The sequence below is a fragment of the Galendromus occidentalis genome, unplaced genomic scaffold, assembly GCF_000255335.2.
Source record: "Galendromus occidentalis unplaced genomic scaffold, Mocc_1.1 scf7180000076295, whole genome shotgun sequence".
NCBI classification, from domain to species: domain Eukaryota; kingdom Metazoa; phylum Arthropoda; class Arachnida; order Mesostigmata; family Phytoseiidae; genus Galendromus; species Galendromus occidentalis.
In genome coordinates, this window is record NW_003804284.1 from 104,240 (window position 1) to 175,956 (window position 71,717).

Here is a 71,717-nt window from a genome sequence, read left to right on the forward strand (position 1 = left end):
AGTCCAGTTTCCTCCGCGAGTCGTGGTTCGTTATCATGACGTCAAAGTCTGCATCGATGCATGCTCGACTTCGGGAGGCTCTCCTTCGAATTCAACGAAACTCAGCGTCAGAGTGCGACATTTGATGGAGACCATCCCAGGGACGTCAGGCTCGAGGCAGACACGGCAAGCAGGGCGGACCGATAGGGAGCACAAGAGAAACACATATACATGCATACGTCGAATTCGCCATCGTCCTCGCGGACTTTCCCGTTCGGTACTCCCATAATATTGGTGATGGGGTCCATTCGACCGCAACTCAGGTCAATCGAGAGCGTTTTCTCCCGCGGTTTGTCGGGCATCATGGTCCGTCTATATACACTCGTTGCATCTCAGTCATGTGTCATGTTGCACCGGTCTCCTCAACGTTCCTGGATATACATATTTTGGAGAAGGCGCTCCTTCTGCCTGATTCTCCCGAGAAGCGAGAACACAAGACCGTTCCAACTCCGGAGAAGTCTTCACGGCAGAGAGATGGCTGAATAGGCAAAGTCCCGGTTTCGGCTGAGGATGGGAGCATTCCCTCCAGCAGTTGTTGCTTCAAGCATGCGTTCGCTTTCTTGCTCTCCGATCCTCCTCGCTCTCAACATTCCCTCGCCCTGATTTCAATTTTTTATGGCTTTCTCAATTCGCTTTCTTCAAGGCTTCTGTCTGGACGAGCGATAAGAGATGCGAGTGATCAGCCGCAGCTGCTTTCTCTCATTAAACACTTTCTTGCTCAAACGGTTAAATTACAGCTGCATCCATACGGCGTCTCACCGATTCGCTGAGAGAGGCGCCGGCGAAGGTTCTCGCCATTCCTCAAACTTCGTCCGTTGCGAATCATTCGCACCGCGACGGTAGAGACAGCGGACGCGATCACTTGCAGTTTCTGAGGCAGGCGGCGCTCAGCATTTTTCAAGATCAGAAAGACGCTTGAGCGCCCAAGTTCACTTCACCCCGATTCACTCGCGAAGAGTGACACAACATCAGCTCCTGCGAAGGTGACAGGAGCAGCCCTTCGATGATCAACACGGAAGGCACTGACGACGGCAGTGCCTTCGCTTTTTCTCCGAGACCTCGCTCACCCGGAGCGTCTCTTCTGTCATATCTCGATAGGGTCGAGAAATATTATTCAATCGGCTCCCTGCTCCGGCAAGGAGAATCTGTTCGGAAGCCGCGACCCGTTCTCGGGAAGATGGAGAGGAGGTAATTCTCTGAGTTCGAATCGCGGGAAACGATTTCTTGACCACATCAGCCAGTAATACTCGTGAGTTCGATCATCGACGTGGTCGACTGAGACACCAACTGCATTCGAACGTGGAGCGCGCGGTGCCGAACTGGATACTCTGACTAAGTCTGTCTGGATACAAATTTCGGGTTTCATTTCGGGAGAGTCTTCATCTTCCGCGCTCCTTCCGATCGAGAATGTTCGAAGCAGGATTTACCTCCGCTGTTCCTTACTTTACAAAGTTTGAGCAATCCCTCAGTTCCGGGAAGAGATCGAATTACACCTCCGGAACGAAATGAAAATTCGATTAGTCCTCCTAAATCGAGCAATTGATCGTCTGTCAGCTGAGGGCTGGGAGATTGGCGGCACTAGGCTGTTCGGAAGCGGACCTCGTATGAAGCCGAAAGGTATCGGGACGACGGATCAGGGAGCGGGCATCAATCAGCTGCTCACACCCGTATCAGGTGACTGCTCGGAAGATTTTTTCAAGTTTTCGGGAGAATGATATTTAGCACCTTCGTTGTGGCTGGACGGACTGAAACAGTGACCCCGAGCCCACCAGCCCGACGATTTCACGGTTCTAAAAACTCGACTCTGCATGATTATCAGTGATGATAATTCATCACGGTGTGAATAACATGCGCATATTTTTCGGAAGGAGGTGTCGATCGTGGTGGATTAATTACTGAATCCAGGTCAGGTATCACGAAAGTGATTTCCCAGCTGTGACTCGAGTTATTACCCCCCTGCCGCGATCTCATCCTAGTACTGGCTCATCCTTGCAGCATCCCTTCGGGCCGATCGCGAGCTCTGACGTGGACATTCGACTAGAGTAAAAGGCTCATGACTCTAAGGACCTCGTTCGAGAAGAGGTAGAGTATACCAGGGACCCTGGCACAAAGAAATTCCGTATCGAAAGAAAGTCAACCATCCAAGCTCCGAAGCTCAAGGGCTCGCTTCGCGTCGGAATAATTTGGCGTCTCGCTTGACACGTGACGTTTCATTTATGGTCCAGACTGTGAATGCCTGTGTCTCGTGGCTAGTCATTTCGATGCAAATGAGACCAGGCGTGGTGAGTTCGGACTTAATCGCCAGCCACTTCATGATACAAATGAGTTTCCCTTCGCTTGTTTGTAGGCTCAATTAAAGGGCGGGTCGGCCAAGGTGCAGACCCCGAGCTCAAACTCCACATCCTCCGGCTAATGTACAGCAGCGGAGCCGGTCAATTCACAACCTGAGAGGAATATATATGGAGGAAGTCGAGAACTTTGCCTTTTCCGAAAATTCTCCGGCTGTGATTCTGCGCGTTCTTCTTGGGGGAAGGGAGCTCGGGATGTCAGATTGATGGACTCGATATTTGTTTTATTGGACCGCGCGGAGTGCAGGTGATGGTTTCGTGACCATGTACGGAAGTATTTGCGCTCGTAATAAATAGTGGCTGGATCGCGACATCGACCTGAAAAGGACTGAATATATGTACATATGTATGTAGGTGGCTATTCTTAGCTCGCTTAGCCTTCTGGCTTGGAGTGGAGCTCTCAGTCCAATTACCTCGACGGGATGACGGCCGGAATAGATGTTGCAGCTTCATGCCATGAAAACACCCGCGAACTTCGCGAATGTCTTCAATTCGACCAATGAGTCCGCCTCTCAAACAGATACCCAGCCGCGACGGAGTCTTTCCTGAATTCCGCAGCTCATCGATTTTGAATGCGGTGTGCGCGACGTCTCGGAAAAATCCTCCGAGGAAAAATCACAACTGAATTTCTCCTGTCGGCGAGAATTCAGGGCTCTCGGGAAAGACGCTCAGCGGCAGGAAACAGGCCGGTCGCCTGAGAGGAACAAAGCGAATGCTGAGAGGAGTGCATCTCGGTAGATGTGGGTTTTTCTGTGCTTTGTTTCTAACGTGCCCAAGAGACATATTTAGGCCGACCGAGCCCTCACACATCTCATTGCAAATAGACTGCGCTGCGGCTGCGAATGCTGTGATAAAGGGCTCTGCCGAAAGCTTCCTCTTGTCCTTCCGCTTCCTCGCCTACCCAGTCGGACGAGTTTCGCTGGTCCATTAAATCTGATTTCAAAATCCCAAGCGTGGGGAGTCTCAGCGTATAGCTTCCATTTTCTTCTCGGCTTTCGGCGACAGTGTTCCATCTCCGAGTCCCGTCTGTTCGCACTCCACAAGTGGCCCTGTCGAGCCGTGAACTCGTTCGCTTCAGTTGGGAAACGAAACCACTGAAACATGTTGCCGCTTCGGCTTTTCCGCTGCGATTTGTCTCCACCGGAAATGCCGGATTGTTGTGGCAGATTTTGAGACCGATGCGATCTACATTCAGTGGTCGTTCGGTGGGGCTTGTTGAACGGTTCCCGAAAGCTCATCGAGACCTCTCTCCCCTGTCTCGTTGCCCGTCCCTCCGAGCTGTCGCGTCGCACGAGTTCCGAATCGGAACGAAAATTAGTCCCGGTTGATTTTTCCTCGCGCTCGAGCCCGATCTGGAACAGAATCAAAGCTACACTGAGCTCGAGAGGTTTTTTTGTGCCGAAGCAGAACGAGAGAAAAGTTGGCGACACCTTCGTCTCGAAATTAGACGCTTGGTTTCGCGGTCGTTATCGACCTTCAAGTTGTCCCCAGGGACCGGAAGCAACTTCGACCCATTGCGATCGGAAACGCCCACAGCTCTTCCCGGTCAGTTTATTGTCATCTCAATGTCGACTTCGCTGGAATCGCTACTTGGCATTCGTTCCATCCTCCGAGGGAGAAAACTCCTGTTCCTATTACATCCCTCCGAGTCGACAGCTCCGAGAGCAGCGATGCCCCTCGCCGCTTTTCTCTCTGTCAACTGCGCCGAGGCTAGGCTCAACAAAGCTTGCCTTTTTTTCGCCTTTACGCTTTTCTTCGAGGATAAGAGCTAGGAGGCAAGAAAGAGTGAAAAGGAACATCTCCCTGCGACATAAGAGGAAACTAGATACGCCGGATTTATGTTGTTGCAGTGTCATCGCGTCCCATTCGTCGAGCGTCTCGGCGCAGCCACTGCGTCGAAGTCAGTCACGCATTTTCTTTCCCTGTGGACCAGTTTACGCCTCTCGAATCTCGACCCGATCGACGTCGTGAAGATGTAGTCAGGGAAACACAGATAGGCCGAATATCGTTGGACGTTTTCCTCTCGCACGATATGGACCCCTGAAAGCGGTATCTAGAGGCAGCAGATCACCGACAACACAATGGCGCGGAGGAGGTCGAGACAACGGATGGAAGAAGAGGAATTAGGCTCGGGAAGGACGTACATCCGACGCGGAACTCTGTCGCGACTCCATTCCGATCCCGTTTTGACGGTGTCCATTCCGGCACCGCGAACGTCGCTGTTCTCCCCAGTTCAAATGACTCGATGTTCTCACTGCAGCGACGCGACGCAGAGATCGGCCAGAGGAATAACGAAGAAAAATCTGCCCATCCGTGAGGAACACGATAGCCTCGAGGAGATTGATGCGCACTTCGCCGCCGTCCCGAAAGTCGCCTGTCCTTCTGGACCCCGCTCTCCTCCCGAGGTTCCTCGGTGGGTTTCTGACCCTTGACTTCTTCGTCTTGCCCTTAGTGCCGCTCTCTCCCGGTGACAGGAAGAGAAGAGGCGAATTGCCAATTAGAGATTCGCCGCGGCGACTGCAAGCCAGCTCGGCAGGTCAACGGGCGGACACGAGTCAGTCAGTAGCGCTTCGTGTCTGCAGCTGGCAGAGAGCGATGGCCACCATTGGAGCGGGGAGCAAAATCAGTTGTTCGGTCATTTACCTCCGGTCAGGGAGCCAGTTGTTTCCAGCCGTCGAGTCCAGCTCGGAGGTCACCTGTGGTCCAAGGGGTCCGTTCGAACGCAGGAGGCAAAGCACCCTGTCGAAGAAGGAACAATCAGGGACGGAGTGAAATGAAGTTTGTCTGAAGCAGAAGATAGCCAATGTTCCTGACGTTCTTGACTGAGTGAGAATGGGATATTTCAAGAGCACTACAACTCGTCGTTCCCCCGTGAAGTGTTCCGTTTGATGTTTTCGCGCAGCGGGCTGAAGGATTTCCTTGAGAGCTTCCATAAATAACCGACGGGAGGAAGGTTCCGGGGAGGATCATGGAATCTCGACCGTGGAATTCGAGACCTCCCCAGCGCTTGGGAGCATGGCGCGAAACGAGGAATCGGAGAGGAGCTTCGAGCTTCGAGATGTCTCCGAGGTTTAGGAGGCGTTTCCGGGAGATTTCCATCCGATAGTGCTCTTCTTAAGTTTCGTGGAGGGAGGCCAGAGCCCAAGATGTGGTAGGTAGACACAACAATCAACGATACGCTACCTACTCGGTCGGTTGCTCCCATCGCGGTAGAGGGCTTGGAGGTTCCGCGATTTCAAGGTCGTTTGCCCCCGCGAGTCTCAACAGAAGAATAAACCCGACGCGACGGGTCACATGGACTACTTGGAAGCTTGTGTACGCCAAGAGAAAACAGCGACCTCCGAATGGGATCAAAAGCGTGAATCGGTATATCCTCACGGCTCGTGGCGGAATCTATGGATATAATTCTGGGGCGGGACTTTCCAAGATGGCGATCCGATCGGGTACATAGACGGTGGTGTACCTCCACGAATAGCTAGGAGACTCGAGTGACTAACGTGAATGACGAAACATTTCCCGTAGATTTCGCTTGAATTTTCCCGTTCCTCAAAGTTTCCTGGTTCTCTCGGAGCGTCCGCAACGCATATGAATAGAACTTGTCTAAACGGAAGCGTAAATTCCATTTCAAGTCAGACGGAGATGACCTCGAGGATTCGCCATCACGGGGAGAAGTTGGGAAAAGGAAATGCATCGGACTTCTGAAGACGTCCAACAATCGAACGCGACGAACGAGTCAAGAGGCATGAACAAGAGAGGTAGAATTGGCTTTCGAAGAGCCAAAAAGGGCTGAACATCAGCGCTGACTAAAGAGAAACGAAACGCCTCGGATAGCGGAATGATAGGCGCGCTAAATCTCAAATTCAGAGGCGAGATCAAATCTGAGGAGACACAATGGATGAGAACGAATACGGGCGAACGAGGAAGATCGGAGCCGAGAACGACGGGAAAGCCTTGGGGTAATAAGATTTTTAGGGCGCGACGTCGAAAAGGGGAACATCTTCCACGGTCGTTGCGTTCCACGTTCCGGAGGCCTGAGGAAACAGAGCAAAAATCAAAAGCTTCCGCCGTCATCCCGGCCAGGAGCGTAGGAAGAGTCGAAGAACCGAGAGAGAGATGGGAGACAGCCTGAGAGAGAGGGAGAGAAGTTTTGGAGACGACTATGACGACGACATTCGCAGGAACAAACGTATCAAATTCGAAAACGTCCCGAATCCCTTCGGTTTCTTTCGTCCTTATCCGTTCCCTAGGAGCCAGCGGGAAACGATGATATCGCTCCGACGTGGCCTGATTGGCGTCCCGGTGTCGAATTTGCATACGGTTGTATCCCGTCAATTGACGTATTTATCGGCGTGCTCCCTCCCCGGAGCCCTGCGGATTCCGGCTATTGAATCGGTCGGAGCTGCAGCAAAAACCCGCCGGCATGGAACCTCCTCGGAAAGAGACGTGAAAACCATCGAACTCCTCCGGGAAGAAAAAGATTTTTGTTCCGTATGGTATCAACAGGACGAGGCGAGGTATGTCATTGTGGACGTGGTTGAAGGGTTTCATCTCACGACATCTCACCATAGATGGGAGGATTCATAAACAGAGATACTCACCCGCTCAGGAATCAAGACGGTGGAGCGAGGGGAGTCAACCAATCTATGGACCTGTCGGCCCATTCCTCGACCAGTCGACCGACAGTCCCACGCACCGAGGGACCAGTCAGCGAGAAGAACGCGGTGCCAACGAAACGGAGAGTCGCGCAGGAAGCGACACGAGGGTGGAGCGCGTTCGATCATTAGGAGGATGTCTTCTTCGTGAGGCAGCTCGAATCGGCTCTCGTTTCACAGCTATGGAACTTGTCACGAACAAGTTTCACTTTTTTAAGTGACTGTGATTCTGTTCAGCTCCCGACCGAGTTTCGCGGGAAATTCCCTCGAAAATGGTGTAACCGATAACGCATGCATTCCGTGCGAGCGCAGGTGATCAGGTTCATCCGAGTTCGGATAAATCGCTAATCCGGACCAGGGAAAGCGTTTTTCCCCTCTCGGGCGGGACCTCACGAGCGTCGACTGCAGCGAAAGGTCCCCGGAATCGAATTTGAGAAAATCCTCGATGTCTTTGCGTGGGGCGACGTCGCTCGTGTGAGATTCCGTCTAAGAGCTTCGAAAGTACCAGATATAGATGCGAACTCGACGCTGAACGGAGGAAAGCAATTGAACTGTTATCGAATGCGGCAAAAAAATTGTCTGCTTGACGAAGCTCCGGTCTCCAGTTCCCTCGACGTGGATCTCTCGATTCCATTGACATCGATTGGGGATTTCCCGGATCTGAGCCCCAGAGCTCATTGTCAGACTCCAAGCACTTGGAAATACCGACTCGCGCGATACAAGTTTCCATTAATCTCCTAGGAGCCGAAGAGACTCTGAACGAGACGAGGACGTAGAAAGCGGAAAGACGACGGAGACGCATGGGGAATGTGTTTGCGAATTACCTCTTTTGCATGTTTATACGAGAGTGTCCGCGACTGGATGCGGATGCGATATGACGTCATTGTTCTTCTGACTGATTCGGAAGCTCGCAAGCGCGCTTTTCTCCATTCGAGCGTGGAGGTGGGCGGGTCGCTCCATGGGCAGGCAGAAAGTCTGCTAGCGAAATCTAAACAAGCTCGCAGCAAGCCACCTACCTGTCGACCTTCTTCAGCGAATGTGCTTGGTGGAGGTGCCAGCTTTTGGTTCCCGTTCGTTTCCAGCTTTATTAGAGCCGAGAGGAACTTACGCGACGCAATTCGGCGGAGCTTGACAGCGCTGTCAACGCTGATAGTAGACCGCCGCGTTTCCATTTCTTGCCTGCACTTAGCGTCTACGGAGCTGCCGACGGCGCCCGAGCTTGTTTTACTCATCGTAGTCGGATTGCCACCCTCCTCTGGCATGAAACAGCGATGGGTAAAGTGTCTGATTCTTCTCCGCCTCTTCCCTTTGCAACTCCGGGCGGCTGCTGGTGACTGTTGGTGTCAGGCCGCGGAAGCCTGTTGTCGGAAGGGAGAAGAGCTCCGCTCACGATTCAGAGGGTTTCGAACGGCCCTGGGGGAAGCATGGCTCGGCCTCGATTCGAGATCCCTTTAAACGTTACCCGAAGCACCCGAGCTCCTGTAAGACAGGGATATCGGCGCGGACGCGATCTCTCCCGGGTGACGCCAGCTCCATTGGGCGTCTCGACTTTCTGGAAGTGAGTTTTCGGAGCTACCCTTGCCGAATGGTAGGAAAACGGAGGCTCTTATGCTAGAAGATTGGGGAGAATGCGAAATTCTCATGGAACCTGATCCTGTATACAAGCTGGGAGTTGCTCGAAGGAGCTGGGAATCATCGGCGTCGGTGAGCCGTCTGCCTCTGCTCTGAAGGACATCAAGCGCTGCTTCAGGCGAAGAGAGGACGGCGAATTTCCGTGAAATTACGTCTTCGTTGTGTCTTATCGAGAATCAGATGATGCTTCATGAAAGATCGAAGATCTATTCATTCTTTAGGCGGCGACAAGCTCATCGAGGCGAGCCTACCGCGGTTTCCCTGCAATCCCCTCGTCTGATTCGGGCATCGAGAATTCGGGGAATCCTGTTGTATCATTTCCATTTCAATGTGCTTTCAAGATTCCCGCGAAATTATTGAGAATTCAAAGCCTCCGTAGGCTCCTCCCCCTGGCTGTGAAGCTCCAATCGTTCTCGGTCGTGTAATTCGTCTCGACTTCGAGTTTTAATATTCAATCTCAGATGTTCGACTCTTGGTTCACAGAATCGCTCCTTCTGGGATCACGTTCCTCGACGCGTGGGATTCAGGCTCATCGTCTCAATGATGCGTCCACAGCTCATGGAAGCTGCGAGCTTTCCAGTTCCCGGAACATTCGCGGCTCCCTCTAATTGAAGAGGACAGAGCTCCCTCTGAACTTGATACTTTACCATCTCTGTCCGGATGACGAATTCATTAGGATAGCCCACGCGGCGGTTCGTCCTCCGCGTTCTGTGAAGGTGAGAGAATCCCGAGTCAGGAGTGAGCTCGGAAGGAGTTTCAGCGCTCCCCGTGGAACAAGGACGCGGAGTAGATAGGTACCGCCTCCCGGGATGGAACGATAGCTATACAGTCGTGAACTCGAATCTTCGGACATCTCCGTTGCTGATAATTACCTAGTGATTGTGCCTGGTGATTGTCGGGAGCCGCTCCGTCGCTCATTCGAGAGCTGATTAAGAACGACGCCCTCGTCATGACTTCCATTCGAAATGACTTCTGCGGTGAGCAGGAATAATAGAGCGTTCCTGGACCGATACCGCGCAGTTCTGAGGCGTAGAATTTTTCCTCAGAGTCTAATTTCGGTTGATTCGATCCTGGCAGGACAGCCTCGAGCAGGGACGGCATTTGGCGATATTTTCCCTCGTCATCGGAAAGCGGCTATCACTGAGCTTGCTCTCCCCTCAGTCAAGCGAGCTCGCTAGGGAATCGATGAATGGGGGCACTGGATTCTAGGTACCGCTCAGGGAACGGAGCTCTAATAATTGACCGAAGTCCTTATCTCCGTGGGCGCGAAGAGGAATGTTCTCATGAGCCACGAGCTGATTGGTTCGGAATCCTCGGATTATCGGAAAAATTTCACCGGTTTCATGATCCGACAAATGGCTTGGAATGGGAGGGCATTCCCCTGAACAGGATCATGGGCGGAAAGTAGATCTAACTGTCTCCTCCGTCCAGCAGCGTCGCGCGAACATATATTCCGGTTACCATACGAAAATGATTCGCGATGTCTGTCTCGAGTGTGCTCAGGAGGCTACCGAAAACTGTTCACTCAGTGGGCAAAAACGGCCATGGGAGTCTCAGCAGAGCCTCTCAAGAGAGTTTGCTCCGGCAAATTACTGAACCGGTCTCGGGCTACTTTCATAAGCCACTTCCGCGCTCGAATTCCGAGAAACTTAAAGTGAGAAGACGGATTGTCGGCGGGACCATCCGAGAGCAGGGAGAACAAATATTTTGATAACGAGCTTGCGAAAGATTCGCGGTCGACGGAATACGACCTCGCTGGGAATCGAATTTCTGAACACTTGAAGAATTTATTTAGACCACCGTACAGGCTCAGCCCGCTTCCGAATGCAAACACGATCTTGATTGAATGAAAACATGCTATTGATAGCTTCGTCGGGGTGGCTGAGACCTTGGGAGGACGGGGATACCGACGAGAGCGGAATCGGCTTCTTCCGATTCCGAATAGGTATTTTCGGTTTTACTCCGGGAATAAGTTCCCCACGATGGGGTTTGGACCGAGGGAAAATTGACTCGGGAGGTGACCGGGATGAGAGCTCGCTCTCTCGAGTGACCACCCTCACTTTTGTATTGGAAGAGCATCCTGCGTTCACGAAGTAATGCGAATCTTCGGACAGAGCCGAAACCACAAAGGGTCGAACGTCTTCCCCGCAGAATCGTCTAAGTATATCACAGAGTCGCCCGTTGACCGCGGGGGTTGATCATTTCGATCCAACAAGTCCGTAGTGTTCCAACTCCCCTGTCCGCGGACTTCCCAGCGGCTCTCGGTCCCGGCATGTCGTGAAATCATCCGTCAAACATCCTCGGAATCATCCCAGGGCCTGAACTGAAGAATCGGAGACCGCCGTGCGATATCTTCCACGGCTCTGCCGCTTCTAACACTGCTGAAATTGCCCGTATTCGCACTCATCTAAGAGAGCGTCCCTTCTAATGATGTCAAGGACGGGAAGCGCCGGACGTCGTCATCAAGCTCAAAATGAAACCTTGGATGAACTCGGAGATAATTCTCGACAATGCCGACCGACGTACGCCCAAGAGGGTTCGATGGAAGAAGATACGACGACCGAGGCGGCGCTCATTAAGAAAGAGGAAATGTCGACATTGCGGAATACGATCATCGCTTATTCATAATGGAAGTAAGAAACAGCACCGGATTCCGCATTCAGACGAATATTATGGGCTGTGGCTTCCTGACGTTTGACCACGCGCTGGAGGAGGGGACTGCCACCATGATCCGGGACCGGGCGAGCACCAGGTGCTAGCTTGTCTGCAATAATCGATCGATATCGTCGCTCGAAAACATTTTCAGGCACTATACATGGAAACCAGCCTGACTCTGTTAATCGAAGTACCATACCGACACTGGACCATCCGATCGTCTGGATCTGAATTGATATGGAACGTTCCACGCCGAATGTATGACGGGACTAAGAAACTTCTCTATTTTCACTATTCCCTGTATTATCTATCGAGGTAGAGAAGCGAGAAGCGTTTTTGGGGCTTACCGCAAAAATATCCGTGTCTCCCTTTGCTCATGCGACGCGAGTCGGGGGCCGAAACTAAATCGATCGATTGCGCTCGCTTGCCCTTCCGACAAGCTGCTTGCCGCAGCTATCTGCCGCCGAAAAGTCGCTGGGATCTGTCCGCGCGCAGCTTAATTCGGCGATTCGCGTATGCTCATTATTCAAATCGAGACTGCTGAAGAAAACGCCATTATCGATTCTCCGCCGGAAAACCCAGAACCGAGGAGAGCAATCACGCCGCGGATTAAATTGCTCCGCGAAAAGAAAAAAGAACTTCGAGAACTCTTCCGCTGCGCGAGTCCGAACGGAAGCGCGTTTGTGTTTATCCCTGTTTGCTAGTTCGAAACTGCACTTGAAAGTGTTTAACTTGAGAGCGCTGCAGGTGCTCACCGTTCCTTTGTCCGTACCGATCGAGACGTTTCTCAACCCTTCGCAGATTCTCGTGGATGAGCGATCCCGAGAACTTTTCCATTCCGTCTCAAGGAAGCAACCAGACGGGACGCGACACCGACAATTCGTTTTCATATCCCCCTCAGGCAACAGAGTTCTCCTGGATCTGCATGAACGGAATCGACCTTCTGCTCGGTGTGAGCAGTACTTCAATTCCCAACCCATGAGTGTTCCAGGGGCGATTTTCTCGCACCTCCAAAGCGAGTCAGAGCTAGAATCCTCAAGAGAAGAGATCCCCGCACCGCTTCGCAGAGCGCGCGATCCCAATCCGAGGAATTCAACAGATTCGTCCATTACTCTCCTGTTGGTTTCTCCGTATTCATCCCCGAGAGCATGGGACACAGCTCCTCCCTATCGCTCGTGTTTGCGTGGGAGACGAGGGAAGAGGCGAAAAAAAACCGGAGCCAAGGCTCGCTCCACCTTTGTCGTGACCAGTTGACTCTCCGGCAGATACTCAATCATTGAAATCGCTCGAGGGGCCCCCCCGCTCGTCGGTGAATCTTCTTCTATTGAATCTCGCTCTAGCCTGGCGATCTTGGGCCGATGGTGGGGGTAGTCTATATTAAATACACGAACACGAATAGCGCGATCAACACCCTCAATCGAGCTTAGTGCGGCCCCATACGACGAGCAATGGCCAATTCGGGTTCTCTCGGTCTAGTCTAGCGTCAACTCCTTCTCTCTGCATCGATGAGGGCAGCACCAGCGGTTTGCCTCGGCCTGGAACCTGGCCCAACGAGTCCCGCAGGAGTATTCACAGCCCAGTTGGAACTTGATCCTCGGAGAGCTAAAATTTCTATTGCCCAGGGAATGAACCGACGGAGACTCAAGCCGTGACCTTGAGATTTCGAACGCTGAATCGAAACCGAAACCTCCTGCACAAGGAAGTTCCGAGAGCAAAAGAATTATAGACGCACTGTGTTCTCTTTTCCACCGATGCGAAGGACACGGACTGTTGAACATGTCGTGAGCAGTCTGGTAGGCCCTCATGGCTACGAACTAGGGAGAGTAGTGAGGGAGGGGGAGTCGGGAAATTGTTGGAGAAAAGATGCCAGGACACGTCGAGTCGACTCATGTCAAGAGTTGTGCACTCGCTTCCGCCGCGTTGATCTCGCGGAAGGAATATGCATGTTGCGGTGAATAATAGATCCACTTGTATCAGGACAGAGTCAAGCCACGCCGACTCGAGCCGTGCCCCACCGAGCTCAGCCAGGCCGACGCTAAGCTGTCTTACAACTACAGTTGATGAGCTCACGACTGACGCGCATCCGAATGCAACGGGTTGCGAATATTCATTCAAACTGATAAATCGAAGGTATAGTACCAGAGCGAGGGATCTGCGGCTGGGAGAGAGGAGACGACCAACGATTTCGGATAGACCATCGGATAATCGAGCCAGAAGGGAACAGCAGAGCTCATGAAATTCCTCATTGATCGCTAAAGTGACGGATTCCCGCCTAGGATAGAAAAGCTTCGCGAACCGTAGGGGATCATTTCGGAGTTCTTCAGAGCGACAGTTATTGTGTGGATATCATCCCGGAATTTCGTGATTCAGTGAGCGCCCTGTCAACCACGACGTTGGATCCAACACGCGCTCGACCCGCTGGGCTGACTGAGTGGATTTTCCCTTGACGTTCGCCTGTGAAATGAGGCGGGTGGGGTGGACGACACGCGCGTTCGAGTCACTATCCATTTATTATTTTGTCCTCGAGGGAGACATGCGCCGACGTGGTCACCTGCCACACCGGCGGAGTCGACGGCAGCGTACAGTGCGCGGTCATGGATCGCCATCGGTGGTGAAGCTCGGTGCCGACGTATAATAAGAATTCTATTCTGACCGAGGGATTTTTCACGCTGTGACAGCGGGTCTCCGCCGAGGAACATTCAGCATTGCGGCGTATTGTTCAGCGTCTGGCCACTGTGAACCCAATGCGCGATCTCATTGGAGAAAAGGCGCGAACTGAGCAAAAAGTTCGATTCCTGGTTGACAATCCCGTTCGGAAGAGTTAAATCCTTGTCCTCCGGATCTGACAGCGAAATCAATACCTGATCGGTGAAACCCAGAGCCTCAGACTCCGGCTGTGGATGAGAGTCGGAGAGTGAGAGGGAGCTTTCTTGAGGTGAATTTGACATGTCAGTTGCCCAAGCTCCCCATCATGGTGCGGTAAACAACACTCGCCCCAGATGACGGCAAGTTTCCGACTCGGAATTCTTCGGAATGCCCAAGAGTATCGAGAGTACGCTCCAGCGGGGTGTTCGGGTGGATGAGGTCGGTGAATAATGGCTAGCCGAGAACCCGTAGGGCGACAACAATCCGCAAGGCGATTCCCAGAACGAAGCGCCCCTTGTTCTACAGGGAAGAAAAAGAGTCGACAGAATTCCCGAGCTGGGTAGACGAGTTATTCGTGTTTTCCTTCTCTGTCGAGGAACAGACATTTACCGAGTCGGACGCTACTCTTGTATTCCGAACGAGTTCTCTGCTCCCTTTCGCCCTTCCCTCGATTTCGCGACTCCGGGAAAGTCAAGACGAGCTTGCTTCGTCTTGCTTTCGCATGCCGCTGATTGGGACTTCCGTAGAGTTTGAACAATCGGAGAACGCGAGGAGCACAATAATGTAGAGCGGAAAATTGCGAGGAGGAAAGAAATGGGGCTCAGAGGGGGAAGGGGGAAAAATAGAGCTTTCCAAGGAATATTCCGTGACATATATCTAGAGAAATGGTGCACGTAAAGAAGAGGAATCTTCCAGATACCGAGCGCTGAGTCACGTAGAAGGGACACATATTCAGGGAAAATACCAAGGGGAGCATTGCGAGGCTATCAGAAATCATGAAACACGAGGGTGAGCCTGGGTGGATTCACTGGAGACGTCAAGCCAAAAAGTCCCATCTTGTTCCAGAGCGGAACGAAAGCGCGGGGTAGCGAGCCTTCAGAGACGCCGCCCGCGCGCCGTGGAGCAGACGAGGGCGCGTTGGAAGTGAGCGGGGAGAAATCAGCGTCGCAGGCTCAGGAGCAATGGGAGTCAAGTGAAGACGTTGCCGCTAGTTGGATTCCCCCAAAGGCAAGCTGGCCCGCTCCTCCTGCCATTCTAGATCGAGGCAGAATTGAAAGCTCACTCTCGTGCATGCATGCATGCCCACGCATTTCTTCCGGGACCCTTAGCATTGGTGCACTATGCACAATGAGGGACTTCGAGCGGCCGGAGCAAGCCGATTTATTATGCACATCGGAATGATTTCACCATGTAGAAAAAACGAAGAGAAATAGAGCGGCAGCAATCGTGAACCAGATTGTTGAGCAGCGGATCGGAGGTTTCCCCGGGGATAACCCATTGGCTTGTGCAATCCTCTGATTGAGAGACATTGCCGATGTCGGGAGTGGGGTTTCGAGGGAAGAGCATTCGTTTGATGCTGGAGTTCAGCAGTCGACGGGATGAGCGCTTCGCACTGATCGACAGAGATTCGATTCGATCCGGATGATGTCGAACACACGAAAAGGAAGAGCAAGTATTCAGGAATTATTCCTCCAAGTGTCTCGGATGTGCTGAAGTGGCATTCGGGAGTGTATGGCGACTCCTTCGTTGTAGTCTATCGCATATTCTCAAAAACATGGTGCAGTTCTGACACGGAAGACTCTCAGCGTCCGCAGGAACTGGCGCTTCGACTCTGATTTTGCACCCTGCTTATTGTAAATCAATGCGAGGATTGCGACTCGCGATGGAGAATGAATGTGCCGCGTATTTCCCCGGCGAGACTCCCATCATGATTTCCGTTGGAATATCCATATCGGTGCGCTCGCGTATCGTCGCGCCGTCGGCCCAGGTATCATGAGCCAATAATTTCGTGAGGGGGAGGGGCGATAGCCGTGTGTGGTGAACGCCTCTGTCGAACGAGACCGCAGAAGCGGGGGGGGGGGGAAGAAAGGAGTCAAATATACCGAATTGTTGTGGCGCTGTCAGGCACGTCAGGATTAGCTTCAGTTTGCTGCTTCGAACACAAAACGGGCCGTCCGGTTGTGTTCTGACTCCTGTATATGAATAACTCCCGGTGTGTCTCATACATCCTTCGGGCACACCTACTCACTAAATCCCATGTCGTCCTTCCCGCCTGCGTACAGGTTACATACGCTGCAGGCTTTTCTGGCAAAGCGGCTCGGCGGATCTTTCGCTTGCGGTGAAAGGCCATGTCAGCGCATTCATTCAGCTGTCAACACGAGGTGCAGACCTGGGGGAACGAGGGCACCGGGTGACAGGCTACGGTAGCTGTGCCCCAGTCGGCTGATCCGAGCATGATTCTTGGAGCAACGTCGGAATTAGAAAGTGCCCCATCAGAGGTATAAGAGTCGGGATCGAGCACGGTAGGTATCTCATACCCGTCGGAGTACAACCAACGGAATAAGCTCAATGAAAGGTCAAGAACTGTGACGGACGAATCGACATAATGAGGTTGGACCCGTGGCCTTCAAAGGTCGCATTCGTTCTGGAGTTTCAGCGTACGCTGATAAGGGCGACAACTTCTCCACACTGCTCCTCGCAGGAGCATGTCAGGCGTGCTGGTGTTGTCAACAGAGTGACATCGTTCCGTTTCCTTCGAGCGCGACCGACCCGCTTCGCCCAACTCCCGCGGAGGAAAACAAGATTCCTTCCTCTAGTTGACTTGCAACTTTCCCGGAACTTTCGAATCAAACGCTACGAGGACGCACGGACGAGCTAGTACGAGAGTGGAATCTAGAGTTGTCAGCCAGTCAGTCGGTAGGTCGGGCTGGCTGGCGGTGCTTTTCCGCCTCGGCCGTCGGGTCCTCATGCTTTTCGGTGAAACCACTTGTCTCCAAGGGTTTTCCTTCTCACTAGGTTTGCAGTTTTCCTAGCTGGTTGGACGGTGGTTCTGTCGGACGGCCGGTCGAACGGTCGCTCGGTCCAAGGTTGGTCGAGCGGACTAGCCAGCGGTCGGACGCTCGGTTGGTTAGTACGCATCAGCCGCACATTGAAACGCATCGCTGCCGACTGGCAACGACCTCGGAGTTCCTTCTCGAGGGAGTAGAGCTCGAGCCAATCTTTAGTTGTTGTATTTGGCCTTTCCTAATGCCCTGCTATTTTGAAGCGGCAATTCGTTCTTTCTCCTTCGTTTTTTCCCCTTCTGTCTCGTAGCCCCGTTCTCTCCTACTTCCGAAGTCCCTCATATATAGGTTCGAAGCGACTCACGCCTCGCTCCGAGCAAGCATCGTAGAAGGAGAATTCACTTGGAATTCCCCGGAGTGCACTTGCATGAGTCTCTGTAGACGCCCTTATCGAAGGCTCCGTGGCCTATATATGCTGATGTCATGGTTTTGAAAACTATTATCCCTCAAGCGGCTGCGTCTTCCAGCGCTGTATTCTTCTGTTTTCAGCCTTCCTTCCTCCAGAAATGGTGGCGTTCGGAAATTCCGAGATTCGAATCGGCTCAACAACCAAGCCCAGCAATAGCTTGGTGGGAGTTCTCCGGATATACGGCCCGGTATTGATTGAGATTTCAAAGGAGATCGTCTATGCGACAACATTCCGCCGCCTGGGAGCTCCTCCTAGCGCGATGACGATTGGAAATTTGGAAAGTAGCCTTCATTCATCGGCTCGGTGCGAGCTCCTGGTTCCGAAATGATCTCCACGGCTTCCAGTTGCCGTTTTCGCTTTTGACGATTCAGAAACCTTGAATAGAATAGCGCCCGGTGAGTCCATCTGAGCGAGGTCGGCTCCCGATTCTTTTCGCCAGTCGCGGTCTAATTTGTTTCCCACGAAGAACTCCGGATCGAGACGAGCCATTTGCTTTTCCTTGGGACCCGCTTCCGATCGAGCGGAATTTTCACGCCGCGCCGGACATCAACTGTCGGAGTCTAAAAGGTCATCTGTCGGGACCATGAAAAACGCCGCCAGAGCATGTTTATCATTTCGCTATTTACCTGATGCTAATGTACAGTGAACGGTGTTTACGGAGCGATTTCCGATGGAAGTTTTACGATCCACAAATAAAATGTTCTGTAACAAACGACCGCGGTTCCTGAATGTGCTAGTGATGTGCCTACGCGGCGCCATCGATGGGAAGCCTCCCACACACTAAACGAGGCACCCCAGTCATATAATATAATATAAGATATTTAAAATGATTCGTTCACCGAAACTACCAGATCGAGACGAATAACACCGATCTTATCGTCAAATGGATTAGTATTGAATGATGTAGGATCCTCAGTCAGGATTCCCCGTGGGCGATCCCGGGTCCATCTGTGTGGAAAAAGAATCCGATCTGAGGAGCGGTAGCGGTGCACACGAAGGCTCCGCTCTCCACTGGAGAAATTATTTCATTTCTTTGGAAAACTGCCTCATATGTTATTGTCAGTCGAATCCCGAGTGGGTACTAGGAGAGAACCGCATCCGAGTTCACGTTAGCTACGGAACCCGCTATCGGGCGCCGACTTTGTGGAGCGCACGTCTACGCACTGACTTTGTTCGGCGACAACAGGCACGCTGTGCACTGCCTCAGAGACAGCTGTGGTGTACCTCAACTAGGTATTTGAAAAATTCTGAGGACTCGTATGTAATAGCGCTCCTTCAGAACACGATCGAGAAAAAGTGCTTTATCATGACAACAAATATTCGTGGTATTGAATTCGACGCGTTCCGAGCGACTTTTCATAGTTTTTCGACCGATCTACATGCGCGAGCGGTCTAATGATGTTTCTACTCATAGTCTGCTCATTTTCGGGGCGCGAAAGATCTCGCCATCGTTTCCGCGATCGTCAGAGCTGTCTCCCAATGCACGTTTTCTCGTTTTCTGAGTGAATGCGTGAAGCACTCGACCACTCCGCCGGTGATCAGTCTCCAGTCGTGTGTAGGGCCTGAATAGATGAGCATTCTGTCCTTCGGCGTCGGATCGTTTTTATTCGGACTCACTCGAGTTGAATCTCGAGGCTCGAGATTTTCGCGGGAACGGCCCTCGCTCAAGTACCCCGTGCGTGGAAATTCCACTGATTTCGAATATGTCTGCGCAAATTCGATCGAAATTTTCCCGGGGATTCCTCTGGTCTGGGTTCTCTCGGAGGAACACATGATTTATATGACAAGACCGATTTCCGCAATACCTCGATATATGTAGTTCAAGCTCTCCGTATAGTCCTGTAGCTTTCTACTTTCTCGGAATCCCTTGAATTATTCGGAATTTTTCATCCCAGCTCGGAGCTGCTTCCTGAAATGGCGGGGAGCTCCATTCAGAGCCAATACTCTCAATAGGTCGGAGTCACTCCAATCAAGTTCTGTTCAAAATTTGTTGACTAATCGTAATTCACGACCCCTTAATCGCAGAGTCTTTTCAGCTCGCGTGATTCCTCTACCGAACGCTCAAGTGCTCGGCGGTACTCGAGAGGAAGGCCCATTCGAGGCGGCGAGGGACGAAACAGAGGACGACGCCGGGGGGGAGGGTAAGCTTACCAACACTCGGGCATGGCATGCGGGCTCGGATCACAACTCAGGATAACCTCGAGCGAAGAGGAGCTCTGAGAGAACGCTCGACTTACATTTTGTGACATGTGACAAGCAAGCAACCGGTCTGTCGGTCATCGTTGAAAACTGTTACTCGGAGTTGTGTGAGGAGAGCGATTAGTCGCCCGAGAAATAATAAGTTCTGCCAGTCGACGATCCGTCAATCGGAACATCGATCAGCTGTCATCGTTTCATCGCTTTTTCATCGGGTATTCCGTGGAGCACGACATGAAGCAGAACTCTGTGCAGGTCACGTTGTTAACGTTGTTCGTCTTCGCCTCGGATCAATGTGAGTATCGATCCATGAACTCTCTGAGTTAGTTCTCGACCAGCGGATTGTTCCTCTCCGAGAAAGCGATTCATCTCAGTATCAGCTTGGTTTTGTCGGAGCCGAGAAGGACTCGAGGGAGGAATGCGCGAATCGCAGAAGCCGAGACTCTTAACTAATGGCAGGGAACGCGAGCGGTTTCTCAGAACTTCTTCTCCGTGTCGGTGATGACGTTGCTCGCGGAAAGCTTGTTTGGGAAATAATGAAATCCTAATTGAATTCCTTTGGACGACGAACGGACCGAGCAACTTGTACTCCATCAGCGCGATTCCTTGGGAAGTTCGAAAGCTGCCAGGAAGAAATCTGCGCAACATTTATTAATTGCGACAATCGGGAACGACCTCAAGCTTCGATCGAAACCTCCTCCCTGGGAACCCGGGAGCCTTCCAGCCTGAAGCTAACGATGGGAAAGTCTCCCTCGCACCGGAAGAATTCTCCCTTGAGAAACTCTTCCCCCGAAATCTTCTTCCCGATCTCTCGTCGAACGATCTTTTACCGCGTTATCACTGTGAAGATTTGGCACGTCAGATCCTATAGCGCAGCATATCGATATTCGCGTGACTGGTTCGCACGACAAGGGAAAGTTGATGGCCAGGTCTCGCTTTTCTGCGGATTGCGGAACGTACGGATGCTCTTCGAGAATCGTTCCGGGTATCGTCGTTCCTTCCGTGCAGCCTTCCGGAATGAAGATCGATGCGGACGGTGGAATGAGCTACGTATACTGCTCATGACGCGCGTATACCGTGAAAAACGATTTGTTTGGCGGGGAGTCGAGTTTTCCGGGCGGATCCGAGAATCATACTCGAACAATATCGATTGAGATCCCGAAACGGCGATATCGATTCAGATGGGGAGCCCGGGTCGGGGCTAGCTTCCTGAGTTCGGAGTCCATTGGAGTCAAGTGTCGATCGTCTCTGTGTCGTCAGAACGCGTCGAGGCTGCAGACGCGCGTGAAGCCGGCAGCAGGGTAATGAGGGGAGTATTTCAAAGGAGAAATTCGCTCCGCAACTCGATGCCTTTCAAAGCGAAATATTCCCTGACGACTTCGTTCGTATTGTCGAGGACTTGAAAGGCTTCTGTGCAGTTGACATCCGATTCTCGCGGGGAAGGCTGAACGCCCCCTCGATTGAGCCCGCAGCCGACCATTGAAAAGTCCGTCTCGCAAATCAACAACAAACGTGCGAAAAGGTCGAGAGATCCGCAGCCTCAGCTCTGCAGCGAGCATAGGGATTCCGTTGAAGACGAGAATGCCGGCGAGAGTTGTGTATCCAATAGATTTCAGGCTCAGGGAGATCCCAATAATTATTGTCCCATTTCATCTACGACCAGACTCGATATCTGTCGGTACTAACCTACGATCAGAATGGCGACTGGCGACATCGATTCCATCACCATTGGGTAGTAAGTCAGTCACGTGTCGTTTTTACTTCCGGATCGAGCGTTTCTCGCGGCCCCATCGAGGACGGATGTTCCATGATAGAGCAGTTCCATCGACTTGCTTTCTCTGAGTTTGTTGTACGCATGTTTCGGAAGCGACTTTTTAAGCTCGGGTTTCCATGAAAGGCACAGATTCGCACCTGTTCCGTCCTCGGAAAACAGTCTCCGCCTGTCGGGCTGCGTATCCGCTTGGGGATAATCTTTCATTTCGATCATAGTTTTAGAGACGGAGAAGATAACTCATGTCTCTGCCTCAGTTCGTGTGGCTCCATCCCATTCTGAAAGCTTGATTCTCCGCTCGTCGGACTCCGGATCCGTTTTCCGCTGCTCGAATCCGAATACCTTTCTCCCCTCCTCCATCCTCAATTGTTTTTCTCTCCCCTCCGTATCTCCGGGATCCCACGGCCGTTTCCTATTTTCCTCTTTCTTATTCATCGCCTCCGCGACCGTCTCTGTTCGACCGGGAGAGCTCTCCCCATCCGTCATTTCTCCGCATAATTCTTATCTTTCGTCAATCTCGGCTAATCCGTCTTTTGAAAGAAGAGCACGACAGGGAAACGAGCGGGTGGGATTGAAAAGAGGGACGAACTTCGGTAGGGGAATCGCGGGGTCAATCGAAGTCTCCGTCAGCCAAGTTCGAAGAAGTTTTTTCCTTCTATCCCAAGACGATTTCCGCCGGGGGAGCATGACCATCGCGATGGTCGCGATTCGGGAGCTGGGAGCGAGAAAGTAATTCTAATGATGAGCTCCTCCGAGAGAGATGACAAGTGATAAAAAGGGTTGCTTGAATAAATTTCGTACGGAACGACGATACCCCTGACCCTCAACGATCACCGCGACGACCCGCGAAGGAAAACTTGAAGAGTCCTCGGACAATTTTTTCCCCTAAACCGCGAATTCTCGCGGACTCGCGAATCGCACGATTTCAGTTGAGAGTTTGACCGTTTCAATGGAAGTAAGGATTTCACGGGTCATTACTGGGAGCGTCACGCTCTATCTGCGGGAGATAGGTACCGTCGGGAAACTTGCCGGATCATGCGGGCGGAAGCGCGAGACAAAAGGGCGAAAACCATATGGGCGAGCAAACAACAGGTTTGTGCCCTTCCTCTTCCGCAGCGACCGTCACTGACAGATTTCCCCGCCGAGGAAAGTTATGAGCAAACAGTGCGTGGGGTTTAAATGGCGGGGCGACTCTTGGAGAGAAGAGAGACCTAATTGCTTTTTTGTTGTCACCACAGCCCTGAGCTCGGCTGCGGGCCTCTTCTTACGGTTACGGGGAAGCGCGGAGACGTAGCAACGGGAATGAGACGGCGAGGAAGAAGGAAAAAGTTCCGGAACCGCAGAGCGAGACGAACTTTTCCAGAAAACGGAAAGATGTCGTCAGGACCGATAATTTTATTCTGAGGGAAAAGTGGACCCGAGCGCTCGACCAGAGAACCGACCGAACATTGCGCGAGACGGACCCATGCCAGGGAAATTGAGAGAAAATAAACAGCGGGAGCGGCATAAAGGCAGCAACGACACAGGTCATCTTTCGCCAGTCGTCGCCACTGAACCTAAAAATGTAAGAGTTGGGGAGCCAGCAGGCTATGAGGAGGAAGCGGGAGAGGGAACGAGGCGGAGAGGGGATGAAGCGGCCGAAGTCGAATTCCGGAATTCTGGCACAGCTCGTGAGGAAAGAAAAGAAGAACGAAAGAGAAAGAGAAGCGGGATGGGAGCTCCTGTCAGCGCTCCCTTACGAGTGTCTGCGGGCGATTCGCTCGTCGGTCCGTCCATCAGGTCGTGAGCGGAGAAGCCGAATGTTGACCAAAAAGACGAGTATGTCTAGGATCGAAATAGAGAAACGGGAGAGAGTGCTGGAGTTCGGTACAGAGAGAGAGGAGTCCAGGAAGAATGATGGCGGCGGCGGCAGAGACGGTGAATGTCTATGAGGAGAGTTCGTGCTCTACACAAGCGAACCGCTCGACAGTCGCCCACGTCACAAATCACCTAACGAGCGCTACAAGACGACCTTGTTGTAAAAAGGAGAGATGAATGGAGCGAGAGGACGAGAGTGAGCTCGAAACGACAAAGTGAATCTCTCCGGGAGCGACAGACGCGGAGGCGAATGATGCTCCGCTAAGAAAATAGAACCTACAACATTGACGCGCTAACTAAACACAATCAGGACGACACTAAAGAGCTTCTCCTACTGACCCTAGCGAGATTCGAGGTTATGAACCACGGCTCACAAGAAAAATACTCCTCTCCGGGGTGGGGCGCGTAATTTTGGCGGGCTCTCGACGTGACAGCAATATTCGCTTCTATTGAGCTGCGTCCGGTGGTAGAGAGCTGTAAATCTCCGATCAGTTGGGTATTTTGGCGACATGCTCGGAAAATGTGATAATTTGGTCGTTCCCCATCACTCACGTGCGCTGCTTGACTCTCCAGCTCGCCACTTCCGATAAGAGACGCAACGAAGGTAATTTTCTCGCATGCGGTGAATTCACGCACCATGCCCTGAATGGGGATTCAATACTCTCGGAACAAAATCGGACTCTCGAACTCTTCGAAACACGGAGTTCTTCCGTTTGCTTCTGTCAATATCCCATACGGGGAGTCAATGGAAATCCATTCTAGTGTTTGCCAATGCCGGGACCGAGATCTTTCACTAATCCTCGTGGTAGCGCTCTTGTGTTTGAGTTTTCGTCTGAAGTCATACAATCATTGACCGAGCTCGTAGCTCCTAGCAGCTCAGAGCTCCCTGGCGGCGAGCTGGATCGAGGAAGAGAGCTGCTCCCATTTCTCAGAAACCTCAATCTCGCTAGGCAGACTAGACGATTCAAAGAAATCGCAGAAAGAAAGAGACTCACGAAAGCCCAATGATGCGTGTGAGCCAGAGCTTTCAAAGCCAGCGCTCAGAGCTTTGGCTCCCTTGTATTGATCTTCGAACATTCGGTCGGGCCACCGGCGGGTCGCCAGCGCTACGAGGCAACGAACCGGACTTAACTCGGTGTCCACCTCCAACTATATCCGGGCAGAGTTCCGAGCAGTCGAGGGACCTGCTCCCGTTTGTCTTCAGCCGTAAATTTCCGACTTTTCCGCTCTTGGGTCACTCGCGACCTGAAATACGCCCTCATCCATTCTGTGTATGACGTCGGTCCAATCGTCGGACATTCTCGAGAACTCGAGATCCCGACCAGGAGCGCGATGCCTCTCACTCAGTGGACACGATTCCCAAAGAAAGAGAACATGTCGTCGAAACCCATCGTCTTGGGAGCCCTTCTCTCACTTTTTGTACTGCCGTGTGTGTAAGGAGAATGGGTTGGGGATGTTCCGTGAATTTGTATGGAGTTTATCCAGAAAATAAGCGAAGATTAATGGGGGTGGAAGATACACAACATTAGTGAGACAAATATAACCAGGCGAGCAACGACGACATATAACAAGAGGAGGAGCGTGACCTTGGAACAAACATGCTCAATTACTGTCGCACACGCAGACAACGAGTATTCACACGACCTCGACGACCCTCGGCCTGCCGACACTCCTTCTTTCTCCTGGTGTCTGCTCCTTCAATCTCCGCGGGCCTCGGCTGCCTTCCAGTGGGTATTAATGCATGCGGTGGTGGATTGTCCGAGCAATAAAGTTTTTCCATGTCGCACACAGAACGAATGAAAGCCCTCGCTCTTCAGCCCTCCGTGTCTACGGTCGCACTCATTTTTAGCTTTAAGCGGCTCTTCCTCTTTTGTTCTCTCTCTGTTCCTCCCCCGACCTTTTCTCTCCTCTACCATTTGTGTTTCATTCTCTCTCTTCCCTGGGGAGAGCTCCAACTTGGGCTCAGAGATGGGTCGGAGCGGAGCTCTCCATTGCGAGTTCCGGTCTGATCGGTCATAAGACGGTTTTTAGCTAGGGAAAAAACACCTTGGCGGTGTTCCGGACGAAAACACTTCAATTTGGGGCATCCGTTGACTAAGATACATCCAAGGGAAAGGTCGGCTATTGAATGCTATGGTCAACCAGTTCCTTCGTCGTCTCACGAGGCCATTCGCTCCCCTTCCCATCACTCTCACAGGTGGGAATGGAATGGTCGTAATCAAGATTGCGCCAGTTTGATTGCCGCGGAAGCCATTTCGCCGAACGACGTCCTGCCGCGGACATACGCGTTTCCGGAATGGTTGAGGGACGACGGAATCAACAAGAAAAAAGGAGCGATAACACTCGGGCGGAGAGACCGACTGCGGTCAACGGGGAACAAGTACGAATATTCCAGATTGACTTCACGACGACTCAGATGAAATCCTTCTTCTTTGGCCCGGATGTTCACGCGAATAACATTCTCCCTCCTCCCGCGCTCTCAGAAAAATCCGATCCATTCTTCTAATATGGACGAGCTATACTCAGGTATGCAGCCACTGAGCGCTCGTTCCTTCGCTTGTGGGGGGATTATCCGCCGTCCACCTCTCCGTCGCCTCATTCGTCGTGTTATTCCTCGCCGTCTATCAGTCGTACAAGAAATTTCGAGCATTCAAAATAAGCATTCTAGCATCTAGAATACTTATTTCGAGCACTCAATATAGGCATGTGGGACACGCATTCATGGTTTTGGGCACTCACGAGCCTCGAATTTCGAAAGAGACGATTGATGATGCCGAAAGTGAACCTGCAACTACGGGATCCCTTCGCTCAAAAATCATTGAAAGCACATCGGCTATAAGGCGATATCGGGCATTCCCGGGCGTTAGTGAATGTCTTCGATCCGACAGGACTCCTCGGTAGCGGAAGAAGCTTCTCTCCACATCCACGCTGACTGAGGGAACGTAGTTGAAAAACGAGAGCTCCGAGATGCTGAATAATTCCGCTATCGCTTCACCGACCAGCTCGCCTCTGAGTGCCCGGAATATCTGGAAGATGACGTCCAATACGGAGTTCCGGGGCAGGATTCTTTGGATCTATTCTTTCACTCAACCACCCTGTGGTCCTCAGACATGCTTCCACGCTCTCGATGATTTCCAGGGTGGTGTCCGAGTCAGCGAGCTGCGCTCGAGCCGCTTGATGGAGCTAAGCGACTGCGAAGGGTTCGCAGCGATGGAAGTCAGCGACGAGGGATACGGCTTCGTTCAGATCCAGTTCAGTCACCATGCGGAAGACGTCGTCGAAATTTCCTGCATAGTGCATGGCGGCCGACATTCACGCGTTATGACAGGTTCTGGGGGGAGGGCGAGAGTGAGCACCGCGTTGTGGAATTCCACGATTCGCAATCGAGCTGTTTGTTTTCGCGAAGAGGCTGCGAATTCCCTCGAAAACTCTCTGAAGTCCGTGCGCAATGAAGGTCCCATGTATCATCTTTGGAAAGCTCGCCCTCGGAGCAATGCCGGGTCCTTCATGCAGACCGGTGACCAAGAGCAGCAGAGATGCCCTCCGTCTTCAGCACACTGAGGGAAGCGATTAAAATCGTTTCGGTAAAATGGATCGTTTTTCTGGGGATTTTCGAACCCAACAGGTTAGGTTGTGACGGCCCCTGGTGTCTACGCGATCCCGAATCTTCTGCATCGTATTTTCGTATACTTTCTTCGAACAGGCGTTGCGTGGTGTAGTATGGAGGGATGCTGAGGGAATGCTGGCTTCCGTCTAGTTTCGTCATAGCTCCATGATGAAGCTATTTTATCGCAAGCGGGCGGTTCGATGATGATCTTCGAGACTTCAGATTCGGTAGCCTTCTCCACGCGTTGGAGACGCTGCTAGGGTCCAGATGTCGTCGTCGCGCAGAACGCTTCCATGAGCTTTGATGACAAGCTCGTTGCACACTTTGCAAGTCAGACTCACTCCATGAGTGCTGAACACGTCCGCACCGAACTCACTGATATAGAGCTCTATCTTCTGTTCGGCATTCAACTGCGGCCTCGGCATCTTCACAATCGGCCCAGGAGCGATCTGGATAGAATCCCAAGTAAAACTGGGATTTTTCGAACTGTCGTGGCATGCGGCTGGATTGATTCTGTCCCCGCTCAGAGAATCTTTGAGTGGCGCTTGTCCAGTAGAGAGGTTCGAAGAGGTCCCTAACAGTTTTCAACGTTGACTCCATCGGAAGCAGAGCCGAGAATCGAAAAATCACGATCGAGAGGAGCTTTCGTTCTGGTACCCAAAGTCGCTTCGAGAGGGTGTTCGATCGCGTTACCGTTGCGTCGGTGCCGCACGAACTGAGAATCGGAGTGACTGCAAGGGAGCACCCCCTCGGATCAGTCTCTCAGTCGACTCGACGTCCCGGCCTATCCCATTCCTCAGCTTTCAGGGCAGAGGGCAGGTCTCTATTTTTCCGTGGACAGGAAGAGCATTCATCATTCACTCCATGCTCTAGCCCAAATGTTAGTTTTTGAAGCATTTCCTGCATAGGGTTCAATTCGGCTCAGTGACATAGTCTCGACTGCCCCACGCGAGTTCGTCTTGGAGGCGGTGGAAGCTCCTTGGGTTCCCGCTCAGGGTTGTCGTTCGCAGTAGAGTTCGAACAATACACAAGCGTTGATGAGATGCCCCGCATCAGACGTCGATAGGAACTTGGAGAAGTTCCCCACAACCGGAAGAGATGCTCATGCTTGATCCGTCCCTACGGAGCGCCACGGAACTCGTGGAGGGAGTCGGAAACTATTCGGAATGATCAAAAATCGTAAATGCTCATATTATTTTCATAAGTGCCCATGAGCGCCCATGATTACTTATCTATGCTCCAAAATGTTTATGAATCCCTGAAATCCACAGCTCTTTCTATCAGTATTCCTGTCAATATTCCTCTATGACAATATCTCTGAAATTTGTTCCTCGAGGAAGCTCTTCCACTTCGTCCCTTGAGATTTTGTTTCTCTGTTTACTGAAGGTTCGCTTGGCTCGCCATGCAGCTCCTCGACTCGGGATACTGAGATAGATTGTATTCAAATTTGCGCGAATTCGAGCGTTTTCTGAGCCGTATCCGAGGAGCAAGTGGATCGTAAGTATTTCTCATCTTGTTTGATATTCTTCCTGTCTCGCAAGCCCCCGCTCTGAGGCGTAATCCGCCCTGGGAATTCATACAGTTGTGTGACACGCGTGTCACAGCGAATCTCGCGGAAAACAGCCGCGCGCGTTTTCTCGGCTCGCCTTGGGAACGTCTCTCAAGACGGTCTTCGTTCCCCTCCTCTTCGGCCGAAAATCCCTCCCGGCTTTCAAGAACCATCGAGTTGTTATTTATTTCCATGGAAAGGAGCCGGGTCCCGTCGGCGACGGGAATTTCGAAAAAATGACATATCCGTAATTCGCTTTAATTTATGCAAATCTGGCCCGCTGAGCCCCTCGCGTAGTGGAAGCGGCAGAATTCTGCGCGGAATCCGGATCAACGATTCGGATCCTATCCATTCGATTTAGAAGAACGATATAGGTAATTAGAAGCGTGCGGCATTCTCTCGATGTTTGCGGTGCATCGATGAGCGCATTGGGGCGCCACCTTTGCCCAGGATTTTCGGAAGGGCTGAGGAAACTCACCTCCTTCCCCGGCGAATGGCTGAGCTTCTTGAATCTGTTGTCGCAGCAATCGATATTTGCGAAATCAATTCAATCAAACTCGGTCGTAATTTCGCGAATGGATAGGATTCATGTGTTCAGGCTGTTTGCATAGAGGAGAATAGAATGGGTGTCGAGAGTCAACGTTGGCACGTCCAGAGCTGCGACAGAGCGACTCACGATAATCGTATTAATAAACGTGACATGTTCCGTGATTTCGACCATCGGACCAAGGCGGCCAAACGACTCAGTACGGGGCGTACGGGGACAAGTCATTAATGGTGCTGGCCGCAATTCGTCGTCGAACGTCAGCTGGAGCAGCCATCGCTGTGTTCGTGCACGAATCAGGCATGTACCTACCCGAGACCCGTTTTGTGGGGACGATCGGGTCGTCACACGATCCCTTCAAAAGAACCGCGATGTTTAGAGAGCGCGGATGAATCGGACAGTTTTTGCGGCCAAACGACAGAATATCCTCATTCCGACGTCGCGCCAAATCTGGAGCTTTAATTCTAGGGACGCTGCTTCAGAGACCCGAAACAGTTCCAGAAGGATGAACCACACGAAGTATCATTCGAGGAACGTTCCGACTTGCATGCTCACGTCTTCCCACGTCGAATTTCGGGCTGTGGCTGTTTGGACCGCAGCCAGCGCCCAAGTGACGATCGAATGTGAGCGAAAGCTTCTCGCAGATGTGCGGATCGTACCCTTTGACTTATGGGGGACAGTGACACTGAGCGAGGAAGGTGTGCCGTGGTCTGCGCTCCTAAATGAACGATGTCCTCTGGGCATTCACTTCCGAGAATGGGTGGGATCGTTCCGTATGAATCCTCCCTCCTAGACCTGAACGCAGGTTCGGCTTAGGTCTGACGATCACCCCTTCCCCCCATCTGCGCCCGGTCACTCCCTGACAGACGTACGATTACACGGATGAACAGACATATGCCCTATAGTCAGCCAGGAATGAAGCTTGGGTTTGGGTCCAAACCCGCGTTCGGGCTCGGCAGACACCACGTCTCAACTTTGCTTGGGCCCGGGTTCGCGCTAGACGAGAGGTGGAGTCCTTGTGCGTGCGTCAGTGTGTGAGTGGGGTCGAATCGGAGGATTATTATCTTTCTGAGGTGGAGCCGCGGGTGCCACTCCGGCTTCACGAAACCCTGTTGAAGGCCTGTTCGATTGCGAAGGAAGGAGACACAAATGGCAAGTGTCAGTCAGGTGAAAGGACCAACTCGTGAGAGTTCGCTCGCGCTCGAAAGATGGAAGAGCGAATCCATTCCTGGATGTCATTGTTCGCTCCGTCAGCGCCGAGTGAATCATTCCGCAATTCTCGCCGCCGATTGCCGATAAGAATCAAGGGACCCTATGGGGAGGGTAAGGGGGAGATGAAACGGGGGAGGGGAATGGAGGAGTTTAGAGCACACGAAAGGGTAAGAAACTCTGTGACACCGACTCATGGATTCCAGGTAGCCGCGCTCTGAGACTAGTTCGGGTCGACATGCCCGGAGGCGTGATCCTCGGAGAATCAGTTGCACTCAACTGTTCGTTTGATCTGGAAAACGATCAACTTTACTCGGTCAAGTGGTACAAATTCAACCGCGAATTTTTCAGGTAAGTTTACCTCGTCCCAATCCACGTGTCATCAAAGTTTATCCGTTTCTCTACTTGGTGAATATCATTCGAGCAGACTTGAACGCAAGGTCGAGATATTTCGCTCCTGGATCACGGGATATTCGACAAGGAAACTCATATATTCGTATATATCGAATGGAACCGAGGGTCCCCATTCGGCATTCCGGATCCCTGTATTGATTCACGATTTTCCATAGAATCATCGGGGAATTATCAAAAGTGAAAGCAATATCGATAGTTCATCGTTCTGCGAACATCTGCTTCGTGAGACCAGTGTCTCCGAAGCTCTAATAGCAGCGAGGCGATATACTGATCTAGGATTCTGGGTGGAGTCCCGATACGCTTAGCCGTCTCCTCTGCTTTCCAGTTTGCTTGAATACGATATAGCTGTGAACAGCGTGAATCGGCTCGCGTATAGCGCTCGATCCACGTCCTTATCGCGTGGCGCACTGGCAGGTCGCCCTTAGGCGATCTGAATGAACTCCAGAGTTTCGCTAGGTGTCGCCATACCTTCAATTAGATGGGTCGAAACTTTGGAATCCGAGACCGAAATTCAATCCAAAAGAGCTTCCGCGGGATGTTCGCTTCTCCCCAATTTCAGGCTCCGCGTGTCTCTTCTCAATTTCCTTCATTGATATCGCCGAAACGGAGATGTTTCCGTCCTGAAAAACGTGATCGCGGCTCAGCGAATGAATCAAAGAAGTCTCGGTTCGACACACAACTACGGTCTCATAGCAGCAAAAACCGAGGAGACCGATCGGGGATAAAGTTTCGCTGCTGCGATACCCGGATGAGTCGAACTCCTGAGATGTTTAATTAGCTCCCTCACTTGATAAGGGTCTGCCGGGTTGAGCTTGCCTCTGGCGTCGACGGATCGACTCGAGACTAGACGATCAGAGGACAAATCGACGCTGCCTCTAAAAGGACTCCGAGATAAAAATCACTCCCATCCTTTGTCCTCTCCCTCACGGTCCACGGTCGGAACCATGTATTGTTGTTCCGATGTCAAAGGTGATATCTCCACTCTTGGTGGAGTTCGCCCTCTTCGAAGAGGCATACGAAGTATTGCGAGAGTCTCTTACTTTCTTCGGGACTCGAGGCTGTTGACCCGAGTGTATTTGTGAGGTAATTGACCCTCTATCTGTTCCTTCCTGTTAGCCGGTACGTTCTTCCATCCAGCGGGGCTCCATCCATGTTGACATTGATTTTTTTTAGATTTATCTTGTGAATTGTAGCATCACGCTGAGAATTACGAGAGAATTTCGTTCGCAGATATATTCCTTCGGAGAATCCGCCCTCGAAAACGTACTTTCTGCCTGGAGTCTACGTCGACGTGAGTTATACATAAGTAGGAGCGAAACAAATAGAGCAGTGGAGAAAGAAACTGTCGACAGCGCCGGAGAACGGAGAGACGAAGACGAAGCAGGCGGAGACAACGACATTCCACTGCAGCAGCTAAAGAAATTCTGCTCAGCGCTGGAGACGAACAATATCTAGCCTATTCAATTAACATTCCGCCTGATCACATATTGGATCCGATTAAGCGGAACTCTCTAGGCCGTCGTTCAGCTGTCCGCCAGTTCCGATCTTCTTCTATCCAACTCTTTCTTTCGATCATACACCCTGTTCTCTCTATTGGTATTTCTCTCTCTCTCCCGCGATCACTCTCCCATTTCGTTCTCCCTCTGTTCACCATTCGATTTTTCCTCCCCCTCATTGATCGGCATTCTTCTCCGAGTTCCCGCCTCCCTCTTTCTTATGACTCTACATTCGGCGCGAGACCGTCGCGACGGGAACACTCGGTAGCGGAGCGTGAGTTCGCCACGCCTCACGAGTAATTTACAAATTTTCTGTTCCCAGAAAAAAAAATCCAATATGAATACTCTCGTGCTGTCGAAGACGGATCTGCAGACGGAGGACACCTTCAAGTGCGAGATCAGTGCCGACGCACCCTCTTTTCAAACGATAAGCGCAGAAAAAGAGCTCAAAGTCTACGGTGAGTTAATATGAGTCACGTGGCTCACAGCTATACGGCGATTCCGAGTCGTCTCTCGAGATACGACAGATGAGATCACTCCGGACGGAATCTTGAAGGTTTCGCTACTCCGGCTCCATGTCATGAATTCTGGCGAGCGTCACGGTCTTGCTCATTCGGAGCTCCCTCGCCCATCGGAACCAGATTCCAAACGCTTGCGTGTCTATGAGTTGATCCGACTATCTTTCCGAGTGGCGTGGTTTGAGGTGTTGTTTGCTGCAAGCTACTTGTCTGATATTCACGAGGCTTATCGTCTGATATGCAGTCAAATCTACAAGGGCCGGATAGTTCGCTTGTTTGCCTGCCTCGCCTTGCGTTACCCCACCGATTGGAATTCAGCGCACGCTTGTGAGAGACTGTTGTGAGCCAGTGGCGTGATCTCCTCGCACAAGAAGACGCGAAACGAATCCACCTGCATTCCTCCACCTGCAGAGGGAATCGTGCCTCCGCTAGACACCGCTTTCTGAATCTTCACCCGCACTGCGGTGGTTCACCACCTGCGAGTGCAGAAGCAGCAGCTCGTTGCCCCGCCACCTGCGGTTTCTAAGTGCCGCCCAAGCGTTGGCTCGTTCGTGTGCTTTTTCTGTCCGTAGATAGTTGTTACGAAGTACGAATCGCAGTAGAGATAGGATGTGCCGGTAAGCAAACTTCGGGAAGGAATGGGAAACGTTCCCATGGAATTCCTTCCGGTGGGGGTTGCGACGGTCGTATGAGGCTGGTTTCGAGGCTCACTCGAAATTTTAGGTTTAAGTATTTTTTCATTGTGCGTTTCAGTGCTCCCGAAAAAAGGACCAGAGATCGTCGGTGTGAAATCGCTGTACGCGCTTGACGACATCGTCAATGTGACCTGCCATGCGGGACCGTCGAAACCAGCCGGGAAACTAGAGTGGTTCATCAACGGATACCATGTAAGCACGCCCGGAAGTTTCCCGGAGAATGCCGTCCCCAACACGGTTCCTCTCAAAAGTCGTGTGTCTTGGGAAGTGGCCTCGTTATCCCCCCATCGTGAATTTTCGTCCCAGCTAGTAATATGTTTGCCTGGATCCTCTGGAACGTGGGAATCATCCCTTCCCACGGCTCCGAGGGTTTCTGGGAGGGGAATTCAGGCCCCTGGAGCGCGCTCGAACCTCGGGTTCCACGTGATCCATTCTGACGACATTTCGTCTTCTGAGGGACCCGAGTGTCCGTATTTTCTCCTGGGAGCTGGAATTCGCGGACAATCTGCGAGCGACGAGGGCTCTCGAGCTTCTCATCTCCTGAGCTCGGATGGCTTTTACCAGCATGTATCCGATATGCGTCACGCCGGATCAGATAGAGATCAGGACGATGACGGGCGAGCGATGAGCTTCTGACGTTCTCTCCAATCTATCGTCTGCGCTGCCGAACTTTCCTCGTGTGCATCTGCTATTTAGCGGAACATCAAACTGTGAACATTCACGTGAGTCCTCATCCTGCAGACTCGCACGAACGCCAGACCCTCCACGGGTTTTTCTGCAGGCATTGTCTTCCGCTGGCTGCTGGGATCACACGAATCGACCGCGTGATGAGAAGAAAACTCAACACTCGTTCGGGGCTCCCGATATTCGCCCGAGATTCCTCGAGCTCGGAGTTAGCTGTGAATAAAGGTCGAATCCTACTCCCTACTCCGTCGGCATGAATGAGCGGATCTTTCTGCCGACCGGGGCGAAAGCCATCTACATAGAACAGTCGGACGGCGGATAATAATGAGTGATATTTGCGTGTTTTGAATCATTCCGCCGGAAAGTGCTCATGGTGAGAAACAAAGTGCGCGTGTGATGAGCAACTTTCGCAGGAACGACCGGGTATGGCGAGAGTGCGATACGATTGTGCGCATGGCTCGACTTAGATGGACCTTGATCACGTAGCTCGCGTTCTCACCTTGAAACACCTCCCGCACACCATCACGGACGAGGCTGCCATGTTTCTCCCATCAAGAGAACCATTCTGCTCATTATTTCCCTCCTACGATGCTTGCTCCTGGATACATAATATCATAATATCTGCACTCCGTCGTGTCCATTCTCGATGGGCCTCGAATTGTGCAGCGATGGGCTGATGGGGTTCTATTTCCATTTCCGAAATGCTGGAATCTCATAAATGCCATGACTCGGTAATGAACACGAAGTATCCTTGATCCTTTACATTTCCAGCCCTCCGAAGAGGACGGAGCCTCTGAGGTGATTTATCCAATCAGACGGCAAAACGGACTCATGAAGTCTTCGTTGGGACTGACATTCCGAGCTCAGAAGCGCCACTTCGACTACACAGGTGCGATGAAGCTCAAGTGCACGGTCACGATTTCCGAATCTTTCTCCATGAGCAGCGAGAAGATCGTCGCCGGGATCGACAGCAAAAACTACCAGAAAGGTTCGTGCGCTTCTTTCTTTGAGCTAGGCAGAATTAGACCTCCCGCCGGTTGGGAACTTCCAGGGCAGAGAAGAGTGGTCGTCGGGAGAAACCCACGCCTGCCGCGGCCCGACAGCGAACAGAGGGATATTCATTAATGAAGAGATGACAAAAACACGAAGAGAGCAAAACACTAAACCGGGGGCTCGAAATTTCGCTTTAAGGGCGCCGAGGATTTCCATTCTCTTCCCTCCTCGGTGCGGAAGCTTGAGGTTACGGAAAGAGGAGCGTCGCTCGATTCACGAGAGCTCTTGACTCTCGAGACAGAGCGATATAAAAACCGGGAAGGCTCCACTATTCGTGTCCTTCGCGGCATGAGCGATTGTGATGTAAGACCAACCGACGTCTCGTCCGAGGCAAGAAAATCTTTTGCAAGCAAATTCGTAAGAGCCTGGATGTCGGGCTCAAGCAACGATGGGAGCGACAACATCTCTCAGAAAATGAAGAAGTCGTTCCTTCTGATAATTGCATGTTTGATAGTGTCGAGATTCAAAACTCGGTGATCGAGCTCACCGAGTCGAAGGCCGTCTCGTTTTTTCGAGCTTCCTGGTTGCCCTTGAGCTCAGAAGGAAATCCGAGCTGCTCCGTCAGATATAAATCCCTGGAACATCATCGACCCCAACACTTATCTTGTTCCCAACTCAGAGGCCTCGAACTTGTTATCGATTCCGAGGGGTCGATTTCGACCGTGCCGGGAGCCCTGATCTTATCCATCGGGATTTCTCTAAAATCTCGGGAGCTTGCGGTCGGAATCCCCGATGTTTGCGGTGGAAGTTCACTACGAAGCCACTCCGGTCTCAAGCCGGAACCTAGCTGTGACGTTAATATGGCTGTTGCTTCCTCTCAGTCCGCCCGAAGCTTCTGGTATCGCGATTCAGGAGCGAGCCTCATGCTCATGAGAAATGATCGGATTCGTAAGCTCGTCTCCCATAGAGCTCGTTCTTTCCCCCCTTGCTTGACCAACGAACGGATCTCACAAGTCAATCGATCCGAGAGGGATTGCAATCGACTGGAGCGATGGAAAATTCAGGCACCAGTGCCGCCCTTCGATGATTCGATCCACCAGGGGAATCTTCGGGAGATCCCGAGAATTCGAGTTCTGAGCGTTACTCCGTCCATCAGCGCTGTCCAAGGGTCGTCGGAGAGTACTTCGCATGGCTTGATCACTGAGAAATTCTCCGAGTAGATTCGCGAGTCACGATTTAGCCGCCTCCGTCATCTGTGATTCTCTTGGCTCCTCGACTGCACTGTGATCCTGGTGATTGCCCGGCCGAATGTTCTGCGCAAGTTTTCCCGCAAAAACAAAGGAGCGCGGAAGTTTCCGGAGTAGTCCGCGGACATTCGATCCATCACTCGATTAGACCACCGATCGAGCGCCCGGTGAGGCATCCCTTGACGTCAATTTCTCGTGGTGCCGGACATCGCCATTCCGCTGCTCAAGGCTGACATATGTCGGAGTCAAGGTCAAGCCCATGACAGAAGTCCGCCAGATTTCCTAATCGCAGACTCGACCGGGCATATCGGATGTTGGAAATGCATTCACCACATCCGCTTTCCCTCCTTGACGGGACGCAGGCCGTGAGCCACCTGGAAATAAACGGGATGATCATGATTCATAATTCTCCGGTAGGAAGCTTCGCGTTCGATGTGCTTGTCGATTACCCAATTCCTAATCGATGCACTAGGGCTCCAGTAGCTGGCACCGGCACTCTAATTCGATCTGGATCAGATTGAGTTATGTACAATATCACGAGAAATGGCAGGAACTTGTTGTGCAGTCGGCGGTCGCCGTTCGCAGTTCTTCGAAAAGGGAAGGATGAATATCTCTGATGATACCGATATACGTAGACGGCTCGGGTGGTTGTGAGACACACAAATGCCGGAGCACGGACGCACATACATCGATGTGCGTTTTCATAGCGACAAATAGCTCGAGGCTAACACAAACTAGGCTGGATGCCTTCTACCCGAGGTACCTACCGACGTGCAGCGTGCTATTCTCATGTAAGGTCTAGGAGCGTCGGACCCAATGTGTGTTTGTATGTATATCTAGACGATGGGTGAGCGGACGAACCACAATTCGATGATACACGAAGTATTGATTCTGTCTTCCGAGTCGCCTTCGGGCAGGAGGCAGTTTCTGCACCATCGACTCCACGGAGTCTGAGTTACCCTCTGTGATGCACGGTCCCGACGACTAATTGAAGACACAAGGAAATCACTGAGACATCGGAGCCGGCACGCACTAACTTTAGATGATGATAGACAGTAACTAGCGGGACGATCCCTGGCCTAGCGTCTGAACTACTTTGGGGATTCGAAACCCCTGAGGTTGACGACTTGAGTACTTCGTGCCGATCGAGCTTGATCGATCGGTCGTTGATGAAAATGTTCTCTCTGTCACCTCTCTATGACGGTGCTACGACTGGTGACTGTAGCGCCGCTAACGGGAGAAGCGTCTCTGGAGAGATCAGCTGCTGGAACGGTGTGTGTGTTTCCCTCAAGGCGGCCGGCTCCGCGTTGGTTTATTGTTATCTCTGCTTGAGATGAGTGATTTGACTAACTAAAGATATATTACATTCTAGATACAATGTATGAGTAAATCAATAGGTCAAGGTATAATAAGTTCCACCGGTCTAATCGATCTCGCTGTGTGTTCGTATGTGAGGTGGTAACGTAGTGTTTGGGAAGGCTATGTGTTCCTGGTGATTGAAGGATGAGTTTGGTGGAGGTATATGCGCAAGGGACCTAGTCCGTTCGTCACACCTTCGATGGAATGCCGGCCTAGGGTGTGAATTTCCGGGACTAGCGATTCGCATTCGAGCCACTTCAGTGAATGGAAACTTCGGGGCTTGGCCAGAATACCGCTCGCGCGCAACCTCTAAGCCCGAGACTTTCTTTCCCATCAACAGAGATCTCTGACGACGGACCGGTCATATACGGTGGACAGAAGCACTATCACGTCGGAGACACGATGAACGTTACGTGCATGTACACTCGGCAAGGCAAGCCCGTATCTCTACAATGGCTCCTTAACGACGAAGAGGTCCCGACTCGTTTTCTGCTCCAGTATCAACCCGAGAAACTCAGCCAGGGACGCTTCCGGACAGCGCTCGGACTGCAATTCATTGGTAAGCGGAGTCAACGTGCGTTTTCCTCAGCTCATGGCCCGAGGACCCGCTTCACGCTCGCGTTACTGCCCGCCGCCAGCGCGCACACAGAGAAACTCGTTCGTGCCAGAACTCACCGCAAATTGCATTTCTACCCCAAGGCTCTCGCCACACAACATCGAGCCGCCGTGCTCTAGCGTTTCCGCATCCTGGAATACCTTACGCGCTCCCCCATTACCCCCTACCCCCTTCCCTCACTCTCACGGTCGCTCTCACTCGCACACACGCAGTTTACTCAAACAGGTAGACGTGAAGTGGCATAAAGCGGAATAGGTTGCGCTGGCGCGCCACATGATTGGTCGCTCCCTTGGGGTGGGCGACAGCGCTTTTTGCGGCACTGCAGCCGCTCCCGAAGAAGCCCCCGATAAGCGATAGGGCAATGAGAAGGATTCCGCGCTGAATAAACAAGATACGGGGACGACGACTCGAGCGGTCGTCGTCGTCGAGCGAGCGGGGGCCGATTCCGTAAATCTGAGGCTAAATATAGTCTCCGTCATCGCGCCTCCTTCAAAGGAGACGTCCACGCAAGAGCTTGCGTAAGGCGACATCGTGGGCTCCGCGCAACAGCGGAACCCCGGTGGTCGTTCCGAGTTCTTGGTCACTCCCTGGTCGTTTTCCCCAAACGAGGGAACGATCGCCGGAACGATTTTCTCTCTCGGTTCTATACTTGAAACGGCACGGAGTGTGACGTGACTGATCTCCCGGAATGTTTTTAGTTCGAGCGGGACATTTCCACAACGATCAGCTGCAATTGAAATGTATCGCCGAGGTGGACGGACCTAAACGACCTCACGTCATCCACCGTTCTCCGGATGGCTCGAGATGGCGGCAGCAGCAACAGCAGCAACCACAGTCAATCTACGACAACAACCTAAGTCAGTGTGAGTACGGAGCGCATGCCGGACCTTGTTTGCTAATTTCGATTTCATGGAATCCGGTGCGGGCGGAGGTCCGAAACCCGTGCGGAATCAGAGCTTCTTGGGGCGCCGGAGGAAAACTCCGGCTGACAGCCCAGAGCGAAAGATATCCGTTTTCTGGAGAGTGGGATCGATCTCTTGAAACTAACGAGACGCCAGAGAGGATGTCTGCCGTGTCGGGATTCTGTTCCGTCAAAACACGATTTGAAGGAGGATTTCCAATTTGTTTACAGATTCCGCGAACTCGGTGTCGGCACGGGCGGGCTACAACACTGTACTCGACTCGATGACGACGTTGTTAGTGTCGGCCTTGACGCTACTGCTGACGTCGACGAAATATCGTTCAGTCGCGTGAATGTTTCTCGACAACATAGATCAAACTTTCTTGTCGTATCTGTGAATGTGTAAATAATACGATCGATGTTAGGAGACGCACTACGTTCCGAAAGCATATCGACTCCCCTATTCTCGTCCGCATATCATTTACAATACAAATGTTCGTGTGTGATTGTGTGTGTGCGCTCGTGAGCGTTGTGTGCTTTCGTTCACTCGCTCGCTTGCTCGTTGGTTTATTCGTCCGTTCGTTCCTTCGTGCTTTCGCCCCCGCCGGAGCCACGAGCGCCGAATCTGGTCCTCAGTCGCAGCATGGGAGGAAACCACTATTCGAAAGAATCAGCAGAATGCGAAGGAGAGATAAGCAGACGGATCTGAAGAATATGGATCCGGCAGGAAGAAATCGGAAAAGGAGCAGAGATCGACGAGGAGGGGAGCTGCCCAGCCATGCAGGAACCAATGCAGCCGTTCTGTGAGTCGCTCTAACGATCGCGGACTCATCCGTTGAGGCAAAGCTACGTGCGAAAGACATTTCTCGCAGTTATCAAGCGACTTCTGCATATTCGAATATCAAATTGGATGAGATATCGATGCCTCGATATGCAGCCTGCTGAGAAAATCATTGAGAAGGGAAAACGAACCCCAACCTTGACCTTGACGAATGTTTAACCCATCGGACGAGGGGTTCATCTCGTCATCCAGATGCTCGAGGCACCGATGTGCGTCGACAGCGCCCTGTTTTTCGCCATCAAACGAATTTCTTATCGTGAGAGCAAGAGCTTGTTTGTCAATACTATTGGTACTGGGGAACGCGAACGAGTTCGCGCGATTCGAGACGCTTTGTAAATATTTGATGAATAAATGACGAGAAGTCGGAATGATCATTTCTATTTTACATTCCAATTCAGACTCGGTTCCCTTCATTGGTATCGGCCAGCGTATGTTAGACTGAATGATATAGCATAAGAATATAATACAACATAATTATCATCATGATGATATAATGAACCACATATCATACAACTTCAAGGGGAGAAATGATGAGGACCGACATACGATGAGAAGCGGACACTGCCGACTTTTCCTGCCCAATCGCCATGTCGACGAGGTGGATCCGTGGACTTGCTTTCGAAATTCCGCTCCCTTTTCTAATATTCCATCAAGGAAAACGGCGGGGACTGACTTTTGAGGAAACGATTTCCGAACTCGATACCCCTGGCTCACTCCTCTGAAATTGCTCAACTCTCCGAAGCTACGTCCCCTTCCCCGTACTAGAAAACTATTTGATGACACTTCAGGTGTTGGAGGCAATAAGGGTCGGTGCGAGAGTTCGGGGATCCCGGCCTGCGTCCTTCCTGCTCTCGTAGATTGACCGAGCGAGCCCCAAAAATAGAAACGACCGCCGGCTCCCGATTATTTTTGCGAATCGCTGGCTGAATGAGTCAGCCATCGGTGAGTGATTGGAGGACTCTATCGCCTACGTCACGACATCGGAAATTTGAACCCCAAACTTAAGGCCGCACCCGGTCCGTGATCACCGGTCCCGGATCCTCTCAGTCGAACTTTTTTTGCCGACCTAATGAACGGTCCGATTGTATCGATTGCTTGACAGGCCTCGAAATTCGGCACTAGAGGCCCGCTGACTGTTCGATGTTTGACAACGACAAGACTTGAGGCTGGAAACCGAATCTCCGCTGAGAGCTGAGACGGGGACTTGCTTCCACGACGGAAAAGAGAATACCTTTACCAGGACCTTTCGGATCTCTTCTCGTTCGCCGTGAACGTAAAATCCGTCGAGATTCCAAGTGCCTGAAACTAACGGCAAGGAGTCGGGCAGCGATCGCTGACTCGAGCGAAGCGCTAGCCGTCGACCACCCTGTCGTATACACCGGTACCACCGAATTCGAAACGAAGTGCCATCGCAACCTCGTAGCTTCGAGCTGGCCCTCGCATGGCAGAGCCTCTGCAATTATCCGGGATAGTTTGATTCCGCGTAACTGTCGCCAGAACGATTCGCGATCTCGGATCTCTAGTTCGGTTTATGTTTACTTTGGACGCCGGAGACTCCTCCGGTGTTCCCTGGAGCCTTATTTATTTGTGTTTGCATGAGCGATCATCAACGGACACTGAGGGATCCGGGCGTGAGAGCAAACATGCAGTGCCGATCCTTGTAAAAATAGAACACGCGGCTCCATCAACGAGCTATGACGGGAGTTCCCGCGTGTGAGAGCCACCTTTGGCTTCATTAGGTTTCTCAAGGCTAATTACGGCAAGGCAGACAGCCCACCCACCGCCTACCAATGCCGCATGAGTTTTCCGCGTGGAAATATCATTCGTCTTCCTTCTGGCTGCCGAATCGCTCACTGTGAGTGATGATCCTCGCTTCGACGCAGACTCCTCACAATTTCCCGAAGGACAACAAACCACTTGTGAACAAACATTCTTTCGGAACCTTTGCGCGCGCTCAGCGCTCCAGCACCGCGAACCTCCGACCGCACCACAGCACTTGAGATTTGTGTACACATGTAGCTACAGACGGCAGAAAACGAGGGCCTGTTGACAAAATCTCTTGCCGTGCGACTCATGGGCGGTGTCTGTAGGCAACATTCTGCCAGCACTGAGATCAATGTCCCTTGAAAAGCATTCTCCGGAGACGATGCTGTTTGCGGCTGAGCCTTCCGTACGCCACGTACGATGCCACAGGAGCGATTCATGGAGTTCAATCGAATGGAAATCCACATTTTCCCGCATGCAAAACTCTCGGACGTATCGGTCTTCGACTTCCCCCAGCGAGCTGCCTCGGAGGAAGTCGTTTGGCCATGAAATCTCATGTTTTCTAATTTTGCGCCTCCACGAGAGAGAATAATTTAAATCTAAATTACCGACTCGTCCAGTCTGTTTCGAAGAGAGGAGAAGAAGGTCCTGGCAGTAGAGACGGAGGTCGCGGCACCGACCCTTGCGTCATATACGATGAGCGACGACAAGAACGGCTGAAACGTTGACGCCACCCTTAGCGTGACGCAGGCCAGGAAACTTGCAACCATAAATGCATCCAGGACATGTCATGCCAATGCTTTGGCTGCGACCAAGCGGTGCACACCCACGGTCCGCAGTTTCTCACAAACCAATCGATCGGGGAAACTCAACCGGAATCTACCAATCGCGGGAAAAATCGTCTCCCATACCTATCACTAAAGCTGAAGATTTTTCGCAGACCGCCACTTTTCGCGGTTCCCGGCTACTCTTCATAGAGCTTCAATGAGACCGCGAATTTCCGCGAGTTTGGCGGGAATTTTCCGCGAAGAGTATTCAGCCCCACCTATCACCATTGAGGGATCGATTGAAACAAATTCATTTCGCTATTCGGAACGTTGGTTCCCGCGGCGGCGGCGGCGGAATTCGAGAATGACGCTGCGCGAATGGCTATGTATTGAAAGGAGGTATCGAGAATCAAGGGTGTGTTCTTCCAGCGTCGGGGGAAATTCGATGGGGGGAGGGAAAGCGAAGAACTGAATAACGTGCTGACATCTAGTCGTTCCGACGCCCCTCCCATCCCTTGTCATGACACGCGCATCAGTCTGTAAGCTGCTTGCAAGGGGAAGCGCAGCTTGAAGGTGACTCGCAGAGGAAAGTTGCTCCGGCGTGTTCCTCGGAAGGGGGAAACGTCATCGAGGAACATTGCAGGCTCCAGGCGTGCTCCGCCACGCTCGCGAACGAGCTTGTTAGAGGGAGGAGAAAAAATCTCCCTCCGGAATAAGCCCACTCGTATTCAGAGCTCGAGGGAAGGTCTAGACGAGGCAGAGCGCAAGGAGAATCGACCGAACGTCACAAGGAGCGAACGAATGAGCAGTGCGGCGGCGTATTGATTTAGTTTCTAATCACCGACAGTCTCTATCGCCCGGTTATCGCCCGAGGTAGCGCCTACAATGCGACCGCCCACCTCAGCAGAGTCTGTTGAGTTCTCGGCGGGCGAACGCGCCCGGCAGAGGCGAAAGCGAGTGGCGAACAAGTGAACCTGAGAGTGATCCGGACAGGCGTCGAATGATCCCATGGCGGCAAGTGTGACTGCCTGTGTTCTTATTCCCTGTGTCGTCGTCGTTGTTCCTCGCTGGGACGAGCGTTTCCCGCCGCCTGCTTGTCCCCTCGTCGAGGTGCTGACGTCTGGAAACCTTAATGAAACAGCGCCCGGTCACACCGTCAGATTAGAACAATGGAGGTCGGTCGGTGGCATTGTCGTTGCCGTCGACGTCGGTCGTCGCTGTTGCTGCGAGCTCCAGACGAGCCCGTACAAAGTGACAGGGGCGCGGCGCGCGGGCGGGCGGGCCTGCTCACCAGGTCGCCGTGACCGATACGGCGTGACAGGACGCATTATTTTAGTCGAGAACTTTTTCTCCGATTTTTTGTCCGGATTTCCAGATTTTTTCCCCAGGAGCAGCCCTGACACATTCTCCTGAACATTCTTCATTCAGGTATTCATTATTATTGTTATTATTCATTTTCTTATTTACGGAACGGAAGAGATGCTAGAACAAAGCGGACGCGCACCTCGGGGAGTTCGAACCCGAGCCGGGTATTCGATGCGCGGACGGCCAGACAGCTCGACTTGTCGTCCCGTCGTCACATGACGTCAAGCCAGCTGGGACAAAGTTCGTGTGTGGATGCTGAGCTTGATCTACCTCGACTCATATTTTTCAAGCCCAGGTCTCCCTCTCTCCCGGCCGAGTTCCGCTCTCGGTCTCTCCATCTGCTCTCGTCGTCTCTGCTTGTCAACCACTGGAATGTTCTGCCTCGGAGGGTTGAGCTACGCCTGCGGCTTGTCGCACGTTCGGTCATCTTCTGCGTGCCTTGTCCGTTAGTCAGTGTTGTTTGCGCAAAGGATATCCGCTGGTAGGGCGGGACGAGGAATGAGAGCGAACAGCGGGCTTTCGAAGGAGCAGGACAGCATCGAAGCCGCGACCTACGAGAGGACCCCGACACGCACCGCTGTCGCTAGCTATCCGAACTGTCACTTGGTTTGCTGACTGAGACTAGCGGCATCCCCGACCGCGGGCGGAACGCGGCATATTGACCAATGGCGTCGACATATTAGCATCTGACAAAGCGAAAGACTATCGTTGTTGGTGCCGCCGCCGCCGCTGCTGTCGTCATCGTTGTCACCGCGAACACACACCGCAGATTGGTCAACATACAAAAGCCAGTCGAGATTCTCGCACGATGCCAGTACAAAGGGGGCGATATTGATAAAGAGATAAAAGCGAGAAGGTCTGCACACATGGGGGAAGAGCACTATCTGGGACGGCCCGCGGTCGCCAACTCCCTTTCCAGGAAGGCTTACGGCGAATTATCCGATACCAGCTACCGTTTGTACCGCTGCCGTCTGCGTCACCGCAGAGCTCCGACCACTCTGCCTTGCCCTCCACAGGAAGGAGAAGGAGATCCTCCCCGTGGCACAGGAGGAGTGAATCCTCACTGCCTGTGAGAATTCGGGTAACGCTGGAGTTTGGGTCCGAATGAGACTGGATAATCGGTTTTTGATGCCCGCAGATTTTTTTTATCCAGCGGAGAGATGTCGCGGTACCGTGAGTTGTGGTACGTGAACAATGTAGAGTCTTTCAATCATAGACGACTTCAAATTAGCTCTAGTGCCACGCTGTATGAGCGCACTGATGTGGTAACGGTATATAAATGTCGAACGTGCGTCGTTGTGAAGTAGCGGCGACGGCGGGTCCGTGAAGCTGTGAGCGAACCCTCCAATAAATTGACCTCAATTTAATAAATTGTCTGACCTTGCGACGGATCGCCCGCGCGTCGAGCCGATTTCTACGCCTCTCGAAACGTCGAATGAGACCCCAGTGCATCGATTGGCGTCATTATGATTGAGCTCACGAGGGAGACGAGGCTTCTGAACCCGCTGCTAAGAAGAAATAGAGGTCGCACGATCATTTCCGAAGAGAGGTGAACCAATGGATACTTTCAGTGTAATCATTTGATGGTTCATGAGCGAACGGATGGACTCTTCACACGGAGAGAAAAAATAATTAACTTTTCCAAGTTGCAACTTGCAAGTGTAGCTGGGTCGCTGCCTAAGTGGCTTCAGCGTCTTTATTCACGGATGGTGCGGTGAGTCAGCTCCGGACGAACCATCAGCTGTTCCGAGTCCGCGTGATCTTCCCCGACCATGTTGGGTCTTCTCCCCGATGAACTGGGCTTCCAATGCCAACGAGGATCCCAAAAAGCCGAATCACGCCTCTCACTCTTCGCGGTGGAGCCCCCTCCCCTCGATCTTAGTCCCTCGGAGCTCGATGGCTCGATTCCGATGCTCTGAGCTGGTTGGTTGTCTCAAATCCACTGGGGAACTTCAGATGGATCCCAGCTCAACCTGCGCAAATCACCTCTCGAGGGAGATGAGAGGAAATTTCAACGGAGCTCACTTAAGCCCCTTGACCTTGTTCTCACGATAGATGGGCTGTTCCTAGATCGACGACGTACTATACACCTGGAAGATGACGCTGACCCTTTGTGCGCCGACACTATAGAAGTGAGCCGATATGGAAAAAGTGGAAACAATCTGGTGGTGGGCTCTTTGCTCCTATGTATGGACTCTCACGTCATGTACCAAAGAGGGATTCGCAATCCTTCCCCCTGAAATCAATCGCAATCCAACTTCGCAATTGATATCCCCCGAATCCGCAAGCGGAAGCCAACGAAGGAGCCAATTTTCGAGGTTCAGCGGAGATTTCCCGAGCAGAGCGGGTGGCTGAGGTAAGCCGACGTCGACGACTGCTTATAGTTCCGCCAATTCCGTTTTTCGAACCTGTGTCTTACCCAAAACTAAATGATTCCTATCAAGTTCCGACAGCTCGCGTGATGTGCTCGTATTTCTTGACATCAGCACCGTCGCGGGACCTCAAGATTGTGACTCGTCTCTGCGCTCGCCGAAGAAACTCCTGAGGCAACATCGAGCACCCGCCCGCGTCCGACAACAACCGTGAGATGCGACGTCTGTCGGGAAGATCGAATGGAATCGATTCGCTCGGGGACCGCGATCTCTTCACCAAGTCAGACTGGTGGTGCAATTTCGGCGCGATGCCGATGTGTCAGTCAATGCCTCCGTCTCGTTTTTCGGCACAACGACTCATGGATTCTACCGAGCTCGGAAGAGCTTTTTCCGCTGTCGAATCGGATGTGTTCTGAATTAGATTGGCGAAAATCTCTCGCGGGTCCGATTCACTCACAGTGTCCTGGAAGAAGATGCATACGCGCGGATCTCACTGCTCTAAACGTAGATCCAGTAAAATCCAAAGGAAAATCAGGGCTTATGGATACCATAATACATACCATGTCTATAAGACCGGGCTCACGATCGGCGAAATATTTGCCTTTTTGCCCTCGCCTCAAACCTATTTCGTCGTGCTTCGTCCTCAGAACCCAGTTCAACCGAAAGCCTCCTAAGGCCAAACTGATAGCCGAAGCTCAGCAAACTCGCTCAAACACCGGAAACCCTCGAGATAAGCAGTCATTGACGCTCATCTGGAGATACGGGACTCCCATCGACCTTGAGTCGAAGCGAGCTCCAAAAGATATCCGTGCTCATCCCCTGACTAAACACATGGAGCTCACCCGGTCAGAAAGCCTCAGGCTCGCTTATGACGGTACTTTATTGAAGCGGCACTCGAGGAGAATTGATTTTCAATGAGCTTCTGTCAGCCAACCTCAACGCCAGACGTGCACGATGAAAACATCCCCGATTCCCCTCCACCGTGCAACGAACCTCGGACCGGGGGGAGAGAAAAAGAGGAAAAGGTGGAAAGTAGTGCACAAGGGAGCGTCATCTACGGAGAGGATGGCCCGGCTCACTCAGAGGGAGACGTTATATCCGTCTATTGATATTTGATTACCTGAAGCACTCGGACGAAATTTCCAACCTGTTCCCACCGAGAGAGCTGCCTTCATTGTTGAGCCAGCTGTCGTTCGGGGAATTCTCGCTTTTCAAAAACCCTAGATTTCCTCTCCAAGTCAATCGGTACGTATGTCTGTAGCCTGGACCCATCGTGAGAGCCTGCTCGAGACACTGAACGAGCGTTCAGCAGCTTTCGGAAGGCTTCGGTGAAAACGTGTCCCTAGTCGCCTCCGTCGTTAGCTCCCGGCGATAGTATGTCCACACCGAGTGATCCACGTGCAGCGTCCCCACCGATCCGGAAAGTCCAGCGATTGAGCATGGAGACCGATGCTCTCATCAAGAAACACGGCACCGCGTATATATATTTCAGGGAACGCAGTGGAGCTCTCGGGACTCGGGACTCTCCCAATACACACGGGGTCGAAAGGTACCGAAGTTCTTCCGCTCCCCAGTGGTCTGATATGCTCAGAGAGAAGTTCTCTCTGATTTCTGAGAAACAGAATACCATTAGAGTCAGGCTGGGACGAGCTGCCCACATATGAACACCGGACGCGAGAGGGGCTAAAAATATTTCGCGTGTGAGTCCTTTGTCAAGTGATCCTCGAACGAGTGAAAAGTAGTCCCACGCTAAAACCACTCGATGTTCAAGTTCAACTCTCGTCCTCCAACGGGGTCCTGTTGGAAATTATTGGTTCTGCGTGGTCCCGCCCCGAAACCGCCCTTCAGGTCGCCTAGGCGACAGAATCGCGAACGCGGAGACGCGGAAGAATTCCGGAGTTCTATTTCGGATCGAAATACGCGGAGGGCTCCGATGCAGCTGGAGGAGCTCGCGGAGGGCGGGGAATGAATCTAAAACTCCCCCACAGGAAAGAAAGATGGGAATTCCTGTTGGAGGAGCGTCTCTCGAACTCCCGAATGTCGCTGAACATTCATGCGCTCCATAGAATGGGGGAACGGCGCGACGGCGAGGATTTTTCTGTTCCGTAAACACGCCTGCATATGGACTTTCGAAGGATAAGCGTCCCCTCGAAGATCAGCGATTGCCATATTGTGTGTGCTTTGGAGCGTTACAATGGCACTTGGCCTATTTGGATAGAAGGTCTTGCCCTCGCGAAAGAATGTTTGGTATGCCCACTGGCTTGCCTTCCGTTTCTCTGCCCGTTCACGGGTAGCGCGCTCTCTCTCTCGGTCGGTCTCGCCAGCTAGCAAACACACACAGTGACAGTCCGTCGGTCATATGCAGCCGAAGATTTTCCGTTGCAGGCTCTCGACTCGATGTATTGGACGGACAGCCAGTGCCAGGCCCCCGCGGCACTCCAATAATGCTCAACTCTCGAATTGCGTACCGACCGGGCGGGCGGCTAACTTCCACTGCTTGCGGGAGGGCAACTACGACGTTTTACAGCACCCGGAGCTCTGCGATGTGTCCAACCAACAGGACGGTACAGAGCAGAGAGGTCCGGAGCTCGGCTCCGGCAGCGAATTCAGATTCACGCGCCGGACCCTTGTATCCCGTGCTCGGGACTCGGAGGAATTACGATTCGGATTCTGAGCGCTCTCCTGCTGATGTGGGATAGGCCAAGATCGAATTCGGGGCGAAGAATTGAGATTCAGAATCGGAGCGTGCCTTTGATTCTCTCTCACGGGATTCGGGCTTGCAGGTTTTCGGTCGGGCACGTTTACGTTCATCTTCGAGCGAGCGGGAAGAATGGGAACCAAGTTTGAAATGATTGGTCGTTCCTCACTCCCACGTTTCATTTCCTTAGATTCGAAGTTGGTGCGTGTGTTTCCTCACTTTGGATCTTTTGAATTCGCTCACTTCGGTCCGACGTCCTCTACTGGGAGGAGAGGGGGACCCCGGTCGCCGAGAGAAGGGAGAACGCGCCCGAAGACTTTCCGGAGAAACGATGGCTGCTCACCTGAGAAACTCGAATTAGGCAACAAACGAAGACAAGACGATGGTTCGGAAGGGAACCTACTCCCTCGTCCGCTCTCAGCAGCGGCACAACAGACAGCACCGAAGGGATTGACTAGCGGACCGATAGGAGGACGAATCGCACGGCGGGACGAACGGAGTGAAGGCGAGCAATATCCGAAGTGGTAAGTTGCCTAATTCGAGCGGTGGAGCGGCCAGCGCGACGACGCCTGCCAAGATGGACGACGCGATGGCCGCTCGATCATGGAGGCGTTGAATGCATACTGCGCTCATTCTTGATTTGTTGTTACTTGGGAACCTCCAATCCGCAGCCCGAGGGAAAAGAACGAGAACACCTGCGCTTGGATCGATGCGAAGCGTCGAGCAGGCCGGACGGCCTCTCGAGTAGAGAGTTATTGGATCTGTTTCGATGCAACTTATCTACTGGGATTCGCAAGTCCAGGATAAGGACGGAGGGAGGGAACCCGAAAGGAATATTTCAAACTGTAGGCGAGATGTCGATTTCCTGCAGCCGAGGCTGAGCATGCGATAGTTTTCCTCGCCCGGAATCTCGTGGACGAAGACCAGCGAAGAATTTATTCGTCTTGTTTCCCCATGCTGATCGACGGATCTCTCGACGGACAGAATGCCCTATGACGTGCAATCGTCCAACATATTTCGAATATCTTCCAGAGGTCTCTCGCCCCGACTGCGAATGTGGGCCGCACGGAGTCCCCTGCTCGAGCCTCCCCGACGTAGTGTTGGGCTAAAAGGCCGTCAACGACCGAACGAGGCTGACAACTGTAGATCCGAATGTAACTGGAAGAAAAACACCTGCAAGGGTGGACGCTATCACGCGAGAATTCGAGAATTTCCTGAGTCTGAGCGATTGACGGATACCGGTTTCCGTCTCGATGAGTCCGCATCAGGTGGATTCGCTCACTTTCTCGACGAACAACGATCGTTCTGGAGAAATCGAGGTGTTGAGACCTCCGATTGAATATGTATGCATTAAGAAAGTACTACTGCATCTGCTCAAATCCACTCCCAGAGAGCTGTGCCGAGTTGCTCGCAGGAGTCCTTGTCCTTGTCTTCTGCAGGATTTTTTTTCAGGGTCAGCGCTGCTCACGCTTCTCGTTCTTACCATCGCCGTACTTGCTGCTGTCGAATCCGCGGTCGTCGCTCTCATTGTTGTTGTTGTAGTTTCCTCGGTCGTCCTCGACGCTGGCGGCGATGCGGCGACTGCGGAAAAGACAGTGGAGATTTTTAGTTCCGCTCCATCCGCGAGAAAAATCGTCGCAGTTTGCTCCGAATGGAAGGGACAGAGCCTTCGGGAAGTTCTTTTTCTGCAAGTACTGCGGGCTGAACGCAATGAAACGATGGAGCCACTCGGGGAAAAACGCCATCACCATTCTTCATACCGACCCTTCGATGTTCTCCAGCCTCCAGCACGAGTATACGAGCTCTGTAAATAATAATTCGGCAACAACTGTCAGGCGGAGTCCCGTTGGTGCCTTTGGTTGTGAAGCCAAAAGACTCATCCAATCACTCCGAGAGCGCGTAGGGAGCGACGATGTCTAATACGCACGGCTTAGAAAGGTTTCTAGTTCCGGATGGTCAGATGCGAGCTGGAAAACAAAGAAGCTCCGCCAAGCAGAGGCTTCGGTACAGACGTCTGATTCCGACCGGGGCCGCCTGTTGTACAAACGACTGGTGTAACTGACTCTCTTCCCCTTTATTGGGAACAGCTATTCCAACTAATTGCTGTTGTTAGCGAATGTCCTACTTGACCCGCGCACACGGTCTTGGCGTTCGCGTGTTCCTTTATCCGTGTGTGGGCTCCTTATACCACGCGCAAGGATGCGCGCGTAAGCTGAATGCGTGGCTCGGGTGGCTCGCGTGCCCATCTAGCGGATCCAGAGTACTTACCCCTTAGAGGTCGATATCAGCAAGAAGACTGAAATACACACAGACCTTTGAAGGTGGAAGATACCCCACTGACATGATCCATCTATTTCGTGAGTTCCCGCCCCCCTCAATTCCCTGGGCGAACGACCATGACTTCCCCTCTGGAGCCATGGAGGATCCTGACAAGTTCTCTAAGGCGCGAATAGAACCTTGGGAATTACTCCGAAACTGTTGGGCTCTAGGAATCGAGGGACGATCATAGGACGGGGGCCCAGAATCCGTGACATTATTCCCAGGACTCCTCTCTGCCGATTCGGCTGGTCCTCATTGCAGATGTCGCCATCCGTCCGGCGTAGCTCAGATCCTCTACCACGTCAAGCATTCCATCAGCATGACGGGTCGTTTCTGGGAGGAGACTTTCCGCGGGCCTCAAGTTTCTCGTATGCCATCTCGTGAACTCTGTCCAGACCATTCTCGGTGGCACTCCCGTTCTTCCAGTTCTATGTATAGGTTCGGGTTGTGGAGTGTTGAGTGTCGTCATTAATCATGAGCAATGATTGATATCAGGTGCAGAGCGATTTCTGCGGACAATGGTGCGACTAGTGCGATTGGAGGTCAAAAATCCGAGTCTAGAAGAGGGATTCCTCTGGCCTCTGGATATCGGGGAATTCTCGTTGGGGAAGCTGATGGAAGGGACGGTGCGGTTGGACTCGGTCGCCGGAACCTCCGAGGCAATCGGTGTCAACTGCTGTTCTGTCTCCATGATCGCATCGCGTCTGACCTCATTTCATGCCTCTTCTTATTCGGCACGCTGCAGACCTCTTGAATAAGGGCTCAAGTTTGGGATCAGAAGTGGCTGAAGGAAGACGTGCGCGTTCTGCAGAATGAACGTCTTCTCCTCAAACTGCTGCAAATTACACAGTTCTCCTGCGATGTCACTCTCAGCTGTGCGTGAGTGTGTGTGTTGCACAGAGGAGCTCAATCTTCTCCGCCGAGAAGCTTCCTCCGACGCTCGTTTGCTTTCTCGGGGCTCTTTCCCTATCTCTCGATGTTTATGGCTCATCCCTGTCTGACTGTTTGGTAGTGTGTATGCTTGTCGGTGGAAGAATGAAGACACGAACTGGCAATGACGGGAGACGGGGAGGAAATACGCAAATGCGCTCGAGGATTCTGCCTGTGCCTTACAGAGTCGTTCCGAGCGCGTAGGCCCGAAGTTTCCACAAGGACACTTTTACGATCGCTCTACTCAACGAATCCGAAGCAGAAACGCGAGCTGACTTCATCAACTAAGAGCTCGCTCAGGAACTTGAGGCTCACAACCCAATCTGAATTGTTCACTTTCGCGATTGTCATCTCCCGGCCCATGAGTTTCGAGCTAATTCCACTTAAGTCTGTTGCTCTATCGCTATCATGGTACATGCATCCGAACTCGAGAGCTCCTGTTTCCAAATCGGGATAAGGATGAAGAATGGAGGCGGGAATAAAAAAATGAGAAAGCTGAGGAGGGTTTCGAAGAAGTCAGATGTTCCTCGGCGGGCTGACGGAAAGCGTTTCCGTGGAGAGTGCCTAGCCTGAATAGTGTTTCACAGCCCACGGTTCGGGGATCGGAGCTCCATCCCGCTCGAGGGACTGGATTGCGTGGGAAGTCATCCTATCAGACAGAACTCCTATCGAGGTTTTTCCAGGAAATCGGGCGAAAATTCCTGAATGATCTCAATGTTATGCAGAACAAGAATCCATCGCTTGTTGTACTGAGGGAAGTTCGCTCTAGTCGGACTCGTTGTGACGAAGTTTGACTGCAGAAGAAAAATTATAGTGAAGTTATTCATCGAGGAGGATAATTATAATTTATTATTATGCGTATTGCGCGGAAATCCGACCGAGGACGGAGCCTCCCTGCGATTCCTTTATCGATTTACTACTTACAATCAGTCTCTCTTTCTTGCGTTAGCGTACATGGCAGAAAGCAGACTCTGAGATACACGAGAGGAACATCGAGTAATCTCGCGTATTCTGGAGTTCAGCCCTGGAAGCCCGATACGTCCAACGTAAATGCGGAGATATGGGGAACCTGCGGTCGTCTTGAAGCTACCGACAACAATTTATAGTTTCTGACCAGGTTCCTCCCTTTCCATTATAGCCGATCGCGAACGCCAATATTTTATGAATGAACAGCGCCGAATGAAAAATACTCTACCCGAGGTACGCGAAATCAATTCAATCGGTCACCGAAATGGACGGAACACCAGAGACCGCCGCCCGCCTCTGGAAAAAGCCGTCCGAACGGGAGGTTTCCTCACCAGATGGCAGCCGCTGGACCGGCTCGCAATGTACTCGGAGGATTCTTGGAGCAATGTCCCAAAATCCTGTTTCTCCTCCGAACAGAAATCTCGACCCAGACACATTCCGCCTGAAGCCAGCTAACATGTAGTTTGCGCTCGAGAACTCCGCTCGTGGAACGACTCCTCGGAACGTTGACTCAAGCCTCTGATGGATTCTGAACGAATGTTGCGATCATTTCCGACGAGCAGACCTTTATTATTTTTCCAACGGACTCCTGCGAGCGCGACACTCCTCGAGAGCGCCATGGCATTCCCGACACAGAAGCGTCTGGGACTCATTTGGTTGTCTCCGAAATATCGCGGGATTGAACCGAATCGGGACAGGTCTCGATACGTTTCCACCCCACTGAACTCATTCAGAAGCGTGGGAATGCGTGAGGTTTGACGATATCGAAGTTGTAAACAGCGGAAATCCAGGAAAAGGTCATCGGTCCCGGCTCATTTCTCTTGCATTGTCGCAATGAATTTGCGGAATCCCTATCGAGAAGTCTGAAGCCGCAAAAGACCGACCAATAAAACGCTGCATTAACGTAGCATTAGGAAGCTATATTCCACCGGGCCATCAGAACCATATATTAAGTCCTATACGACGTTGCGTGTGCTGGTTTACGATGAGATCTAATGCGGGAGTGGTCGACTGCTTGTCGGGCTACTTCGAACCACATTGACTGCCGCGTATTTTACGAGGAGAATTATGTAGAAGATAACAGCACGGAAGGAGCGGCAGCAGCAGCAACAACAACAACACCACCACCGACAACACCGGCAGAGACGTAGGGAAACAAAGAAATCTTCAGAGGTACAGGTTCGCTCGCAAGCTCTTTCACAGAGAACGTCGATGTGGCGTCCACAACGGCTGCTTCTCCTTTATTTTCCCCCTGTTGATATCGAGGTCAGAGTTCTCTATCGGATTCGAGCGATCGATTCCGCAGAACACTCTCGCCCTCCGTCAGACCTCATGTATTGCGGAAATGTCGCACGCAACGGTACAGAAAATCGAAGGCGACTCTTCGGTATACATAGTCAGTGACTGTTCAACTATCATTTGGCTTTGAGCCTCACCCCGACCCTCATCCGTTACATCCGGAGTGCCCGGACGCTCAGACTCTCATTTCGGGACAAATTTGCCAGATGGACATCCTGACAAAAGAGTCTCTCGGCACGAGCGCAAGAGGGAGTGTCTGTTGCTGCTGCTGCTGAAAGTGAAAAGCAGACCCCCTGTTGTTCCGCGTGGCTGTGGGGTGAAAACAATTGGCGAGACTGCAAGGACTGGTTGCCATGTGCCGAGGGCCAATTTGCCACAACAAGCCTCCTCCCAGGGCGACGAGTCGTCGCAGTAGCCCCGTGGAGCCGAGCGAGTGGAAAATCTAAGCCGATACTAGCGGAGGATACTCCTCTCGCATTACCTGTTCGGTCACCTGTTAAGCGTAGCGTTTGGATAAGCTCCCGAACCCTCCAACTGCGAAGCGGGCTCCGAACTCGCCTTTCGCGTCGTCGCCGCTGCCGCAGAATGACAAGGTTTCGTATTTGCGGCAAGCCGAGTACCAGGGTTCCAATTTGCTCGAGAAGGAGCGAGTTCTCAGTTCGGGGGAACAAGCGAGGCTCTACTCGCCGCTCAGCAAGGCGTAATAACGATAAGTAACGCTCGCCGATACCGTCGATTCCTACGGGAAAGTCCACAAGCGCTCGGAGATTTTTTTTTCGAAAAGTAGAAAGCCAGGGATATTTGTATCGTCCCAGCCAACTCGGGGTTATGGCCACTGGGGTCGCGGCTCGAGAAACGAAAACTCGATGCGGGAGAATTCCATGGTGCGGGCGAGAGTTTCGCTCGCTGTCTCGACGGTGTCGACTCGCTGCTTCCCGGGAATCGGCAGCCCAGCGTATTATACGGACAGCTGAGAATATGCTATTCCCGATGAGATGTCTCCAGGGTGGCCAATCATTCGCTAGCTCCTGTTGTTCGCCTGTTGTTCCGCTATCCGGGAGCACTTCTTCTGTCTCATTGAGAGCTAGCTCCGTCAGGTCCTGACCGAAGTCCACAAGTTTTACGCCGTCGCCCTCGGGAGCTCCTCTATGCTATCAGCGAGCGCCTTAATGCGCGAGCCATATGGTCCCGCTGCTCCAACCGTCTCCGTCTGAAGACTTTGATGATCTCTCGGAGATCCTAAAGTCAACATCAGAGGCAGCAGGAGCGGCAGCAGCACCCTTCTTCTCGACACTCCTCCAATCCACCTTGGAGCTCGAGCTCCGTGGACTTTGCTCGGGGAGCTCCGCTCCACGTCCCTCTCGGAATTACACGAGACACTCAGAGACCATGACCTGCTCGGCATAACGCCGAACCTTCGCCGAAAAGTGACGTCTAATGGACAGACAATGTGATCACAGATGACGGAGACAGTTGTCATTTAGACCCGCGGGAATGAATCAGCTATTACACGCATGGAAGAGCTCGGCTCAGAATGATTTTAGGCCGGTGTCCGCCCACCTTTGAAGTCGCTAATGGAAACGAATTTGAGGAAATCCGCAGTGAAATATCTATAAGCTCGTCCAATTTAATTCGAAGAAGAGGAGTTCTTCCCTCGCCGGGAGGGGGGAACGTAGCCAGCTTTCTCCGCTCTTGTTCCACCTTCGCCTTTGAGCGGGCATCGGCCCCTAAAATGTCGCGGCGGTCAACTGCCGCCAAGCCTGATGACGACGATGAGAATCACTCCACCTCTAGTGAGCGAAGATTTATATCTCTGACGGCAATAATGAAGTGAATTCTGACTGGAAGTGAATGAAGAGTACTTACTGACGACAGGTCATTCCTCGAACGTTGTTCCCTCTCGGTTCTTCGCCTCCCACCCACGCGCATACAGATATCGTGTAATATCGGACAGACCAACAATCCAGGATGTCGGAGGTCCTGACGGCTTCAGGTCCTTTTCGCTCGGGGAATCTATCCCGTTCAAGCGAATGGGTCGATCGAGCGGATGGGAGGCCGTCGGAATGGTCACCCATACGCTAGGACGTGCCCCGCAGACAGCTGTGATCGACGAACGAGATTAACTAAATATCACATTATCACGTTCGCCGGCTACTGCTTATTGTGAGGGAGACGAAAACCATTCCATCGAAAGCACGGTGTCCACGCGATCGATCTCATCAAGTTGTCGTCTCGTCCTGAACTCGTTTCCTGCATCAGCCTCCTCGTTAACATTTCCCCACACCGCTCATGCGAAAAGCGCATCGTTTTTTCCTCCGCCAGTTCAGTTCTCCTTCCGGGCACCTGATTGTGTCGCGACAGATGTTCGAGGACAAGCTTGGGACAGAAACACGCGGCAACTGCGACGGATCTCGGAAAGTGATTTCGAGGAAGGTGCGTCGCCCTCACTGTCCGAACTAACATTCCGGTGAACTAAGAGTTTCGACGCGTCTACCGAGTTTCCCCAGATGGGAGAATCCCTCCCGTGCTGTGCCAGTCAGTTCCGATCGGCCCGCCCCTGCCATCTGTCTCCTTTCAACACAGACCGACATTTGTCAACGCGGAAGAAAATCATCAGAAATCGAGAGCTCGGCTTACCGGAAGCGATCCAGAGCCCCCTCCCGCGGCAATTCCGCAGCTTGCGCTTTCCGCGGAAGCTGCGCTTCGTGTAGGGTTGCGGGTTGAGCTCAAAACTCGAGCGAGGTCCTCCTTTTCGCACTCCTGATCTTTGAGCTCTCCGACCGCGACGACTTTCCGGCGTGTCATGCGGCTATTACGACGCGACGTAGGCCACAAGGTAGGTGATCTGAAGTGAGTACACCTTGTTCCGGCGGCTTCTCGCCGGACTTAGATCAGTGTCAACACACTTTGTCACTGATGGGACTTGACATCAACGACGACTTGACAAGTGTTTCTGTCGCCTGTACGTTACCCCTGAGCAGCAGTAACAAATGCTGTTGACCCTCAGCTGCTGCTTCTTCTCACCTGCCACATGAGCTCACGGAGCCGTGGGCGAGCCGAGCATTCAAGGATACGAACCAGGAATTCGCGTTGGGTACCCGAGAGGCTCCTTGCAGCGGTAAAACACTAGAACTAACCGGAGCGGAGTCCAGTATATAACAATACTCTTTAATAATATTGTATAATATTGATAATAATTACTATATCAGTATTCAAATAATTATTATCAAACAATGGTACGACTTGCATATCGCTCGCCGCTCACGGATCCTGTGACGCCGGACATGGACCGAACATCAATTAAAACACAAAGTGTAAACCTTGTCGAAACACGCCTCTCGATTCGAGACGATCTTCCGACTGACTCACATCCGCCTCGTGAGCATCGAGAAGGTTGAGTTCACGCGATCAATCGATCGGAGGGTTCTGTTCCCGAATTAATCCTTGGTTCTGAGCTGAACACAGACAACTCGATGTCGGTCGACTCGATGCCGGAACAGCTGGATGCCAGAAGAGGTCGCGGCAAGACAGCTGGATGCCGGATAAGCTCAACTCCTGGTCTTGCACTCCCAACTTGCAGAAGAGTTCGGGAACTGATCGATCTCACTGAGCGGCCGTGTCAGCTTTCGGATCAATTCATGGAGCGATCACATCTTCGAGCAAGCAATCGTTCGCAAGCTCGGGAGGAACAGTAGCGACGGAATCACAACGCCTTCTGTAAGATCGAATCATACGTAATTGACGATTGAGTTCCAAATTCGACATACATAAATAAACGAGTCTGGTCTAGAGGGAAGTCTGTTTTCATCGTATCTCCCACTAGGTCGGTCCTCAGAAGTGTTCTTCATTCTTGAGAGGAACCCCTCGTGCTCTCGTCTAATTCTCCCCACCGTCTAAAGTATTGTTTGCCTTGGGACAAGATATCTATGCGCTCAGTCAAGTAACAGAAATAATAATTGCTCTGGGGTGGCCGGCCACCATAGAGAGCTGTCCCGGCATCGACCCGTCGTGCGTCGAGCTGAGTGGCAGCGAACTGTCCTGTGTCGAGCCGTTCAAGCATCGAGCCATCCCGGTGCCGAGCTGCCCTGCGTCGAGCTATCCCGGCGTCGAGTTGTCATGTACCGTTCTGAACATATGGCTCCTGCCTGTCCTCACTTGGCTTGGATTTCGGAGTTTCGTCTCGCCGACACGATCCGACGACAGCTCGTTGTGGTCAGCCACATTCCGAGTCCGGGGAGGAGGCATCCCGGATGGACAACGCCGACCGCATGAGAATCCTCCACTTGCGATAGATCTGAGTGAGAGTCTGCTTCAGAGAAGTCGAATTCTATCGAGGAGCCTTCCGAGTCACAAAAGTTTATCCGGCTCTAAAAATGTTTTGGAGTGAATTTCGACCCACGAGCTCTCCAGGGAGTTCCGACCTCGACGTATCTTCAACAGTCGACGTTCCCGCAAGGAAGGAGACCGGCAGGCGGGCGTGCGGGCGGTCGGTCAGGGGAGCAAGAAGGCATTCGTCAACCCTGTCTCTTCCAGCCATCGGCGTTGATTCGAGAGGAGAATGCGCGCCCGCGACGCACTGTTCTACCTCGAAGTCAAGCTGAGTGAGAAAAGGACTGACTTCCACCGCGGGAATTCTGTTGTTCCTGACTGGGAGAACATAATGGACATCCCTCCCTGCGGTATGATGGGCACGTGGAGCATCGATCCAGGTGGGGAATTGTGAGCGTCCGCTAAGAACAGCGTTTCCTCTCTCTGGAGACTCTGCGAGAGCAATTGTGGCCTCGGGCGCACTTTCCCCACAGAAACAACAAACTCATTAAACGATGAGATCATATATTACCTGCAACGAGGTTACAGAGCCTTTTTCTCTTCTCTTGAGAGTAAGCTTGAGAAACAAGAGCTGTGCGCGATACCAGACTCATTTCGTGAAATCTTGTGCGACTCGCTGAAAAAACAAGGTCGTCGTTCATCTGACATAGTGCCAGGGTCTGGCGCACGACGTACTGCTCCGAGTTCCAGCTGCAGGTCAAGCTCGCGAATTCATTTGCTCCCCGAGATCGTGACACTCGGGACCCGAGCCTGCGGAGAACGAGTTCAGCTATCTGTTTGTTTTACGCAGGAGAAAAATCTCGCGGTCGGGCTCCATTTCCTCATCTCCATGACTCTCCTCGAAAAGGACTCCGCCCAGTGATAGGTCCTCGGCAGGATACGAGCTCTTCCGCGAACTCGAAAGATGACGAGCTCTGCGTGTCATGTTCCGGAGCTTCCCTGGAATCTCGTGTCTGCGATCTGCGTGGCAGCGTGTCGAAGTCTGCTCGGGAGTTGACGTCCTCGTGAGTGTTATTTCGGGAAATCTTCCGGGCATCGGACGCTTAATACCAGATTCTTTCGCGGGAATCAATCAAACAACGAGCGGGCGAGACTCGCGACGTTTCCCTGACGCAGCCAAACTCAAATTATTCGCTTCCCGAACAGCCAAAGTTTCGCACGAGGCCGGGCGAATTGTTTGGAGTTGACGATGAGTACCGACCTTCATTCGTTTCGGGGTGAATTTTTCTTTTAGTTTTTCCACTCCAGAAGGCTACCCACCCGGGCAGATCGTCTTATCCCTCATTTCTCCACTGCGCTGCACAAAGGAATAAGAGCAGAATGAGACCTCACTCAGATTCGTTTATCATTGGGGCTCGGGACACGAGCGACGGTAGCAACGTCTCCCTTGTCTACAACTACCACGAGACACAGACGAACACCTGAATGAGAGGGACAGGCGAAGGTAGTGAGGCAAGTTCTGTCGCTTCTTGTTTGTTTAGCCAGATGGCAATCAAGGCGCCCTGCTTAGTCGAGTGCAATAATAGCGCTCGCTAACTGTCAAGCCGCCTAGCCTGGGAATCCAGTCGTGACGCGGTCCTCGGAGCGCCCGCCCATGCGTCGTGCCCGTCTGCCATTCGGTTACAATGAAAGCAGGCAGGACGGCAAGCGAGCTGTTCCACATTGCGAGCAACAGACGAGACAGGTCGTGCCCAATGCGACGGGCATTCAACTACCGACGACGCACGGGCTCCGTGGACTAAGCAAACAATGCGAACATTGTACCGCTAGGACGTTCCTCACTCTACATACATAAAGAAACGACACGTAGAGACATAGTATTCACACGCGAAGTGACCCGCGTAGATCCGACGGGCGTCTTTTATCTCCGGCGAGGAATAAACGAGACGCGTCTTCATCTATAGCCTAGTCGCTAATTAACGCCGACTCGCCTAATGTGGATTCATTGCTGGTGGTGCAGCTGTTCCCACAGAGTCAGCTGAGGAGCGAGCGAGCTGCAGGTGACTGCACCGGGTGGCGTTCACTTAGACCGCAATCACTGAACCGTGTATGAGCAGGCTAGCGGCTTTCTTACAGTCGGACGTGCCATTGCAGTTCTTGCCACTGGCCACTGTTGGTCGTTGCTGCCCCGGCTACTGTCGGTGATGGTGCTCCTGGCGGCGGCAGCAGTCCCCTGAGTTCCATCGATTCCTTGATGAATGGTACACACCGACCGGAGAACGCCGGCTTCAGCGCGTGAGCCACGGGAGCCGGACCGACGGGGAAAGACAAAGGAAATGGAAAGAATTGTCGTGTATGTTAGTCGATTACGTGATTTTCAACAGAGGAATTCTGGAAACCCACGTTCTAGCTACGTACTTTAACCGATATCGACGAGCGTACAGCCGAAATATCGACGAGCGTACAGCCGAAATATCGAATGCAGACCAACAGGAAACCGACATCTGACGATTCTCGGAACCGCGGGAGGAGCGCCTCCGGCATAGAGGAAATTTTCGGTCTTTGAGTCGAACTATCCACGAGATATAGATTCGTCATGGGGACTCAGAGAGGAAATCTCGGTACTCGGCGCATACGCTCGATCGACCCCGATTGATTCGAGACAGAAAATTTTCCGAATCGAATCCTGGAGTCCTTACTCAGAGGGGAGAGAATCACTTCTTCCCGCTCACGGAACTCCCCCCCCTTCCCCCAGGAGTATCAATGGCCCCGATCCTCTTGATCTGCTCATTGTTTGGCCCCGTTGAGCCATCTCGCCTGGAAGCTCCGCCTGATCCATCTTATGCTCCTGTCGAACTCTCGCATGCAATTCTCATGTGCGGAGTTCGCCGTCTCTAACGATGCACATCAGGAAAACCATAAATATTCGGGTGGTTAGTCCGCCCACTTGAGCCTTCGACGATGCTATCCGGCCGTATCCAAGCCTTTCCCCCGCGAGTATCACTGGGAAATTCCCCAACCCACGTAGATCATGATCGATGGAAGGCGCCATATGCGATCTCCCAACCGTGATGTCGACTTACCTACTGTTCTGCTCGCATAATAATTTACGGTCATAGAACCGAATTGCGTTTCTAGCCGAGGCGTCTGCTTTGCCGACTCGCTCAGAGGGCGATGGCGTCCCGGCGTCGAATTGAGCGTCTCGCTTTCCGGAAGATTAGCTGCACCCAGTGGAACTCTCGTCCCTCAATACTACCACTGCCTCGATGCCCTTCAGCCCCGAATTCATTGCCTCGATGCCCTTCACCCACCACGTCTGCCCCCCTCCTCAGCCTATAGCACCTTTCCACCGCATGGCTTTCCCGAGGCGAGTCGCTCGCTTCCATTAGAGCTTCGATTGCCCGAAGGCGCACACACGCGCGATTTAACTCGGGAATGCTGCTCCCATCATCTCGCTGAGCTCTCCAATGCCCGAGTGTGTTCGTGCCGAGGTCTGTATCTATTTGTACCGACTACGATGAATCTGCGTCGAGAACTCAGCCTTGAGCTTTATTCGAGAGGACGGGATGCCGAGGACGCGCAACGCGACGACGGTCTAACGAAGGCCGTGCATTCCTCGCAAGAAACTCCTCGAAAGTCACGATCCGTCAAAGGCTGTCTCGTTTAGAATAGCATCAAGCGGAGAACTTGTCCGCAGATACGGAAACACTTTCTGGTTCTTCCTCTGTGAGTGCCTGGAGCGAACCGGCAGGGGAATTAGTTCGGCGAGGCTAACAAGTACAAAAAAGCCGAACTAGCTGCTACGGCCCTTGGTTCAGATCTCCATTCCCTCAGGAGTCGTAACTCGTTCTTTGGCGAAGACCGCGCTCAACGTATGTATGCTCATTCCAAGCGGTCACTGCCTTGGAAGCGAACGGCCAGATGTTTGAATGAAACCTCACACACCCCCTACTTCAAACGGGCCGACGGAAACCCTTTGTGGGCTCCCACCAAGTGTTCTCTCCAGCCGTCGGACGCTTTTGTGGAAGCGACCTTTACGTCTAGGTACCTCACCGGCTCCGTATGGCCTGCGGCGTGAAGAGAGAAATTAACCGCGAGACCGAGCAAGCGCACCATCTTCTGGATCATTCCTCAGAAAATTCTTTTTTTTCAGGCGCCCTTCGCGCAGGAATTCCGCCGGAACGGTTTCGCATTCCGGGAATGTGATCGACTGAGATGATGCTTCCCTCCAGAACGACGCTCTCGACGCCGAGCGGACCATCTTCGACCAGAAGTACCGTGTAGAGTTCATGGGGTTCTCAAATTTTCGCTTGAATTCGAATTACGACACGAGAAGCTCTCCTTCAAGGTCCGAACGCTCGCGTGGAACTCAATCGCAAACGGTCTTTGGCTCTCCGTGGCGGCCATCGAGCGTAAAAATTATTCTAACGATTTCATTGAGGATGGCGGACCGGGGAACCGTTCCGGGAAAAACCCTCGACTTCCCGAACGTTATCCGAGGATCGCTCCGAGTTTGAGACTGCGGAGCTGGACGCTGATCAGGATCCCGAGCTGGCTCGCGGTCGGTCGCAGAGTCAATTACCTTTCGGTGAGGGGAGCTGAAGAACATTTTCGTTCCCTTAACGGAAAATTCAATCGCGTCCCGTGGTGGCTCGGACATTTCCGAAGTTCATAAACGCGATGCTTGAACGACCGCCGCGCTGGGAGCAGGAAACAGATTTCGGCGAACGCGCGAGGCGTCGGCTCAAGGAATCGCAGATTCCGCGCCGAGTCCAGACCGTTGATATATGGACTTATTCATTCATCCTGTGGATCTCTTCCGTAGGTATTTTTTACTCCATCGATCTCTTCAACTTGCTCCATAGTTCCCAGCGCAGAGAATTCCGCCTCGATCCCGCTGCGAAAGATCCGCGACTTATGTCGCTTCCGAAAGCTTCTTTCGGGGGGGGTTCGTCTCAAGTTCCGGGAGCTTTGCGGTATCGTCTCGCACATAACGACGCGCGACGCCGAGACTGGACGACAAAGAATATTCAGTCGGAGCCTTATCGTCACGACATCTAAGATCACGAGGCTTCGAGAGGATGGCGACTGATGAGACGATCGCAGAGGGGAGGGTAGGTGGTAATGGATCCCTCCGTTACCATTGTGAGGAGCTTTTGGACCGTTAATGCTCAGTTTTTCTTTCCACCTCGAAATCGTTCGAACATGAGCTCCTGATCTCCGCGGAGAAGTGGATCGTTCCTGCGATTCCGAGAGGATTTCGGAATCGGTGTTTTCGAAAGTTTGCAGGGGAGTTGTACACTTGGATTCGCTCTCCCTGGCTTAGTCAGGCGGACGTGCCCAGAACACGAAACTATGTCCACCGAGATCGCAGTTTCCGCGTATACGTCTGAACGGTTTACAACTGCGGAGCAACTCTGCTTATGTGACGTACATTCGATACCGAAGAAGTCGGCTATAAATAGCAAGAGGTATCAATGACTTCAGATCGGACGGAGGAGTTTTCAGCGATCCCCACCGGTCTGGAGAGTAGAAGATGGGTGAAACCAGGAGGCCCGAGTCGAGGTCACTGGAGAAATCGGAGATGCGGTAAGCGGCCAAGCCTCAAGAGAGCTGGATCGCAGGCTTTTCGATTTCATCGACTGTGAATTTGATGGAACAATATCTCCCGCAAATCAGATGAATTTGATCCCCCTCGACCAGTGTTAGGCGGATCGGCTCAACAATTTCGGACGAGTTCATCCGTGGGTCGCTGATCGACCGCACCTCTAGAGCCTATCTGGGCTTCCATATCGAGCTTGTTGTCGAGACGAATTAGCGCGAGAGACATCGAAAAGCCTCGAGTACGCTCAAAGATAGGAAAATTTCCGGATGGCTGTGTGTGTTTTTTCCTCACATTCTCGGATCCGGTTATGACAATTCAGCGCACCTGACGTCTGGGATGAGCGAGCCTAGGGATCGTCGACTCCCTCTTTCCGTACTGGTTCATTTTATATGAAACCTTTCTGCGGACAGAGTCGAACGTGACTTCGAGACAGTTCATTCAAATCTGAAGGTAATCGTTCCCTCATTATCCTTCTCGATCGAAGGATGGACGAGGAGGACGGTCGAGGATAAAAAGATTACAAAACTCTCGCCGATTCTCCCTTTTATTTAGGAGATCTTTCCGTCCGATTCAAGGTAGGAGAGAAAATGAGCTTAACTCTCGTACATTGCTCTTATCCCATTACGTGGATTTACGTACACTTCTTATGGCAGCTGAACTAAGTCGACGTGGAGCGGCTCAGTAAATCGGAAGCTTTCAAGAAACACGGAGCTCCCTCGGCGATTCACGAGAAAATCTCTCGACCCGCCACCGCTATCCAGTATGCCTTGGAGAAGTGGAGGTGGCGGGCAAAGCCGGATAAGAGTGGTCGCGGGACGAAATTCAGCAGTCAGAGAACTAAACGTGAATAGCCACAGTCTCAAGAGATCTCCTCGGTGGAAGATTCGGAGCTTTCAAGGACGAAGCGAAAACGACGTTCTGCTCTCATCTAAATTCAAATACGTGAGTCCGTCTGTCCCCCGGCTTCCGCTCAATAGACGCGTCGTCCATGAGTGTTTGCGCCTGGGATTGCGTGATCACCGAAACAACCTGCGCCTCGCGGGTCACTCGGTGGCTCTGAAGCCGATGATGAAAGGCCTGCATGCCGTCTTCAGTCGGTGCAACTCTTTTGTGGTGAGATCGAGGGTATTCTCCCTCTCGCATGTCAAACGGACAGTTTTGGCCGGCGGGCAAGCTGCACAACGGACAGAGAGGGCGCAGACGACGAGGGAGGCACCAAGCAGCCGTCAGAATCATTTCTATACATAGCTGCGTCGTCTCGGTCAAGCTTTTTCTGCTTCGAGCAGTGCTTGTCAAATAAAAGCAGTCGAGCAGTGTTGACCAGCTCCATCCTTGCCTTCGGGAAGGTCTCACAAAAGTCGGGGCGGGTTTGGATTTCGAAGAGGATATGGGATTCGAGTCGCAAGTTCTCTGGAAATATGACTTTCTTGAAATGGCTCGAGTGGATTTTTTGAATTCTCGAAGGTCGAGCGTACTCGCATTATCCCGGGCAAGCGCTCCGCGAGGGAGAAGTCTTTTTTCATTCCGAGCATGAGCCCTTCCCTCTAAATCAGATTCCACTACCCTATTCATTTAGGTCAGAGACTCAATCCTATCGTCTCTTCATCGTCCGCGGAGAATGGTGTCGATTTGAGCTCTTGATTGATTTTATTTCGATCTTCCATATGCGTATATATATGGTCCCTTTTCTTTCTAATGCTTGGGCTCCCCCGTCTATCGCCTCCGCCAGGCGGTGGAATATGCAGAGGAGTGCGTATTCTGGACGAAAGAAATCATTCCAGGTGAAGGATTCGCCCCTGTTTGCCAGTAAACGCATTGAATGATCTCGCGAAAGAGAGCTGCAATCCAATCTCGGTAACGATAGGAAACAAAATGGAAATGTTTACTCCCGGATCGCTCCGAGAGGGACGGCATTCGAGCAATCTGACTGCATCCGGGATTTCTCGGCAGGAAACGGTAGCGGCTGCATTCCACGCTTCGCCTACAATTGATACAGATGCGCAATATCGGACAGCTTCTGAATCGGAAACATTTCAGCCTGTTTCCGCCGACGACGGCAGCCTAATTGACCCATTGAGTCTCAATCTCCCTCAGTCTCGGGCGCGAAAGTGGGGAGAACGTTGAACAGGAGCAACCCCCTTCTTCCTCGGGTCCTCGTTGGACCGAATTCGTCTGTCGTGGACTCCAGTCCTTCCCGAAATATTGCAAGGATTCCTCAACAACGTAAGTCTGCCGCGCCGGGGTAATTGTGTCGGGCCCCCTGGCCGGAGTTCCGAACCGGTTGGCTGGCATGCTAGTCGCATATTTTGAGATTTTCCATAAAATTAGAAACTGTCCTCGTAGACATTTGTCTGGCAGATCGCTGGCAGCTCGCTGGAACCGGAGCGGGAGTTTCGCCGGCAAGGGTCCGTTCCCCTCCCCACACCTGCGTTTTGCTTTGGCAGTTTTTTTTTTCTTCTTTTTTTTTGTTGCGACTTTTGATGGTGCTGAGGGATTTCTCGACCCGTACCTACGATGTTCCGGGACGTCTATGTACATACATATATCGCGGTCAGTGTCAGCCCCCATCATATGGTAGGCCGTGGGGACGAATGTATCGTCGGAAAAGACGCCTCGGGACAGGCGGGGGCCTACTCGAGTTTTGGACGGGGCCAGACGTCCGGAATGATGATGCGCATTCTCGGGGTATATTCTTTGGCATCACGGGCGAGAGAAATTCCGGGGGTTGGGCACCCAAAGTTTCCCCAAAGGGATTCCCTATCGGTAATTCCTGCAGCGTGGTAAAATCGAAATCAGGTGAGTTAGAAACTTACCCGAAGCAGTGGAGAAAAATCGCAGCAAATTCGTTCCCTCTGATTGAGAAAAGACTTTGGTCGGTCCGGAGGGCGATCGTTCGTCTTCCTGAGGCTTGCTCATACATGAGAGAAGCATCGGCAAAAACCGACAGAAAGGTAGAAAAATGACGAAGAAAATTAATATGGGAGCGATTCGAAGCGAAGCACTGCCTACAGCCACGTCGCTGAGGGCTCGAGAGCTCAGCCTCTACCGATCCGAAGTTGTCCTCCAATCTCCGAGAATCACGTGGAGGAAGATCACGGAGACGCCGTCCGGGATGAGTCTGACTCCTGCTTCTTACGGACTCAAGACCTCATTGGTCGATTTTTATCCCGGAGGGGGATACCCCAGAAGCCGCTTGTTTCCGAAGGGATTATCATTTTTCCGAGGTTGTCAGCTGTTTGCGGAAAGAAATGAGATCCTCCTGAGCAGTGTTGAGAGAAATTCCATTATCTCTCCATCACATTGTTGGAAAGTGTATCTGCGAGACGAACGCGGAAGCTCCGAAAATCTTCGGAAAGGCTACAAACAGTGGGCTCTAAATATCCCCCCGATTCGATTGGAATCATGAGTCCAAAAATTCATGACTTCGCTGTATTCCGAAAATGGTCCGTGACGGAGGATGAGTCTCCCATTCACGAAATCCTTGTTGAGCTGGTCCTGCCGCAGCACAAATAGATTTCCTCGTCTCGACACTGAATTGCTCGCATAGGTGTAATGGCGAAATCTCGATATTTCTCATCGATATGGACAAACTCTCTCAGGCATATCTAAGCGGAGAATCGCAAAACTAGCGGAGACGCGATCAAGTCCTTTGCTTCGACGGCTGACGACTCGAGGCGAGAGAGGATTAATTTGCGAGACGTGTTAATCACGGAGCTCCGGAAAAAAATGCCTCTGTAGACTTCGTCCAACCGGGCGAGCTCCGGATGGCTTCTCCTAGCAACTCCCGGGAAATGTCGTCGATGAATCCTGTCGTAATTCGAGCCCAATTAAATCCTCGCTGGCTGAAAGACGCAATTCGAGACAGAAGAGGGAAACTCTTGGTGGAGAAGTTTTCGATTTCCCGCCTATTTCCATCCCACTCGCCGACCCAGATTTCTTCCATTCGTCAACCGCGGTGCCTCGAGGAATTTTCTAACTCGATATTGGTATTCGTGACAGCTGCGTTTTTTGGTGTAGAATTACGTCACATGTCTCGTAGGGAGGGCTTCGTTCCTCATGATGAACAAGAGCCACGAATCCGAGTCGCGACTGACCGAAGAACAAGCGAACTTCCATTGCGTTCCCAATTTTTCACGAACGAGGTCCAAAACGAAGATCCCCGAACGGGGAGCGACTCGGTCGAACCTGCATTATCGCTCGAAGAGTTCGAAACGGCCATCTGGCGGTATCGCCGTTTCGAAGCGTCACTTCGCACGGATCGTCTACCTGTCGGCTCGTCCGCCTTGATCACGTCGCATCGCCTTGCCAAATTGAAATTGGGGAATTGTCGTAGCCCGAATTGACAAAAGACTCGTGTCGGTGAGGATCAATCTCTCGGAAGAACTCGTGCCGGAGACATCGGCAGTACGAACGAGTCGTACGGTGCGACTCGTACGTCGAATCGATTGCTCTCTCAGGTTCCAACTCTTCTTCCCATGGAATTAACCTCCTGGCTGGGGCGGGAACCCAAGGAAGATTCCCCATTCCGAATAAGCTCACCGAATATCAGATGGCGGGAGAATATGCTCGAAGAATATGCGATCTAACCTCGGGGCATCCTTCAGCACCGCATCAGGAGATTGGTCAGCTCAAGCCGGGTCGGGTTCTTGCTCCCGACCCAGCACGACATCCGTAGAATCCAGCCATGGTTTCGCCTCGGCAAGCTTGCTGCCAATAGAATAGCCCCGAAGCGCAAGCATCCGAGCAGCCCAAATGCTCCATCACCCCACCGCTTCCGTCCTGTATTTGCCGATAGGCAACTTTCGTCGAAGGATTTAGACTCGGGGGAGCTTCCCTGGTTGCTCACTCCCGTGTTTTCCATTTGGTCTCTCCCTCCCTCTCTTTCAGCGGAGTCGCTTCCTTGTCCCGGTTTCGCTCCGGTTCTTGAGGCCCAAGCGTCTCGAGCTGTGAGGAAGTCTTTCGAAGCATAGGCCACGACGGAGAGGAGGAAGATTGTTGAAGCCTCGACGGGATTTAAGATATCCCTCGGTGGACAAGGGTGGCATCATTTCTTGATTTATGGAGCGAGTGAGTGCCTTTAGAACGCTCACTTGAACGCGGAATCCCGGACAAAGAATACAAAGAAGGGGGAATGAGGAGAAACCAGCAGTCGAAGAACATCTGTATTGAAGAAGAATTTCAATTGGGGATCTGTGAGCTCGCTCTCCGTTTGGAAAGCTGCGGACAATTTATGATACTGTCCTCTGCAAAGCTCGGACACTATGATCGCAAACGCTCCATCGACTGCAGCGAGCAGGATTTGGCGCCTAAAACCCCTATACCAGTGCATGAAGAGGGAAGATACTCGGAAAAAATCATGGATCCGGGGCTTCGAATCCGAGCTCCCAGCCTCGCCTATTTCCCAAAGTCACCTTATCTACTTCCCGCGAGAAATTCCGCCAGGCCGCGTCTGACGAGTCCCTTGTCCTCCTCTGAGGCTTATTAGTGGCTGATTGGAGGATTGATGTATTGTTAGTAGCCGTGGACCACCATCCGGGACCGGTGGAGATAAACGGGAAGGGGTGGAGGCTGGAGGCTGGATGGCAGGCGGTGCCGGGAAATTGTCTACGATGAACCAACATGGAGGAGAGGCTGGATTCATTGCCCCATGTCATTTCCCCACCGTCGATTTCCGTGGGCCGCCACAGGCAGGTCCTGTTAGAGTGGGGGCGGATTCTGGAGAGCGAATCCGGAGAGGAACGTGATATCGTGATCTATATAAACCTTCATTCCCGGAGCAGATAACGGGACGTCTGAGAAATGCGTTCTGATAGTGTTCAAATGTTTTCAAAAACTGGGGGGTAGAACTGGCTCGAGTGGCTCGCGCTTGTTCATAGCGTGGAATTCTATTCCTTGTTCTTCTGTTCGGAGGAAAATCTGTCAATTCCCTTGAGCGCATGGGTTCACGATTCATAGAAGACCAGGCATCGAGCCACGCAGGAACGCTCCTGGAGCTCTATTTGAATATTTCGCTATGCCACGACGTGGCCTCCTGGCCCAAGCTTCCGCGATGTGATAGAAGCGTCCGTTCGTTTACTCGTCGACTTTTGAAAAGTCATCCCTCTTGAATGTCCAGCGAGCGATATCGTAACACGGCGTGGGCACGCCTATAAATGTACGTTGTTTCACAACGGAGCGCTTGACGCCGAGGACAAAACTTGAACCATGAAACGGATCGCCTCCCGCCTGCGAGGATGTCCGCTCGCATATTCATAAAGTTCCCCATGGAGACGCACTCGAAAGGCATTGTATCACCTTTCTAATCGCACATTTCGCGGAAACTGACCCTTTTAGTGCGCACACGGAATGCCCCTCTGACCGACCGCGGTGCCTCGGACTTCTGCGTGAACGCCAAGTCTAATTTTTCCGTGAAGTGTCCTCATCCTGAAGAGTCTCTGGGATCTTGTGATTCGCGTTTCTCGTACGCGAACGTCATGGAAATCGGGCGATGAAAAACCCCAAAGCTTAACGGTTTCCGGAGGGCTCAATCCTTATGCCTCGGTACGGAAAGAATAGAATGCCACGACGAACGAGTCTTATATTTTGCAGGCGCGAGGAACATCTCGAATTCTCGGAGTCCGTTCCAGACGTCCCTGTTCCAGCAGAAGAGTCAGACCCCAACTCCGATGCTCCGTGGGTCGGACTCCAGACTGAGTGAGAGTCGATAGACCAGAGGTTCCAGAAGCCCCTCCAGCCGAGGACCCCCCTATGTATTGTGAGAATTCGATGCATCCCGTTGGGACCCGAAATTCGCGACAACCTTGGGAACCCCTGCAAATGACGGAAACGCATGCGGATGCGGTTGATCTTGTAGAACCCTTCTGCTGGTCCGCTTGGGTGTAAAAGTTTCAGGCACCACGGCTGTCTCGAGCGAGATCATGCATGGGGAGATTTCGGGAATAGTCTAAGTCAGTGGAAACCAGAATGGCCACAGCCCGGGGACTCTTTCTCTTCCTGGGGACTCAAAGCCCGCTGCGCCGCTTTCGATATTTTTTTCCAACGCCAGGTGCTTCTGTCCGACTCTGATTTGCGGTTCTTCGGAGATTCCTGATTCGCGCTGCGTAGTCCAATCACTCCGAACCTGATATTCTCGGCACGTATCGGATCGAGGGGATTAGATTCCGGAAGAATAACACGGAATATTTTACGAGATGACAGCACAATGACAGTCTCCGAATGAGCTCCGCGGGATGAGAGACTCTCTGTTTCTCGGGAACCATGACCTCACGGGCGAATCTGTCGTATAAGGAGCCCCGCTGTAGCGCGAGGCTCAAAGTATTCGCTGTTCTGCCTCTCCTAGGCTACAGCGCGGCGCTAGCTACCCGCAGACATTGGCGTGGCTTCTAGAACGTACTGTTATACATATTTACGTATGATATGAATG

The 71,717-nt window shown here is 52.3% G+C and overlaps 1 protein-coding gene across 1 annotated transcript; it reads left to right on the plus strand.

Annotated features, from left to right (window-relative positions):
* The first annotated feature begins 29,472 nt into the window (after positions 1-29,472).
* Positions 29,473-39,589, plus strand: LOC100900862 (uncharacterized). The gene is made up of 9 exons (XM_029113097.1): positions 29,473-29,590; positions 30,383-30,527; positions 31,821-31,881; positions 32,409-32,544; positions 33,358-33,491; positions 34,755-34,971; positions 37,923-38,141; positions 38,897-39,061; positions 39,331-39,589. Exons 1-9 carry the CDS (start codon positions 29,473-29,475, stop codon positions 39,450-39,452), a joined length of 1,317 nt encoding a protein of 438 aa, XP_028968930.1. The 3' UTR covers positions 39,453-39,589.
* The last annotated feature ends 32,128 nt before the right edge of the window (positions 39,590-71,717 follow it).

What these genes read in the sequence shown, in the direction of transcription:
- LOC100900862 (XM_029113097.1), top strand. Translation starts at nt 29,473, where the DNA reads ATGAACCACACGAAGTATCATTCGAGGAACGTTCCGACTTGCATGCTC. An exon ending in TTCAACCGCGAATTTTTCAG is followed by an intron (nt 30,528 to 31,820) that starts GTAAGTTTACCT and finishes TTTCGTTCGCAG; the next exon opens with ATATATTCCTTCGGAGAATC. An exon ending in CGACAACAACCTAAGTCAGT is followed by an intron (nt 39,062 to 39,330) that starts GTGAGTACGGAG and finishes ATTTGTTTACAG; the next exon opens with ATTCCGCGAACTCGGTGTCG.